This window comes from Mus musculus, chromosome 17 (assembly GCF_000001635.26).
Source record: "Mus musculus strain C57BL/6J chromosome 17, GRCm38.p6 C57BL/6J".
Lineage (NCBI taxonomy): Eukaryota > Metazoa > Chordata > Mammalia > Rodentia > Muridae > Mus > Mus musculus.
This window is the reverse complement of record NC_000083.6, coordinates 77,974,427-78,046,515: the sequence shown is the minus strand read 5'-3', so window position 1 is coordinate 78,046,515 and position 72,089 is coordinate 77,974,427. Positions and strand designations below refer to the sequence as shown.

At 39.6% G+C, this 72,089-nt stretch overlaps 1 long non-coding RNA gene across 6 annotated transcripts; it reads right to left on the bottom strand.

Moving 5' to 3' along the window:
• Window positions 1–18,937: 18,937 nt before the first annotated feature.
• Gm32076 lies at window positions 18,938–56,976 on the bottom strand. 6 transcript variants are annotated; one of them, XR_876965.1, is made up of 6 exons: window positions 56,889–56,976; window positions 41,581–41,720; window positions 23,477–23,571; window positions 21,322–21,389; window positions 20,495–20,981; window positions 18,938–19,141 (listed from the first exon to the last, which is right to left on the bottom strand). It is a non-coding gene; the product is annotated as a predicted gene, 32076 (long non-coding RNA). The 6 variants fall into 6 exon arrangements; XR_876964.1 differs by having other exon boundaries at window positions 20,503–20,981; XR_876963.1 differs by having other exon boundaries at window positions 18,938–20,981.
• Window positions 56,977–72,089: the final 15,113 nt, after the last annotated feature.

Here is a 72,089-nt window from a genome sequence, read left to right as displayed (position 1 = left end):
GAAAATTGTCCATTTCGTCCAGGTTTTAGAGTTTTGTTGAGTATAGGCTTTTGTAGTAGGATCTGATGATTTTTTTGGTTTTCCTCAGATTCTGTTGTTATGTCTTCCTTTTCATTTCTGATTTTGTTAATTAGGATGCTCTCCCTGTGTCCTCTAGTTAGTCTGGCTAAGGGCTTATCTATTTTGTTAAATTTCTCAAAGAACCAGCTCCTGGTTTGGTTGATTCTTTGTATATTTCTTTTTGTTTCTACTTGATTGATTTCAGCCCTGAGTTTAATTATTTTCTGCCATCTACTCCTCTTGGGTGAATTTGCTTCCTTTTGTTCTAGAGCTTTTAGGTGTGCTATCAAGCTGCTAGTGTATGCTCTCTCCAGTTTCTTTTTGGAGGCACCCAGAGCTATGAGTTTTCCTCTTAGGACTTTTTCCATTGTGTCTGCTAAATTTTGGCATATTGTGGCTTCATTCTCATTAAACTCTAAAATGTCTTTAATTTCTTTCCTTTTAAAAAATATTTAATTATATTTTTTACTTATTCACTTTACATCTCACTCAGTGTCCCCTCCCAGTCACCCCTTTCACTATCCTTCTCTCACAGCCCCCTCCTCTTCTGAGTGGGTGGGACTCTCCTGTGTATCCTGGTACCCTGGCATTTTAAGTCTCTGAAAGGCTAGGCACTTCTCCCACTGACGCCAGACATGGCAGCCCAGCTAAAAGAACATATTCTATGTACAGGCAACAGCTTTTGGGATAGCCCCTGTTCCAGTTGTTTGGGAAACATATGAGGACCAAGCTGCACATCTGCTACTTATATGCAGAAAGGCCTAGGATCAGCCTGTGTATGTTCTTTGTTTGGTGTTTCAGACTCTGATACTCCCAAGGGTCCAGCTTAGTTGACTCTATTATTCTTTCTGTGGGGTTCCTATCCCTTTCGAGCCTGCAATCCTTCCAAAGGAGCAATAGAGACACCAATTTATCCTGTCTACAAGAATATCAGGGATGGGGCATGGAGAAGAGACTGAGAGAATGACCAACTAATAGCCAGCCCAACTTGAGTCCCATCCCATCGGCAAACACCAATCCTTGGTTATATTGATGATACTCCGTTATGCTTGCAGACAGGAGCATGTTGTCCTCTGAGAGGCTCCACACAGCAGCTGACTCAGACAGTTATAGACCTTGACCAAGTTACCATTGAGTAGAGTGTTGTTCAGCTTCCACATATATGTGACTTTCTATTATTTATGCTGTTATTGAAGATCAGCCTTAGTCAATGGTGATCTGATAGGATTCATGGGATTATTTCAATATTTTTGTATCTGTTGAGGCCTGATTTGTGACTGATTATATGGTCAGTTTTGGAGAAGGTACCATGAGGTGCTGAGAAGTATGTATATCCTTTTGTTTTAGAATAAAATGTTCTATGGATATCTATTAAATCCATTTGTTTCGTAACTTTTGTTAGTTTCACTGTGTCTCTGTTTAGTTTCTGTTTCCATGATCTGTCCATTGAGGAGTGTAGGGTGTTGAAGTCTCCCACTATTACTGTGTGTGGTGCAAAGTGTGCTTTGAGCTTTACTAAAGTGTCTTTAATGAATGTGGCTGCCCTTTCATTTGGAGCATAGATGTCCAGAATTAAGAGTTCATCTTGGTAGATTTTACCTTTGATGAGTATGAAGTGTCCCTCCTTATATTTTTGATAACTTTAGGTTGAAAGTTGATTTTATTCGATATTAGAATGGCTACTCCAGCTTGTTTCTTCAGACCATTTGCTTGGAAAATTGTTTTCCAGCCTTACTCTGAGGTAGTGCCTGTCTTTGTCCCTGAGGTGGGTTTCCTGTACGCAGCAAAATGTAGCCAGTCTGTTAGTCTATGTCATTTTATTGGGGAATTCAGGCCATTGATATTAAGAGATACTAAGGAAATGTAATTGTTGCTTCCAGTTATTTTTGTTGTTAGAGTTGGGATTCTGTTCATGTGGCTATCTTCTTTTAGGTTTAATCTTTCATGTTGAGAGATTACTTTCTTGCTTTTTCTAGGGTGTAGTTTCCCTCCTTGTGTTGGGGTTTTTCCTTTATTATCTTTTGAAGGGCTGGATTAATGGAAAGATATTGTGTAAATTTGGTTTTGTCATGGAATACTTTGGTTTCTCCATCTATGGTACTTGAGAGTTTTGCTGGGTATAGTAGTCTGGGCTGGCATTTGTGTTCTGTTAGGGTCTGTATGACATCTGTCTAGGATCTTCTGGCTTTCATAGTCTCTGGTGGGAAGTCTGGTATAATTCTAATAGGTCTGCTTTTTTATGTTACTTGACTTTTTTTTTTTCCTTACTGCTTTTAATACTCTTTTTTTTTTTTTTAGTGCATTTGTTGTTTTGATTATTATGTGTCAGGAGGAATTTCTTTTTTGGTGTGAAGTATTTGGAGTTCTGTAAGCTTCCTTTATATGTTCATGGGCATCTCTTTCTTTAGGTTAAGGAAGTTTTCTTCTATAATTTTGTTGAAGATATTTGCTGCCCCTTTAAGTTGAAAATCTTCATTCTCATCTATACCTATTACTATTATCCTTAGGTTTGGTCTTCTCATTGTGTCCTGGATTTCCTGGATGTTTTGAGTTAGGATCTTTTTTCATTGTGCATTTTCTTTGATTGTTGTGCTGATGTTCTCTATGGAATCTTCTGCACCTGAGATTCTCTCATCCATCTCTTGGATTCTGTTGGTAATGCTTGCATCTATGGTTCCTGATTTCTTTCCTAGATTTCTATGTTCAGAGTTGTCTCCCTTTGTGATTTCTTTACTGTTTCTACTTCCATTTTTAGATCCTGGATGGTTTTATTCAATTCCTTCACCTGTTTGGTTGTGTTTTCCTGTAATTCTTTAAGGGAGTTTTGTGTTTCCCCTTTAAGGGCTTCTACCTGTTTAGCTGTGTACTCCTGTATTTCTTTAAGGGAGTTATTAATGTTCTTCTTAAAATCCTCTATCAGGATCATGAGATATGATTTTAGATCTGAATATTACTTTCTCGGTGTGTTGGGGTATCCAGGACTTGCTGTGGTGGGAATACTGGGTTCTGATGATGCCAAGTAATCTTGGTTTTTGTTGGTAAGATTCTTGTGTTTGCCTTTTGCCATCTGGTAACCTCTGGTGTTAGATGCTCTTGCTGTCTCTGGCTGGAGCTTGTTCTTCCTGTGAGTCTGTAAGCCTGTGTCAGCACTCCTGGGAGACCAGTTCTCGCCTGGCAAGACCAGTGCACAGAGGACTGCAGAACAGCCCCATCTCCTGGCTGAAGATCTATTTCTGTAGGACCCTGTCTCAGCTGCTCTGCTGCTTCTGCAGCCTGTGCACTCCTTAGTGGACCTGTCTTAGGGAGTCACTGGAGAGAAAATGGCGATCTCCCCTGAGTCTAGGTGTCAGAGCCGAGTGAATACATTCTAAATATAGATAAGGACATTAATAAAATGACACCCAGGTAGGATAGAATGCGTGGTTAAGTGATCACTCCCCTTTCAGGATGTGATTTGACTATGGAAGGTTGGCAGTTGTATACATGTTAAGTGATTGGTTCTTTAGTTTTGTGCCCTGTTGTTAACATGTTCCTAATGTAGCACCCTTTAAAATACCCTTAATTTTTCATTGACACTGTGGATGTATAGCAAATAAATGAGTTATTATGATATTAAGTGTAATGGACATTTTACTGAGAAGTTTCTTGAACTGGGTTCTGACTTTTGAGATCACTCATTCCATAACATAGTTCCAGAAGAAGGGAGGGGCCTGCAGGAAATCTAAATGTCTGGATGAAAAGCTATCAGTTGAGAAGGATCAATTATCCATTTTTGTCAGTATGATACCAAAGACTTAGAATATTAAAGGAATTTTTAATTATATGCTATCAGATATTATATGTTCTGTGGATGTAGCTAGAATGAAAAAAAAATGTAAGTACAGACCAGGAAAAAGCTGATGGGTGTGGTAGCATATTCCTGAAACCCTAGTGCTCTGGATGCTGAAGTTGGAGGGTCATGAGTTCAAGTCCCTTCTGGACTACATAGTGAGGACATATCTAGGGAAAGAAGGAGGAAAGGAAGGAGATAAGGAAGGAGGCAGTAAAGGATGTGTGAGCAGAGATGTTATCCTTGAGCAGTCATTTAAGAGTGACTCAATGATATCTTACTAGGTTAAGAACTTAAAAGGTATTGGCAGAAAGATATGGAGGAGTCTGACTGACTCTGCAGTGTTGACTTTGTGTGTGTGTTGCATAAACTGAAAAATAGATCTTTTATGACAAACAAACAAACAAACAAAGAAACAGAATAGTCTACAACATTCCAGTCATGAAATTTCCATCTTGGGGTATTTAAAATAAATTTGTTTTAGTTTTATTCTAAAGGAAAATGATAGTTGTACTTTTTGAGAAACATAATAGTGGCTGGCATGCTAAATATATTTCCTGTATTAATCCCTGAATCTATAAAAATCCAGTAATATTTGTTTTAAAATTTGCATAGCACAAACAGTAGTAAGGATGACTATGGCATTTTCCTCTTGTTCATGCCTACTTCCTTAACATGGGCTTCTCCCCACTGCTGTTTTCATTTCTAGTGTCCCTGTTCATGTACTCATTCACTTTGGACTTACATGCACACACGTGTGAGCATTGTAAGCTAAGAACCACTTTCCAGAGGATCTGACATTACAACTACCAAGGCAGATCAAGGAGTCAGTAGATTTTTGTGGTATTTACCTCTGGAAACCCATTACTTATTGATAGGCAGTTTTTTGCCATTAAGCATAGAATAAGAAATGAAAGTGAATGGAGTTCTTAAGAATTTGTCAGAGGAAGGAGAAAAGAAGGCAGGAAGGGAGAAGAGAGGGTGTAATCACTTGGGTGTGGGAGGTACAATGAGAACTAACGGGTAGCTAAGTATTCTGTTTAAATATGAGTATGTCATTTATCTCTTCTTTAAGACATGATGTCAAAGTACATTAAGAAAATGATTTGAGGGGAGGGAGACTCTGTGGTTAAAAGCCCTGGCTGCTCTTCACAGTACCTGGGTTCGTTTCCCAGCACCCAGATTGCAGCACACAGCTATTTAACTCCAGTCCGAGGAGATCGGGTGCCCTCTTCTGGCCTCCTTGGACACTGCATGAATATGGGTCAGAGACACACGTGCAAACAAAACACCCACTCACATAAAATAAATATTTTAAAAAATTAAAGAAAGAAAATGAATGGCTCTAAGACAATAGCAAAGTGTTATTTTATGTCACATAATTCAATGCATGCATATGAGAATCTTTGTTTTATTGATAGTACTATTTGAGTTATGTTCAGGGAATCAGAAGTACTTAATATAATTAACTTTCAAAAGATTATAAATTAATTCATATCTACGGTGCTGTTATTTTACCATAATTTGAAGGAATCTGGTTTGGTTAACAGTACTTAAATTTCACCACAACGTTTTTAAAATTCCAATGCAAATTGGAGTTCCCTAAACTTTTGCAGAACTGAGTAGTATTATTCTTGTTAATTTTCAGGGTGTTTCAAATCTTTTATAATTTCATAAATAAATGTTTGTATCTCCCCTATAAGGAAGGGCAGCCTTGATCCTGAAAGTGAGCAGGCTGTGCCAGTAAGCCAGGGGGGCTGAGATCTAGCTCTGTCTCCTTTCTCTGTGACCTTGAACCATTCAATTTACTACCTCTCTGACCAGGAATTTTCTCACCTGTAAAATACAAGAATTGAACTAGATGATCTCTCAGATTCTTTACTCTCAAATTTTATGGCCAAGTCTACTTTTTGACAGCTAAAAAAGATGGGGCTAATTTCAATGCATATTGTCTGTCTGCATATCTAGCATATAACTGATTGCAGATGCCTAGAAGCTAAAATGAAGGGTCAAAGAGGTACCATCTGCTTCTATTACCAATTACATTGTGAAGCTGCCTCAATTTTTTTAAACATTTAGTGAAAAACAGAAGTTGGCAGGAAATGTGTTATAAACAATATCACCCCTACACATTCATTGAATAATTCATAGGCAGTGTGTGGTAGAGCCATCGTTTCTGAAGTGCCATTTTTTCCCCCAATACCTGAATGTTCTGCATCAGTAACAAACAATTTAGTTAACATTATTTTGATAATTACAGTGCTTAGAGATTGAGGTATCAGATCCAAATGTATTGTATTCTTATCAATTGCTTCTGGAATAATTTTTCCGTATTAGATAGGAATGAAACTTTTACCACAGTTGATTATTCACATATTTTTTTTAAAATCAGCTTTATTGAAGTATAATTGACAGACAAAAATTGTATACATTTAAAGTGTACAATATGATGTTCTGATGTAGGCAGTCTTGTAGAATGATTATTATTGGTCTAATTAACACCTCAATCTACCCATACATTAGCATTTTTAGCGTCTGTTTGGTAAGCAAACTTAGGATCTGTCTTAACAAATTGCAACTACATTAAACTGAGTTATTAATTAAAAATATGAATAACTTATTCATTCTAGACATTTAAAACTTTATATGCCCAGTCAACATTCTCCCATCCCCCAACCCCAGCCTCCCCTATTAGAGAGTCATCACCACTACACTCTCTGCTCTTGTGAATTCAAATGGAGCGCATGCACAGGTAATGGAGATCATACATTCCCTTGTGAGTCTGTTTTGCTTTTTGTTTGTGATCTCTGTCCTCAATTAACCTGTGATTGGCAGTGTTCATGGACATCAGGACATCATGTCTTAAAGAGTCAAGTGATGTGCTCATGGATAAACAGAATAAATAGCTACCCGGAGGTAGCCACACCCACATGCTCATACTTTCCCTTCTCCCTTCTCTTTAATTTCTCCTTGCTTTGCCAAATTCTGAAGAGCTCCAATCACTTTCACTTCTTACTCTATGCAGACACCAGTGGGCCCAGAGACATCAAGTAGCCAGAGTAGTTTATATGTAGAGAAAAGAAAATCCAGTTTGGGGTGGTCAGTACCTCTAGTGTATCCCACAAGTAGAGCTGTCAGGATTAGCTCTCCCTTGTCCCCTGAACCAAGCCTCATATAAGGCCAATCAACAAACACTGTAGCCCATGGACCCCCCAAAGAGAAGCTTCTCAAGTGGTGGGAAAGTTCAGAACAGTTAATTTGAACTAAGAATATAGTGAAAATATTTAAACTTGGCTGAGATTTTTCTGCTTCTGTTTAAATATTGGTTATGCCTGATGTTGTAAAAGTTCACATCAAAGAGAATGAAAAAGCTGAACTATGAAGCCAGAGATGATGGAAACCTGTGACAGTTATTTCTATTGTCAACTTACCACTAACTAGAATCATCTGAACAGGGAGGATCTACTGAGCAACTGTTCAGATTGTCCTAATTGATGTCGAAAGACCTAACTCAGATGTGGGTGGTGTCTTTTGGTAGCACCCCAGACAAAAAAGGTGTGGTCCAAAGAGTATCATTCCCCTCTTTCATTCTTGGCCTTCCCTTGCTCTGGCAAAATAATTTGCCATTTTGCTGCTGCTGCTGTTGTTGAGGGTAGAGTCAGCGTTTGCAGGCACCCATCATTACCTGAGGACCAGCAGCTCTGTAGCAACCATCAAGGTCTTCAGCACTAACTGGAAGTGCTAAAACACTACTTTCATGGACTGAGCAACTATCAGGTCCTTAGCATCTTCAGTTTGAGACCTGCCTTTGGAAGGCTGCTTTGACCTCTTAGGCACTCAGCCTTCAAGACCCGAGCAAATGTAGGATTCTCAGTTTGTGGAGTGAGTAGATGGTGCTCTTTTTAATATGCCTATAAACAAACAAACAAACAAACAAACAAACAAACACATTCTTGTCCATTCTTAGTACAGAACCCAGCCAGGTTTTTCTCCCTCCAAATATCACAGCTTTGGAAGTGATCTTAGGAATAGCTGGCTGGATTTGTAAGTACATCCCTTTGCCAATCAGACAGACTGCAAAGGAAAAGAACTTCTCTACTTCATCTCATATAAGATTGCCAACATAACCTAGTAGTCAAATGAGTGCAAGATAACATAATACAGCAAGTCTGGGGACACTTGCTTGTGTTTTGCTATTTAACAGGCCTGATACAGACCCTGGCTCCCTACCCAGATGTTAACTAAGAGTTTTTACTACAGACTGGTCATTGAGAAGAGTGACACCCATTTCCTCTCCAATGTGGGATGTCTCTATTTAATAACACACTTCAGGAATCATGGGCAAGGGCATCATTGGGACCTGAATTAGAGTTCAGCTCCTTTATAGCAGAATTCAGTAAAGGTTTTCAGTCTTTGGCTTGTTAATTGGAGTTAACAGAAAATTTTCATGCTGTGAAGATTATAAAGTAATGTGTCCAACAGATAGTAGGGTACACATGGGAGTGATTAGCATCGTTTTACCCTTTAAGGATCAAAAGTGAAACATGGTTGTCAGATGGGATATTGACCCACTTGTATTCTGACTACTGACTGCAAAGTTTCCAACCCAATGTTGAGAATGCAGGACTTTCTCCTGCCAAATCTAACAAGCAAATGCTGGGAGGTTTGCAGAGACCTTTCACTGTTGTATGATGTTGCCTTTGCCTTGGCAAGATTAAGGAGGTTGATTCTTTTAAAGACACAGTAATTAAGTAGGCAGAGTATGAACTGTCAATAATACCAACAAAGCAATTCATTAAGTGAGAGCAGATGCTATTGGTTAATATACTGACTTTAAACAAGCAAAAGGTTACCACAAAGTAAGCCCAATTTTTTCATAATTCATATAAAAACATATAAAAACATGTTGACTTTATTCTTCAAAGTTTTCTGGATGTTATTCAAAAAAGCATGAAATACATATTCCTGGAAATCAACCAGTATGTTTCTATAGGAACTGCAAGTGGTAAAAGAATGTGCAACTTCCTGGAAATTGCACTTGTGCTCAACATATACTATTGTTTAATTATAACAATGTGGTCAAAGAGCCATAGATTGTGAAGTCACAGAAATATGGTTTTGAATTCCATTCTATTAGTATCATCGAGATTTTGTTTATTCATAGATGAAATAGCTTTAGTTTCACTATTTGAACATGGTAGCTCAGATTAACTCTAAGACTGTCTTGTCAAGAGACTTCAGTCATCCCACAGCAGTTTCTATCCTTTGATAGAAACTAAATGCCCATTTTGACTGTAATTAATGCAAACACACCTGAGAACTGCTCTACACTCATATCTTCATATAACAAATGTTCATGTGATGTCATGTGATGTCATTCAGGACATGACTCAGATACTTTTCCTTTTTGGCAGTATAACTCAAAGATTTCCTAAGGACATGAGCAAGGGGAGGGAAATGATTATTATTGCCTAGATAACAGGAAAGGGGGATACTAGTAAGTATGTGCTATTACTATGAAATTTATTGCACAGAGAATCACTGGTGTCTGGTTTAAATGTTATGTACATAACAGTGAACAAACAAGCCAGTCTTGAGCTTTATCCAAATGATGGCTACTGATATGATCCAGAAGATTAAACAGTCAAATTATTTGTAACTATAGATAATGATCAGGACATCAAGAAAATCACAGTAAAATAAGGGGAAGGAATGCTGCTGTAGTTATAGGGTTATTTCTTAGTGTGGGTGGAGAACGTCTCTGATAAAATTACATATGAACTGATATGAAGAGGAAAAAATGGAGTTTGAGATATTAGAGCTAAAAGTGTGCTTTGCAGAGAAACAATAGCTTGCAATGGCTCTTGAGAAAGGATACCACATAGACAATAGATCACCATTGTTTTAATATCTGAACCAAGAGATAGATAAGATGAATAAGTTATATAGAACTGCTATACAGTGATACGTCTATAAAACAGGATATTATTCAGTTATTAAAAACAAAAAAAAACATCATGAAATTTGCAGGCAAATGGATGTAACTAGAAAATTTCATCATGGCTGAGGCAGCCCAGAACCAGAAAGACAAACATAGTTTGTACTCACTTATAAGTGAGTATTAGTTATAAAGAACAGGATAACCTTTAACAAATCACAGATCCATGCAAGCTAAATAACAATAAGGGCCCAAGGGATGATGCTTGACTCTCATTGATAAGGGGAAATAGATTAGACATTGGGGTAGATGAAAGGAGGGGACTGGGTGTTTGAGGAGGGGTGGAGATGAGAACAGAAGGGAGGAAATATGGGGATAGGAGGGGAGAGAGAGAGAAAGAGAGAGAGAGAGAGAGAGAGAGAGAGAGAGAGAGAGAGAGAGAGAGAGAGAGAGAGAGAGGAGACACAAAGAATGAGAGCAAGTCAATCATACTGACCAAGCTCTGAAAACTTTATTCAGGAGTGGCAATATAAGCATAAGCAAGAGAAGGCTCCAAGGGAGTGGGGAAGAGCCAGGGTGCTCTCTGAAGGTCAGGTGGCAATCTTAAGCTCCTGGAACCAACGGTCACAGTGCCCTCTTTTCCCCATAAACATTCTTACTATTATGACCACAAATGTTCTCTCAGGATTGTTTCTGTAAGCTAGAAAATATCCACAAGTCCATGGCTGAGGCCATGGCTTCCAGCATCTCCTCCCTTTTAATTATTTTCAAAAAGGCCCCAAGTACCTGGGGTGATCAATAGTCAACTCATTCTTGGATGAGTGGGCGTTAACCAGCAGGGGGAGCATCGACCTCATTTCTCTTGTGGGTATTTTCATGACCCACAGTCATGGCTCTTGGTATCTTTGGGGGAGGGGAGGCAGAGCCTTAGAAAAATCCTTAGGATAAGGTTGAAAACAGATACCAACCTCCTTGCAAACCAAGTTTGTCTCACGGGGAATTCAGAGATGGTCCATGTGAGACTTTCCCCTGTGGTGCTTAGCCTCGCAACCCACGCTGGTGCACATACTGGATTCATTTTATCAAGAATCAGTATGCACAGGTCTGAATCCTGTGCAGCTCCTGAAGGAGAATTACCAACCTCAGGTTCAGCAAGGCCTCTGTCAGGGAAATCAAGTCTATGATAATAAATTTACAAATGTCTCAATGCCTAGGAATCAATCTGCTGTTTTATAAAACCAGTAATTCTATTAAAAATGAAAGGCCCCAAAGTTACTAATAATAAAATGCTTATTAAAGGTCTAAGGAGGGGCAGCAAGAGATAGGTGCCACCTTTCTCAGCAGTCAGCAAATCAAGTGCTCTTCGATTCTGTAAGGCAACTTGGGCAAGGGAAGTTCATTGTCTCTGTAAAGAAGCTAATGACTCAAAGGAGGCTTCTACTGCCAACGCAAATTGTTGAGATAATTTGGCGGTGGTGCCCCTCAACAGAGGAATGGATACAGAAAATGTGGTACATTTACACAATGGAATACTACTCAGCTATTAAAATAAATGAATTTATGAAATTCCTAGGCAAATGGATGGACCTGGAGGGTATCATCCTGAGTGAAGTAACCCAATCACAAAGGAACTCGCACAATATGTAATCACTGATAAGTGGATATTAGCCCAGAAACTTAGGATACCCAAGATATAAGATACAACTTGCCAAACGCATGAAATTCAAGAAGAATGAAGACCAAAGTGTGGACACTTTACCCTTTCTTAGAAATGGGAACAAAACACCAATGGAAGGAGTTACAGAGACAAAATTTGGAGCTGTGATGAAAGGATGGACCATCTAGTGATTGCCATATGCAGGGATCCATCCCATAATCAGCTTCCAAATGCTGACACCATTGCATACACTAGCAAGATTTTGCTGAAAGGACTCAGATATAGCTCTCTCTTGTGAGACTATGCCGGGGCCTAGCAAACATAGAAGTGGATGATCACAGTCAGCTATTGGATGGGTCACACGGCCCCCAATGGAGGAGCTAGAGAAAGTAACCAAGGAGCTAAAGGGAACTGCAACCCTATAGGTGGAACAACATTATGAACTAACCAGTACCCCGGAGCTCTTGACTCTAGCTGCATATGTATCAAAAGATGGCCTAGTCGGCCATCACTGCAAAGAGAGGCCCATTGGACTTGCAAACTTTATATGCCCCTGTACAGGGGAACGCCAGGGCCAAAAAGGGGGAGTGGGTGGGTAGGGGATTGGGGGGGTGGGTATGGGGGACCTTTGGGATAGCATTGAAATGTAAAAGATGAAAATACCTAATTAAAAAAAAAGAAGAGAGTGGGTTAACGTTCCTCCAGCCAAACCTGCAGCCACAACAGAGGTTACAGAGGAGATGCCGGCCACTGCAGCAAGGAAAGCAGCTCTCTTGATTCTAATATCTGGGGGCTATTCCAGGTCAAATACTTGGCAGGAGTTAGCAAGGTCAACTGAGGAACTAGGGTCAAGGGAAGACACAGCAATTCTTTATTTATGTTATAATTCTCTCCTTGCAAAACTAGGGCAGAAGTGCCTGTAGCTGTGCCTCCCACAAAAGTATATGGAGGCTTTAGTTCTAAATCTTTAGTAATTAATTTCTGTATTGATGGTGAAATTTCCTCCATCAGGCATATCCATCAACTTAGTGTTGTTTACCATTACCAAACTTCTAGGCCTTCCCTTGGATGTAGTAAAGGGAGGATCAGGGATGAAGGCCCAATACGATTCTCTATCATCATTGTCAGGACACTCTACAGAGTCACGGTCAGCATAGCTCTTTGTCCCAGCATCAGCATGTCTCATTAACCACTCTGGCAGCTAGCATGCTCCTTCAGCATTCTGCCTTAGCATTGAAACTTTAAAATTTTTGTGGTGTGCGGGGATATGATTCCCCCTTTTTTGTTTTCAAAAGCCATTTCTTCAGAGTGCAATGCACACGTTCAACAATTCCTTGTCCTATGGATTATAAGGAATTCCAGTTTTATGTTCAATTCCAAATTCCTTACAAAATGGTATAAAGCTATATCCAGTATAAGCAGAGCCATTATCTGTCTTGGTGATTTTAGGCAATCCCATAGCAGTAAAAGCCTGTAAGCATTTCAATTATGTTTCTGGAAGCTTCTCCTACATGTAGAGAAGCAAAAATGAGTCCTGAACAAGTATCAATACAGACACGTATATATTTCAATTTTCCAAATTCTGAATAATGAGTTACATCTATTTGCCAAATATGATTGGACATAAGGCCTCATGGATTAACCCCTAAAAGAAGAACTTGAGATAATGTAAGATAGTTAGGACAATGCTTTAAAATCATTCTAGTTTGCTCCTTAGTGATCTTATGTAGGAGCCTTAATAAGGTATGAGTAGAAAGATGAATTTTATAGTGACCACATTTAGCCAAAACAATAGGATCTGAAACTAAAGCTTCTCCTATCAAGTCTTTGTCAATACAATCATCGCCTGCAGCTAAATGTCTGGGAAGATCAGAATGAGCTCTTATATTACCAATATAAATAGGATTTTTTTTCGAGCAAGAATTGTGTTTTGTGCCATACTACCTCCAGTAGGATCTGTGTGACAAGTTCCACAGACTGAGGGAATTAACCTCAAAAGGTCCTGTAGATATATGAGTCGTATTAAAAATCAACAAATGTAAAGGTAAAGAATAAGCTAAATAAGTAACAAATTGTTTTTCAGTAGCTCTTTCTACTTGTTGTAAGGCCAACAAGTTAAAACTTGAAGAGAGGTAGGATCAGCACTCCCCCTAAAAATATCAAATAAGGGTTTCAATTCTCCTGTAGTAACCTTTAAATAAGGATGAAGTCAATTAATATCACTTAACAGCTTTTGACAATCATTTAAAGTTTTTAAATTGTCCCTATGAATAAGTATTTTCTGAGGGAAAGCAGCTTGATCTGTAATCCTAAAACCTAAATAATTATAAGCATCTTGAGTTTGTACTTTTTTTTTTGGAACCATTTGTAATCCTTTATCAACTAATGCCTATTGTAAATCTCTATAACATAGAAGCAAGTTCTGAGGATCGTTCCCTGCTAATAAGATATCATCCATGTAATGTATACCATATATTATTGGCCATCAATGTCTTATAGGCTGAATGGCTTGTGCTACAAATTTTTGGCATAATGTAGGACTGTTAGCCATGCCTTGAGGAAGAACTGTCCATTAATATCTTTTCAGTGGCTCTTTAAAATTAATAAAAGGAACACTGAGAGCCAATCTTTCACAATCCTGAGGATGCAAAGAAATAGTAAAGAAACGATCTTTCAAATCTACTGCTATTTTATAACATCCTTTATGAATTTCTCCACCTGATTGATTTTTTTTTAAGATTTCAAAACACTGGCCACAGCACACAATTCAATTATCTCTGCTGAAGCAGGAGGGAATTCAAAAGAATAAACATGTGATCCAATCATATGTATTTCTCTCCCATAGAGGGGCTGTTTATAAATACAGTAGATGTATTATTTATGGGATACATGCATAAATTTATAGAAAATACAAAAGCATGCATAGAAGCAATTTTAACAACTTATCTCTTATATAGTGATTATCAATTTTACCTACAAAGTTTACCATGTAATAGACCAAATATCAAAATTTTGTAATAACCAATTTAATTGCTGTTTGAGACAAGAAACAGACATGTCATCAGGTTTTTAAGACTTCTTTTAAAAAAATCTTCATGATTTTATCTTACAATTTTTGACTAACACCACAACAGCTTCATAATAGGATGTTAAAACTTTATTTGGAGATGAAGAAAGATGATTTCACATTAATGTTCTCTTTTACCAAAGAATTGCTGTGGGAACATTGAGATACAATAACTAAAATAAGCAGCTAATGTTTAATTACCACTGATTACAATTGATAACAATTGATTATAGAAGCTTCCTCTACTCTATATGGAGTAGGCAGGCCAGATTGTAACGCCTTTAGAAGTTCCACAGCCTCATTGACAGTTCATAATCTTAAATTTAAACTTTATTTTGAGCAACATCTGAATAGATCTGTAATAATGTTGTTTTTTTGTTAAAAATAATTCTCAGGAGGCAAAGAGAGGTGAAGTCCCAAAACTTCACTAGGCAAGGCTTGCAAAACAAAAGAAATGCCATGCAAGCCTCACCGAGGCTGCTCTGAGCTTTGCATTAACTCAAATATAATCTGAGCATACTGCCAGAGTCCTGGCCCAAAGATTATCCCTTCTGCAGTGAGGACAGATTCCAGGGGAAAAATTCGACTGTCTGTCTATGCCTCTAATTTTTGGACAGTCTTTCATAAGATGATTTATACTTAACCTTAGTGCTGGAAGCAAGGCAGCAATGATAGCCAAACTGATTGTATGAGGGTCCAATTTCTACACAAAGATGAATATATCCAGATAAGTCTGTCTTTGTTTTGTATAGCTGAATGGCTTCAGGGAGCTGCATTAGTGTTCTCATAAGTTAGACTCTTGTAATCATCCTAATTACAATATATAGGTGAGTTCAAAATCATGAACTTGCAATCAAACTGCAAACTGCACTCAATGGAACACTGTCATTTTTAATCGTAATTTTTAAGTTTCTTTTGCAATATTAGAATATATCCATGCCACGGACCAGGCCTAATTGGCCCCCCACAACCCATGGGAATCAGGGGTTCGGATAGATGGGCATAGAGTCGGCAGGAATTGACAGACAGACTTGACACAAGCGAGTGTGGATCTGAATGTAATTTGTCAAATCAAGCACCAAACTTTTTATACAGAAGAGAATAGGGAAGTTGGGTGACACACTGGCAAGGTACAAAGAGGTTACTGAATTCTTATACAAAACAGAGGAATACAAACATGGAAGAATGGGCAGGAACCAACTGGGGTAAAATTCAATGTTAACAACTGGAATCAAAAACAGCTCCACCTAAGGTCCACTTAATCTTAGAAGCCAGGGGCAAGGGCTTCATGCCCTTGCATTAGTTCCTACTCTAGTCTATTGTATAGTCCTCCTTTCCCCCCACCCCCAGACCATTGTAAATACTTGTGTACGGGTGCAACTCAGCTATCTATAGTTCTAAGTATCTACTCTGGTTCCTCTTTAGGTCACAAACTTCCTTTTTCCTAGATAATGGTAAATTTTTGTGTAGGGCAGTGACTGAGCTATCCATGCCCAAGTTTGGATCAAGGACTGCCTAGCATCTAACTTAGCTATATGTCAAAATATCAATCCTTAGAAGCACTTGTAATAAAGCAATGTTAAGGGAAATCACACAGGTCCGTTTACCGACTAAAGCAAGGACATTGGAGCATTGGTTATACAGGATGCCACGGTTCCAGGAGACTAAGTTTCCATGAACTTTTCACCTGAGGACAGCGCCCAGGTTTTCGGGGCCTGTTGTGCTTGTCACTACTGGAGTGGATGTAGCATATCCATAACTTTTGGAAAGCAAACCCCAATTTTAAACAATTTATTCTCTTTAAAAATCAATACCAAAAATCATCACCTTCACATTATGAAGTTTGGCTACCAATTCTTATATATGAATGAATGATAGTGCAGCTTTTCATACCTCATTGAAGGGCCATTTCTATCCTTTATAAATCTAGTTTCTAGAATAATAATTACACAAAATATTATCCCAATTTAGAAGTATCTTTAAAGAACTGTTTTCCTGGGTTCACTCACGCCACGTGTTGTTCAGAATGACTCCAACCCTGAGTTACTAATTTTAAGCTAACTTTCTGTTACAAGCAAAAATCTGTTGGCCCCTTTAAGAGCTTCTTGTGTAGATAATCAGCCTCTAGCAGGGCTTTTCCAGCTGTACTTGACTCCCAGCCACACCACAGTGTAACTTATCAGTTTCTGCTGTGCAAATTGAGACTACCTTTTAAACAAGTTAAACTAAATCAAAGAATGGACAGCCAGCAGATAAAGTTATAACCATTTTTTTCAACATGAAACACAAAACAACAATCATTCAAACAACAAACAAAAACAAACACAAATAGACAGACATATGGACAAATTGGTGCACCAAGGACAGACAATAGACAGGGAATAGAACTTGATGTCTCAAAGGGACCCAGATATCCTAAAGAGAACTAAGACTATCTCCATAGGAGCCAGAGAGGAAGCAGGACGACTCCCAATTTCCTCCTGTCCCTAGGAGAGCTCTGAAGTTGTTTATTTTCATTTTCTCTCTTTTTTTGCTAAAAGATCCAAAACAAGGGATAACTGCTTTTCTGAAACCTATCCTCTCTCTTTCTCTCTCTCATGTTCAAATTCTAATTCTTTATCTCCTTCTTCTGGGAATTCTGCCAGAAAAGGGAGAGGAGGCACAGTGGTAGCTTCTGATAGTTGCTCCCCAGCACCCTGCTTTTCTAACTTTCCTAATTACTCCTCAACTTGTCAAATTCTTTCATTTATATACTTACCATTCCTACTTCTGGGAATTAAGAACAACATAAATGTACTTGAGCTAAGAGTTTTTCTAACACCTGTTATTTTGTTTTTGTAGTTTTGTGTTTTACTCTTTTTATTTATTTTATTTTATTTTAAACCCTATTCCTCCCACCTGGAGCAGCTCTTGGCTGTGAACAAATTTTTCTTAACCCATATTCCTTGTGTCTTGAGGGATTCCTTGCAATCCTGTTAAAAACAATTCATGTTTACTTAGTGCTTGTCCCATAGTATAGCCAATCTTCCTACCTTTCTCAGATCTGTCTCACAGTGTGGGTGACACTGTGGTGATCTCTGTGAGGATCTTCACTCACTTCCTAATGAAGTGGTGATCCAGTGTGGACCTTCACTTACCCCCTGAAGAGGCAGTGGTTCCATGCAAGCCTTCACTCACCTCTTTTTGAAGCAGTGACTCAGTGAGAACCTTCACTCACTTCTTGATGAAGCTGCAGCTCAATGAGAAGAATGGTCTCTCTCAGACCCCAAACCCAGAGCCTCACGTTGTCTCCAGTCCCCTCCCCCCACCAGACCTGCAGGGACAATCAGCAGGGACCCAGGGCAGGAGAGAGAAAGAGAGTGGGAGGGACAAGAGACACGAAGAATGAGAGCAAGCCAATCATACTGATCAAGCTCTGAAAACTTTATTCAGGAGTGGCAATATAAGCATAAGCAAGAGAAGGCTCCGAGGATGGGGGGAAGAGCCCGGGGGCTCTCTGAAGGTCAGGTGGCAATCTTCAGCTCCTGGAACCAACGGTCACAGTGTCCTCTTTCCCCATAAACATTCTTACTGTTATGACCACGAATGTTCTCTCAGGATTGTTTCTGTAAGGTAGAAAATATCCACAAGGCCATGGATGAGGTCATGGTTCCCGGCATAGAATCAAGTTGGTATTGACCCAGAAGTGTCATCCCTGCTGGTAGCTTTTATATTGAGGGAAGCACCAAGCATTCTACTGGAGAAGAAAAGCAATCACAGATATTATACATCAATAAGTCCTGTAAGGTACAATAATGGCCTACACAGCAAGTTCCTATTGGCAGAATATTAGCATAAATGCCATGGGAGTAATCAGCCACTTCCTGGGCTGCTCAATAAGATAAAACCCATACCTGATTATTTATTGGGTCCAAGAACCTATGGATAGATGTGTCATAAAGTTTAGGTTAGAACTTAATACTATTACTAATTAGTGAGACATAGGATGAAGCCATCTTCTAACAGCTTTTCATCAAAGCCACAGATTTGTGCATCTAGTAAACATTTATCAGGGAAGCTTCTCTTGGCAGTAGGTGGTGACTAACAAAGAGACCAACAAATGTTAAAGATGGAGAGGACATGTTACTGTAGAGTACTCAGTCCTCAAGGGGACATCTACATCATATTCATTCATTTAGAGAGTAAAGTATCATTTCAGAAGTTGGGGCTGGAAGACTGCAAGGGTTGGAGATGTTGGATAACTTCAAGAAAAGAGGGCTTTCCAGAAACCACAGGGCAGCTGCACATATGAACTCAATGCAGTGTGGCAGCATGCATGGGTCCCATGGAAGCTCCAAAGAGACAAAATCCCAGCATCAAAATGGGGAGGTGGGTGTAAAGTCTGACCTTTAGCTGTGGAGCAGTGAGTGGTTGATAGCTGCTCAGAAAGGAGAGTCACTTTTCTTTAGAGGTGTGGCTCTTCTTAGGTGGAGCACTCTCCAGTGGATGGTCACACAGCTGAGATTATGCAGGCAGAAGGAATTGTATTTGGTGTATTTTAAAATGATGACTGAGGACACACGATCGTTTGGGTATTGAATGGGAATGATTCTGGGAGGAAATGGGGAAGATCATAAATATAATCAAAACACACAAGCCACCATCATTAAGAACTCCAGGAAAATAAGAAATGCTGAGAAGAGAAAGAGTTTTCCCCAGAGAGGAGCTTCCTAATTGGTTATCCAGTACAAGTTGGTTTGTTCCGAAATTATAGGCATATAAGTAACACAAAACATATGTAGCAATTTATTTATCTATGGATATGTGTGTGAGCATGTGTGTGTAACAATAACAAAGAAAATGAATTTGAATTTGAGATGGGTGATGGCAGGGCTTGGAGTCAAGATAGGAAAGAGAGAAAATGACGTAACTGTACTATATTTCAAGATATAAAAGCAAAATAAAACAAAAATTTAATATTTGAAACTCTCAAAACTTAAGGAAACCAAGATATTAAAAATCTTTTCAAACATGTAGTTCTTATATTAAGTATTATTAGCACAATAAAAATGGTGATAATAAATAATACAGAGATCAGAGGCATAAGATGTGAATGAATTGTTCTCAGATACAAAGTAGGTTGTTCTGTGGTGTGTTTTGGGTTGTCAAAATGATTGAGCATGGTACTGTCAAAATTAGTTGAGGCCAGGGATGCTCAATGCATCGGTGGGATAGTTCAACAAAGTGAAGGGTCATCTTCTATTGCACACAACAGTGTCACACACAGGTTAGAATTTGTGGCACATAGAGATAATACAAGCAATTGTGATCACACGGTAGTGGGTAGAACTGTTGTTCCCCACCACAGACAGAGTTATGCTAGGTACAATTGCCAGGCATGTGTATAGCTGTTCAGCTCTGAATGGTATCTATAGGCATTGGAAAATATTATAGTTTTTTTTATTCTACATACAAATACACAAGATTTTTACTTTCATACCATTTTATAACCACTGAATTTCTTAGGAACACAATTATTATGTAGATGGAAGAAAACTTTTATTTTGTCAGGAGTTTTCTTAAGAAATTTTCACCTGTTTTAGCCAGGATCTGATCAGTAAAGAGAAGCTAAAAGGCAAATGTTGAATATACATTATTGACTATAATGTTGAACTGGCTGGGAAGAGTCTAAAGCACCTGACAGTTACAGGATGCCTCTGTGCATCCGCTTGAGTCAATTTAGACTCAGCCCTACTAGGGCAGGGTTTCTCACTGATGGCAGCCGCTTCCATCTACCAATCTTTGAATAGATTCAGCCTTTAACACAAGACATTCCAAGGTTATCTGCAACCCCAGCAATGTGACTTTCCTGAACATCCCCATTAGCCCTGCCCTTTCTTCCCTCTAGGCCTCCCACACCCCAGCATCTACTTGCCCATATAACTCGATCAAATACATTTTTACCACTTAACCTGGGCCATTTTCCTTGGGATTTGAGCTTATGATGCCCCTCTTCCGCATGCATGGGCAGCTTTAGGGGAGATGAGCTTTTTCTCAGGCAGCTTTTCTCTGAAAAGATCAGCTTCTCGTATGCCCAGGGCCGTTTATACCAGTCCCTGCACTCAAACTTTCTCCTCAGTGGTGTCAGAACAGATCAGTGTTTGTTAATATGATGGGATCCAATTTATCCATTCTTAGGTTAGCGTGACACGCAGAGAATTGTTCAGATGCTGGGCAGAAGCTCCACGTTTAGATGAGCACGCTCTTTCAATAAAAATAACTCAGAAGTTTCCAGAATGCAGTAGAGCAGTGGGGCTGGTAGCCTTTTTTTTTTTTTTTTCTTTTTTCAGATCCTCGTGCTCACGCTGTAAATCATGCTAGGGCAGCTGACATTCTTCTAAATGGGTGGCTAAGAAATCGCCCTTCTTTTCGGTGACTTCCCAGTGTCTTCCTGTGGGCAAGCGCAGAGAGGTAATCGTAAGCAGATGGGAACCCCCAGGCATAATTGCACACTCTTCATTTATTATAGAGCTCTGTGCAAGGAGAGGAGGAAAAGCAAGCAGGGGAAAAGGGCAGCTTTTGTGTCATTTTGCTGCTAGAGACAAATTGGATACAATTACAATTAGGACGCAGGGGATGTGGATCCTGGAGCATTCATCTTCAAATATTGCATTTTAAGGTGATTCCCAGTCATGTGGTAAGATAAGAGGAGAACATTTTGAGACTATGGTCAGATGATAGCAAAGGTCTAAGGTGTTCTAGTGCAATTTCCCTGAAAACCTAAGAAATACCATTATACTTTGAGGAATTGTCCCACGTAGTCTCAATATTTGTCTTCTGTGAAGTTTCTCCACTGTGCCTTCAAAAGAGAAAAAGGAATTATTTTTTCTTTATTTCAGTCCACTGGTGAGACAGAAAAATAAGACAAGTCATTCCAGATTATAAAATCTGAAATTTAGAAGTCATTTTTTAAAGCATGCTTAGATCACAGAGACGTGGGACAATGAAAAGTGTTAAATTGTCGATTCCCCCTTTCCAGTACAGCATGAAGATCTATTCTATCCTGCTATTTGCCTGGACCCCAACAACAAGCTTTGCTCCCAAAATTTTGTGTGTAATGATATAAGATTAAAAAAAATTCCAAAATGATTCAAAATCCATGAAACCACACTGCTTCAAACACAAGGGAAAGGGGTATATGTGGTGGCGATAATATGGACAAAAACTACTTTCTGGCAACTTGACTGGTATTTTTTTTTTTTATCTAAAACAGAAACCTGAAAGCAGCTAAACATTAGCCCTGATCTCCTGTCTCTCTATGTGTAGTGTAAGAGAAAAAGTAGAGATGAAATCCTTTATTGTTTATTTAAGTTACAGATGAAATTAAACCCGTTTATGGATACAAAGACTTCATTGGTGCAAGGGAGCATGTGAGTGCGCATGTGTGTGCTTGTGACTTGGATGACATCATCCCTCCTCACACACATCACATCAATCAATATAATGGATTTTCTATTGATAACAGCTTGGAGTCTAATGGAAAAAAATACATTTATCTGACAAAGCAGAGCAGGTTACAGTTGTTAAGCGATTACTTGCTCTCACTGTCTCCTGCCTGGATTCTCTGTACTTGGTTTCCCAGACAAGCAGAATGGTAATGTCCTGTCTGCTTCTGTCAGCAAGGTCGTTTTATAGGTCTGAGACCTCCATGAAGCACAAGGTCTCCAGCCCTCAGTCTCCTAAGCAAATGTGATTGCATTCCGTCTATCCTGGGATTCACTAAGGGTTGTCACACATTCTCTGATTACAGACACAGCACTTCTGTTTGCAGAGTGATCCTGGAGGTTAAGGGTCACACTCTATTCGCTTCTCTCCCCAATGCTTAGCCAGGTTCTTGGCCTTTCCTGTCATTCGATGAGTGAGTGCACATCCTGCTTGTGCTAGGCATGCTGTTGGTCCCTTTCAAAATGAGAGAGGATTATATATTTATAGAAATAAAACAAAGCTTTGAGGATATCCTTGTTTCTGTTTTCCTCAAAATCTTTCTGCTTGTGCAAATCTTAACCACTTCAAGTTCTGGATACAGGAATGCAGTGCATGCGTGTGGCTTTCGCTTTTGGGTTAAGTGACTCCCAAGTCCCGGAGCCATGATTTATAGCACCTATTTTCCAACTCTAATTATTTCACTGCTTTTCCCTGGAACATCTCCAAGTTCTCAATTGACTTATGTTTCAGGCTCCTAATGACATGGTATTGAAACCCTAAATGACAGAAGTGCCTTCATGTTTTTATGTGCAGTACTAGTATTTGTACATAAATGTCTTTCACCTAGTCAGTATACACATAATAGCTAGGCTCTTTGACCTAGCGCTGGACTTTGAAGTTTTGGGGCAACTGTCAATGATATTACAAGAGTGGAGAGGCTTTTTATGTCAATAAACAATGCTACCTCTCATCAGGCTTGGTTACATTAAATTAATTTAATAGCCCATCTGCTCCATGCATATAACAAGTTTAATTCTCATTCCGCATTATACTATAATGTTCAAAGAAGCAGAAAATGATCTAGTGATTTTTTTTTGAATTGTGTACTTTCAAATTTTATTCTAATGTGGAGGATGTATTCTTGATCATCAGCTAGTTTCATTTTTCTCTATAATGTCACCAGGATGACTTAAGCGTAAAATATTAATAGCACATAGCTACTTAAACACAGTAAAATGATATCTCTATGATATGCCTTCTTTCTCTGAAAACATGCTCTCAGATCTTATTTGATTTGAATGATAGCGAGGAAAGATAGGGAAAATCATCACCCACGTCCATGTGATTGATCCAGGGTACAAGTACAGTTCATGATCAACCCAATCAGGGACTGGCAAGACGGCTTAGGCAATCCTAAGGGCTCATGTTCAGTACTAGAACACATCTTAATTGGTGGCTCACATTTGCAACAGGGCTGGAAAAGTGGACAGAGAATGATCCCTGGGGCTCAGTGGTCAGCCTAGCCTGCTTGGTGAGTTCCATGCCAATGAAAGGCTCTGTTTCAAAAAGAAAAAAAGTTGTTAGTGTCACTTGAGGAATGACACCTAACATACTTGATGTTGATCTCTGACCCCTGATATTCATAGGTTCATGCACACATGTGCATGTACACACACACACACACACACACACACACACACACACACACACAAAACAAATCACACACACACACACAAACACACACACACAGCACACACACACACATGATCACAGCAACATTATAAATTAATAGATGGCTAAATGTTCTGATTTGTCGTTTGAGTTTTTCCATCAGATTTTTCCAAACCATGGGCAAAATTGAGCCATTACTACTATGTAAGACTCCTAGATTAAAACTTTTACAAAAGCCAAAATAGGGTTATAAAAATTAAAGGATATTATGAATATTATTTTAATGAAGTAATATTTTACACGAATATTATATCATTATGTAATATGAAATAATTACACCCTTAATACAATCAAAGGATTGACAGTAATGGTTCCTCACAGATTAATATAAACTTTGTAGTCTGGAAGAAAAGCCAAACATTAAACATTTATGTTAGCCAGTGTTCTCCAGAGAAACAGAAGTAATAGTGTTCTTCAGAGAAGCATATTTATTAGGGAGAAATTGGCTTGCACATTGAAAGAGGTTCAGTCCAAGTCCAGCTTATTGTAGATGCAGGGAGCTGGTGTGTAACTTCAGGATGAATCTGGAGGGCAAATCCAAGAGAGCTGTTGGTTCAATCTGAGTAGAACAGTGGCTGTTATGGTTTGAATATAAAATTCTCCCTGTAGGCTCATTCATTTGAACACTTGGTCCCCAACTGGTGTCTGTTTTGGGGTGGGTCTAGGCCAGCAGAGGTGTGTCACTGGGGCTAGATCTTTAAAGTTTGTGGCTCAGGCTAATTCTGGTATGATCTTTGTTTCCTGGTTGGCATCATATAAAAACCAGCTGGTGCAAGCTCCTGCCGTTGATGACTGATTTACTCTAGCCACCAAGTCTTCCTGCCTGACCCCAATAGGCTATTCCCTCTGGACACAAGTGAAAAGAGGCCTCTGCTTCCGTGAATTCCTCGGGTCAGATATTTTTGTTTCGGGGATGAGAGAAGTAACCAGCACCAGAGGGGAAGAAGACAATCACGGCTCCCACTCAAGCACTGGGCCATGAAGATTTCCTCTTAGCCTTTTGGCTCTCATCAAAGCCACTGGAGATTTATGGCCTACCTATCATACATCTACTGCTTTCTTCAGAGCATGAAATTCAAATGAGAATTTCATCCAGAAACACATACATATACACACGTACAAGCATGCTCACGTGTGTGAGTGCAAATGAGTGTACACACACACACAGACACACACAGACACACACACATGAGAGAGAGAGAGAGAGAGAGAGAGAGAGAGAGAGACACACACACAAACACAGACAAAGACATAAACACACACACCACACACACACACACACACACACACACACACACACACACACACACACACACACAGAGTAATGTTTAGTCAAATATCTGGGCATACTAAATCCTGGCCAACCTGAAGTATAAATCAGTCAGCAGTCAAAGGAAGCAAGGCAGATAGGTTTCCTCCTGTTTTGTCCACGTGCCTCTGTGGCTGTGGTGTAAACTTCAAGACATCTTCAAAATTCTTCATTTTGGTTCCTCAGAGAACATAAATTGTGGCACCAATGTAGGTTCTAAACTTCTCTGTCTTACCAGGTGCCAACAGATTTATTTCTCAGGATAAAATTCTAAAGAGGCTATAAAAAGCTTAATGTAAACCAGGCATTATTGATACTTTCTAGTATCATTATGATAGTTTTTTTGAATTACATTATTTTTAATGCAGGGCAGCAAACATATTTAATACTTATAAATAAAAAGCAGAACTCTGTTTTAATAGTTTTAAAAATATTGATCTTATTACACGATTCTTTCTTCTGAAATGATGGTGAAAGTTTTGTCAACTTTTGTGAGAAAATTTTGTTTTCTTACTTTAAAAATTATTTCTTTTAGTGTTTCTACTTTTGTGTATGCTTTCCTCATATTAGTATCCTGCAACTCTTCCTAAATCTAATTCCTTTTCTTTACTCACCAAATGTGTTTTCTTAAAGACAAATGTGGGATGCCTAAAATATTCTTGGATATGTACACATTTTATTTAATAATCATATATGAATAAAATGTGTTGAGATCCAATTTATACTACGTTTCTTCCCATCTATTTTATCTCCTATCCCTCCCTACTTCATATTCTCTCTTCCCCTCCCTCTGTCTCTATGACTCTCTGTCTTTGTCTGTCTGTCTGTCTGTCTGTTTCTGTCAGTTTAATACTGAGTCCATTTAGTGTTGCTCATATCTAAATAGGAACAGGAAGATCTACTGGAGTGCAGATAGCCTCTCAGGACCACATACCCCAAGAAATTAACCCTTCCTTCTTCAGCAGTCATCAACTGTCAATGGGTCCTCAGGGAAGGGTGGGACTTCAAGAGCCATGAAGAGTAAGCCAGTAAGCAGCATAGCTCGGCTCACTGGCCACAGTATCATCAGGTTTCTTCCATGTTGAGTTTCTGTCCTGGATTCCTTCAGTGATGGAATACAACGTGGACATGGGATGTGTAAGCTGAATAAACCCTCTCCTCAAAAGCTTGCTTTTGGTTATGGTGTTTCATTGTAACAATAGAAACCCTAACTAGGACATTTATTATATATTATTATTTTTCCTTGTTGGGATCATAGCCAGTAACAACAAAACAAAAAACAAAACAAATCAAAATACCTACAAACTTCTAAACAATGAAATAAAAATTCATTTCCTAATTCAAAATCAAAAGTGATTCCATGTGAATTTTTGTCCTTTAAAGAGTTTTATAGTTTTTTATTCTATTTATAGTCTACCTACCTACCTACCTATCTATCTATCTATCTATCTATCTATCTATCTATCTATCTATCTATCTTTTACATCTCAATTGTTGCTCCTACTCCTGGTCCTCCTTTAACAGAGTCTCTCTCCCTAACCCCTTCTCTTCTCCTTTGAGAGGAAGGGACCCCTGGATATCCCCCCACCCTGGTGCACAAAGTCTTTGCAGGGCTAGGTCCATCCTCTCCTCACTGAGACCAGGCCAAGCAGCCCTGTTGGGAGAACAGACTCCACAATCAGCCAACAGCTTTGGGGACAGTTTCTGCTCCAGTTTTGGAGGACACACATGGAGACTGAGCTATACATCTGGTACACATGTGCTGAGGGCCTCTGTCCAGTCCATGTATGCTTGTTGGTTGGTGGTTCATTCTTGAGAGTTCCAAAGCGTCCTGGTTAATTGACTCCTTTGGTCTTCTTGTGGTGATCCTATTCCCTCCAGGGCCGTCAATTCTTCTTCTAGCTCTTTCATAAAAGTCCCTGAACTCCTTCTAATGTTTGGCTATGAGTCTCTGCATCGATTTCAGTCAGTTGCTAGGTAGAGCCTCTGAGAGAACAGTTATGCTAGGCTGCTATCTGCAAGCATAAGACAGTATCATTAATAGTGTCAGGGATTGGTTCTTGCTCATGTTACAGGTCTTGATTGGTTCTTGCTCTTGGGATGGTTCTCAAGTTGAGCCTTTTATTGGTTGGCCATTCTGTCAGTCTCTGCTATATCTTTGTTCCTGCACGTATTGTAGGCAAGACAAATTTTGGGTTGAAGGTTTTGTGGGTGGGTTGGTGTCCTTATTCTTCCACTAGGAGTCCTTCCTGGATACAGGAGATGCCACTTCAGGGTCCATATCACCCACAGTTGGAGTCACCCTCATAAACTCCTTTCATCCTCCCTCATCTAAGGCTGTGGCACTTCCTAGAGATGCCTTGGTCCTCCTCCCCTAGATTTACATTCACTCTCCAGGCCCTCTCTCTTTGGCTCTTCTTTTCCTGTTCCACTCTCCATCCCCTCTCCTACCCAGTTTCCTCCCTCCATCAACCTCTGATTACTGTTTTACTTCCTCTTTTGAGTAAGATCCAAGCATTCTTCCTTGGCCCTTCCTTGTTAATTAGCTTCTTGGGGTCTGTACTGGTATCCTATACTTTATGGCTAATGTCAACTTACAAGTGAGTACATACCACTGGCATGTTGAACTAATGGCCAAATTATTGGTCTTTTTTATTTGACCATGATCTGCTTGGAGGATTACTACAAAGTCAGATGCAAATAACCATGGTACTTTTTACAGAAGGAAGTCTTTGAGAACAGTTTTGAGGAAGGCTCTTTTGACCTTGTTATCACTTAAACTTCTAGGTAATGTAAGATTTAACTTACTGCTTTTATAAGAACACCTTTCTCTTCTTAATTGCCTATAACCAGAATAGTTATTGTTTTTAACACTGTCTGTGGACTTGTCCATGTTATTCCAAATGAAGTCATCTTAGTGATATATGCAAGACGTTTTCTTCTTGAGTCTACCCCCACCCCACACCCCCAGAGACATTGTTTAGATATGAAGGTGAGGATAGCAGCCTGAACTTCACTGCATGATGCTTCTGATTTAGAGAAAGGATGTTGGACTGGAATGGCTGTGGCCTTTGGTCTGGGCTTAGAATTTTTGCTCTATAAATGCACATAGGTGAGAGTGATCAAGAGCTGTTATCTTTATCACACCATACCCAAGGTAGACATTCTATCATATGAGTAGGGCTTGGGTAGAAGACATTCCCAAATATCTCAGCTTTTCTTGCCTAGAAGAGTGATTTATAGCAGCACTAGAGAATATAAAAAAGTTGCTGTTCAGATCTTTAAGAGGAGACATAATTGTCTTAGACTCAAGGCTAATGAGACAGAGATGAAATCTTGACTTCATGGCCACATCGATTTTGAGTAAAACTTGTATCATGCTAGCCAGGTACAGGAGAGGAATGTGTTGAAGCTCAAACATTACAGACTTACTTTTCTGATAGAGATTTAGTAAATTTTCTCACTAAATGTGCCTTCAGATGCTGTGTGATCTCCAAACTACTTCCAGAGTTGTTTTAAAATAAACAGTTATGGTTGTCTCACTGGACAGAGGTCCTAGTGTTTCTTGTGCTGCAGTTAGTTCTAGATTAAGATTACCTTGTCATTCTTAACTCCAAGATAAACTAGGAAGCTTAATTGGCCCTGGGAGATGAAATCCTAGAACAAGAGTTTTGGTGGTTATTTATTGCATCAGATTTATAAAAGAAAATCTCACAATGGTGTGATGCCAGGTAGGGGTTGGAATAGCTTGCCAAGCCATACAAGAGATCCTCCTACAAAAGTATTCTTCTGCCAGTCATTTCAAATTGAATTGTTATGTTTTGTACTGTCAGTATCTTCACTCATTAAATTATCTATCTCTTCCCTGTGGGCATTTTTGTTTGCAATCCTTCATAATGAAACATCTTGGAGTTAGCTTAAACAGTATGACCTCTAACACAGTATATTTTGTTTACCAAACAGCTGCTTCTCACATTGGTGTTTCAGCTTCACTGTGTCTATGATTTTTGCTCCAGTACTTATTGCCTTAACTCATTCAGAAATAGGTCAATATTACTTAATGAGGGTTATCTTTTGTTCCACATGACAGTAAGTAGGCATTCCTCACTGTTTCCTTTTGAAGACCTTTCTGAGGATTTGCTTTGTTATTTTCTTTCACATCTCTCAGTTTTATAGAAATGTGTGCCTCCAGCTTTCTTGGCAGGCTGACCTTGGCAAGACCAGGAATGTCTCTTCTCTACCAGTAGCCCTCCTCACACCCTCTGAAGTCTTGACTACTATGCATCAGGGAAGACATTTCCAGCTTCCTTCAAGCTTGCGCTATATCATGTAACCAAAGTGTGTGGTAGGTGCAATATGGTCTTATCTTATAGATCTGGCAGGCAACCAAGAGGATTGGCAGGAGCCTGTATTGTATTGGGTGTTACTGGGGTTTCTGTGCCTGTGGGGAAAAACAAATTTCACACCTGGAACTAGAAACTACATTCAGTAACCCCATGCTTCTAGGAGCAGCATCATCTAGCTATGCAGCTTAACTCCCTCCAACCCATCTTGTGTGTGTGTGTGTGTGTGTGTGTATACATACATATATATATATTTAATTTGGGTTACAAGATACCAGACTTCCACATAGTAAAGTTATTTCTCCTTTGCCATGATAACCTCCTCCCACCATGTCCACCTTCATCTTCTAAGTTTCATTGGCTTCTTCCTGCTTTAAACTTTCCATTAACTTACACAATTTCCCCTCTTTCCTTTCCTTTTTTCCACTTTCTCTTTTAGACATCATCTCCCCACATTCCTTTCCTAGTTTTCTTAAGTTCTATAGGTAGTCTATGCTAAACAGAACTAGAGAGTTGATGCTGGTATCTGCATATGAAAGACAATATGCAGTATTTGTCCTTCTGGGTTGTGCTTATCTCACTGAGGAGAAATTTTCTGGTTCTATTTCTCAGCAGATTTCATACTTTTTTTCCACCTAAATAAAATTCTATTTTGACATGAACTAGATGTCCAGTATATATTCAGTAGTTGTTGGTGATTTAGGCTGTGTCCATTCTCCTGGCTAGAGAGGACAGCACTGAATATGGGTCTATAGTATGACTTAAAATCCTTTAGGTAAATGTCCAGGAGCTGTGTAGCTGGGGCCTATGTTTGTTTCATTTTTAATCTTGAGAACTCTCTAGACTGACTTCCAAAGTGTCTATCTGCACCAGTTTACATCACAGCATCAGTGTGTAAGGATTATCCTCTCTCCATATCCACAGCAGTAGTTTGTTGTTGGTATTCTTCATGATGACCATTTTGACTGGGGAAAGGTGGAGTCTTAATGTAGTTTTAATCTCCTTCTCAGATTGGCTAGGTATATTGAGCCCTTTTCCATTTGTTTCCTAGCCACCTGTAATTCTTAATTCTTCTATTGAGACCTCTCTGTTCAGTTCTGTATTCCATTTTTTTTGTTTATTTTTCATTAGATATTTTCTTTATATACATTTCAAATGCTATCCCGAAAGTTCCCTATATCCTCCCTCTGCCCTGCTCCCCTACCTACCCACTCCTGCTTCTTGGCCCTGGTGTTCCCCTGTATAGGGGCATATAAAGTTTGCAATACCAAGGGACCTCTCTTCCCAGTGATGGCCAACTAGGCCATCTTCTGCTACATATGCAGCTAGAGATATGAGCTCTGGGGGTACTGGTTAGTTCATACTGTTGTTCCACCTATAGGGTTGCAGACCTCTTCAGCTCCTTGGCTGCTTTCTCTAGCTTCTCCATTGGGGGCCCTGTGTTCCATCCTATAGATGACTGTGAGCATCCACTTCTGTATTTGCCAGGCACTGGCAAAGCCTCACAGGAGACAGCTATATCAGGGTCCCTTCATCAAAAGCTTTCTGGCATTGTGCAATAGTGTCTGGGTTTGGTGGCTGATTATCTGTATTCCATTTTTGAATTGGGCTGTTTGTTCCTACCAGTGGAATAGTGGATTAACTTTTATGGGGGCAACCAACAGTCCTTTGACTAGATTTTAGATTTACACTAAGGCAGGAGACAACCACCAGGTGACAACATAGGCCTTGAGAGGTTGTAGATCTGTTTTAAGAACTTATTGTTGTTTAACTAAACTGACCTAGCATCAAACCGTCTTCTACACACCTCTGCCTGCATTCATAGACAAGCTGCTCTTATCCTGAGTCAGAGATATCTTTCCTTACATTGAGTGGTAGTGAATGCAGAGACACATGACCACCCAAGAAGCTGAAAATAAATGATGACTGTGGGCTCATCCACAAACAAGATTCCTCCTCCAAGGCTTAGGAAACATGAAGGAAGGGGAGTCAGAAAGTACATCAGAGCCAGAAGGTTGGGTGAATTGTACAATGCCATTCTCTAGAGCTGTAATTAGTTTGCAATTGCTATAACTATTAGTTTACAACACATATTTGCACTAGGCGAACACAAGATTATGTATTTTAAATATATCAACAATCAGCCAAGACGGGATTGGGGTTTGTAGAGTCCTGCCTTTTAGTGCGGAGCTATTAAGAGATTCAGGGAGAGCTTTGTTTTTCCTTGTGTACCCACTGCTGAGTCTACTGGGATGCATACTCATGGTTATACAGATGGGCCTGATTTGTGGTGGGTCAAAAACAAGACAAATATGAATGAGTGTGAGAGTGATTTGCCGGGAGGGGGGAGGTTGGACAGGATGACATGGGGATAGGAATGAGGGGGGAAAGGAATGGTGAGTATATACTATAGACACGTATGAAACTGCCAATGAACAGATTCAATTGAAAACAAATGATACAACTGTTTATATTGCCTATGTAAATTAAATTCTATTTAAATGAAGTTGATCTAAAAAGGAAATTAGTGATACAAGGCTACACATATGCAAAAATATTATATAGACATTATTTATTAAGTTAGAGAACATAATATTTGAATACAATATTTGCAATAGCTGTTAATCATGGCTGTATTTTCCTGACATTGAAAACTTTCTTTTGTGCTGAAATTTCAAAATCTCTATTGCTAGACATTCTTCAAAATTTGATTAGATAATACACACTTGAAATACGTTGTTTTTGTTGCATAAGATATTTCTGAAAGGCTCAAACATTTTTCTTTCTAAGTTATTTAACTAGCATATGAATTTCTCCTTCCAGTAATCCAATTTTAATTCTTTAAAAATATTTATTCTGTTATAAATAATGAAGCAATATATTTGATATGCAATAAAGCTGTGGGAGGTCTGAAGAGATAACTTAGTAGTTAAGAGCATGTCCTGCTCCTGCAGAGGATTCAAGTTCAGTTACCAGAGTCCATATGATGCAGATCACATTCACCTGTACATTCAACTCCAGCTTCCAGTGACCCAGTGCCCTCTTCTGGTCCCTGAGGGCCCCTGCATTCACATCTACATATGACACCCCCCAACACACACACACTTAAACATAACTAAGTGTTACAACAGCAAATGTTTCAAAAAAAGAGAACATAATATAACCATTTATTTTCAAAACACTTGCTAACATTCTGTCTCATATTTAGTAGCAGCAGCAATCATAAATATTAGTGGTAAATTTATGATGTTTAGGAAATGACCTATTCAGATCATACCAATTATTAGGCATGTGACAAAACCATTGATCCAAGGACCAGAGATTCAGATTTCAGTCTTGATGATGTATAGAGTGTCAAATAATCCAACCAGAAAAGGGCCACAGCAATTTGATGTAGGAGTATTGAGAAATGAAAACAATTTCTTATGGGGAGACTTAAAAGGATTTGATATTATTCATGGACCCATAGTTCTCCATCAGAAAGATGAAAGATTCCTAATTCTGGAAAGTGGATGGAATATAAAATCAGGTGAACTGTTTATGAGCTTGTAGTCCATGATTAGTATGTCAAGGATAAGGTTTGGAGGAATGAATAAGAGTCTGGGCATTAGAATCATCCAGACAAGTTATTGAGGCCAGCCCTGCCATGTGCCAGATGTGTGACCAGGCCAGCATTGTCCATCTGTGAAACAGAGATAACAATAATGACTTTGTTAAAGGAAATGAGGACAAACATGTAAAAATAATTTAGCACAGTGGCAGGAAAACAATGAATGGCAATAAAGAACAAGTCTTACAAAGGCGATCAATCATCTGAACCATCCACATCACAGCTGGGGTGATTGCTTGTACCGCGCCTGTCAATAGTCAGTCATGGGTGGAGAAGGGACTTATGGGGTCTTACTCCTTCCTGGGGAAGTACTGGCTATTCATGGACACTGGGAGAGGAGGAGTCATTGTCTGTAATTGTGAGCTCCTCAGGCTTCATGGGTTAGCTGCACACCCACACAAACACACACACACACACACACACACACACACACACACACACACACAGATATGAATGTGGGCAAGGGACTTGTAGGGAGTAGAGTTGCTGAGGGTGGGAGAGAGAATGGAGAGCAATCAGAAAGAAGCTCTGTTTTGCTCTACTACTCATATTTTATAAACAGTGCAGATCACTAAGAGCAAATGCTTTATACTAAACATAGAATTTCAAAGATGTCAGCATAGGAACAAAAGTACCCAGAGAAACCTTTATACGTCTCTGCTTTAATGTACTTGAAGCCTGATGGCCCAATCAAAGCCCATTAGTCCTTTTTTCAAGTGTTTGGGCTCAACAGGAAGGCCATAGATTTTTCTGTTTGCTGACTTGTGACCATAATGAAATCAGGCATATCTCAAAGATGTTGAGTGAAAGAAGTGGATTCGTCCTTCTGGGATAAGATTAGCTCTTTCTGCATGTGTAAGGAATGGTACTGTCCTGAGAAGTGTAAGGACTGCTGTGGGGTAGCCATGTAAAATATTGTATCATGTATTGTACCAAACACAGGGGAATCAGTTAGAGCAGTGGAACAAATGAGGCTTTTGAACTGTAGATATATCTGATTATTTTGAATTTAAAGAGCCAAATATGTAGAGTGGCTGGTATAGTGGTATGCTAGCTTCTTCTGACTGTAACAGATATGTTAGTTAACTTCCAAAGAGAAACATTTATGTTGGCTCCTGGCTGTGAAGATTCTAGTCCGGGATCAGTTGGCTGTTGCTGTTTGCCTTGTGGCAAGGGGTACAGTATGGTGGGGGTGACTGGTACAAGAAGACACTCCTGTCATAGGGTAGAGGCAGAAGAGACAATGAGGAAGGGAACTGTACTGAAGACTACACTTCCTGTCGCTGCGGCGATCACTCAGTACAGCACTCGCTGTGCATGTTTCAGGCCATGAAATTGATTCTCAAAAGCCAGGTAAAAGAGCCAGGTGTGGTGTCATGTACTTATAATCTCATCAGTGGAGAGACAGAGACAGGCAGATCCCCTAGGCTCACTGGACAGTCAGCTTCACCTTGTTGGTGAGTTCCAAGCCAATGAGAGATCACGTCTCAAAATACAAGGTGAGTCTATGGTGAATAGCACAAGAGGAATGACATCTGAGGTTTTCCTTTGGTTTTCCACACATCTGTATACATTTGCACATGCACAGACTTGCAAAAGTGCATGTACACACACACACACACACACACACACACACACACACACAACCTAAGTACATTCCCAATCACCTTAAGATCGCTCATGAGACCTCACAGCTTAAAGTTCCAACCGTCTGTAAGAGCACCTCTGCATATACTAACCTGTGAAAATGTAGTCCTTTGCAACACAGGCAAAGAGACTCATTTGTCTGTGTGTGTGTGTGTGTGTGTGTGTGTGTGTGTGTGTGTGTGTGTGTGTTGCTTGTGTCTTCCAGGTCTTGGCGCACAAGCCTTCACTCTCATCTGAATTCTCTGTCCATCTCTGCTTTTGTCTCTGTATCTCTCTATCTCTTGTATGGCAAAAGAGGCCTGAATTGCTGAAAATGTTTAGATAAAATTTTCTTCCTAATAATCCAGTCCCCAACAGACTAAAAATCTCTTCTTTAAAAATCGAAGCAGTTTAATAAATATTCAAAGCACTTTAAGTGTCCAGATCCTTATAAACTTACCAGCAGTGTTCTGCATCTAAATCTAATTATGTGCCTCAGAATAAGTAAGCATAGAACTAAATTATTCAATCTGAATCTGGACTTCTGATGCATTTTCTTTGAGAAAAAGATCAAAGCCTTAAAATTTTGTCCTCTTTGCAGACATTCCCAGAAGATAGTCTTTAATGACATTTTCCACCTTTGCCTAAGAAAAACAACGCACAGTCAGCATGTCATTAACTGCTTGATGTCTTTGGAATATAGTTTAGATTAAGTTTTCAATGATTTGGGGACTGGCCTTTGAACATAGCTTTTTAAGAAGCCTCACCACAAAACCTGATCCTCCTGAGCATCAGCAGAGGAACATCCCACCAGCCATCCCTCCTTAAGATTACTCCTCGCTCCCTGGCCAATGGAAGAGTTAAATGTCTACCTGGCTTTGGCTGCACAGGCCTTTGTTCTCTTCTTAATTCTACTGTTCTTTGATTTCATCAAAAGATGTATTTTCATATGGACTGATAAGGCACCTTGGCATCAGGCTCCTGGAATTAGAACAGGCACAGATCTGGCACAGACCTGATGAAACCTCAATTATGATTTATGTCTATGCAACAGAATTTCCTATTGATTACTTGCAAGGACCATGATAAAGCAATGTTAGGCTCGAAGCCAGTCCTTCCCTGCGATAATCTTTCCTTGGGTTTTATGCTCTGTGCCGCTTCTTGAGTTTTCTGGACATTTGTAAACATCAATTGTTCAGAAAAAGAAATGAACATCAGATATGCAAATTTGTTTACAACAAAAGACCCCTTTCTTAACGCTCAAAGTTTATATTTGTAGCTAGCTTTCAATGACTTGGGATTTATCCAGAACCTACTCGTGTGTATCACATTGCTTTAAGTTTTGTAGAAAGTGGAAGAAATGAAATCCATTGCTCATGCTTTGAGGTTCTTACTCATGGTAACCAGGAGAAACAAGCTATCTTGAGATGAAGATGCCAGTAATGAAGTAATCTCCTAATGTTGATATGTTGATCCCATTGGACAAAAGGAGGCGATAGTCAGAATGAGCCTGCCTGTCTTCTTAGCTATGATTCTGAAGGACATTAGAATAAAAGAATCATAATAGATTTGAGAGACTATGAAATAAGAGTCATTAAGGAATTATCTCGGAGAAGGTTCTCTCTTTTCTGTTCATCAGTCTCCCATTGAGTGAGCAAGCACAATTCTTCACTGTTACAAACAAAATCATTATTTAAAATATAGTCCTAGCCCTGGTGTAACTGCTTACAAATCTGAGTCATTTAAATCCCTCCAACGCCTCTGTGAAGGAAACTCCTTTATAATCTCCATTTTACAGATGAGTTCATTGAAGATTAGAGAGATGGTAAAAGACCTGTTGAGTATTCTGTGCTCATAGGCAGTGGTGTGGAAATTTATAATGACTCTATGACTCAGAACATTGATTTTGGTGCTGGTCGCATAATCTAGTTTGAGGTGGTTCTTTCCCAATGATCCAGCATCTAGGTAGTGATAGTATCGTCATAATCCAACTGTGAGGTTAGTGGTTCTCAACCTGTGGGTCGTAATCCCTTTGGTGTCAAATGACCTTTTCACAGGGGTCACCTAAGACCACTGGAAAACACAGATATTTACATTAGGATTACAACAGGAGCAAATTACAGTTATGAAGTAGCAATGAAAATAATTTTATGTTTGGGGGAATAACAGAACATGAGGAAGAATATCAAGGATTCACAAAATTAGGAAGGTGGAGAACCATTGTGTTAAGTCGTTGTGTTAGCTTGGTGATCTAGGACACAGGTAGTGATGGCAGCCCTGCAATACAGCTCATTAGGCAATGGTGTTGGAGTTTATAATCAGACTTCATTGATTTGGGTTCCATGCGAGTCTCACACGGCCTCCTTTCTGTAGAGACCAGACAGATGAGGAGTGAGAAAGATGCCTTTTTTTGGGGTGAGAAGCAGAGGGTCATTGCTCTTGTTTTTTTAGCTTAGGAATGCTTACTTTTGCATAGGTGGAGTATAGATAGCTTACACAGCTCGTTCTGAAAAAAATTTCCTCAGCTCTGCAGAGGAGGCCAGAGAATGCTGTGCTATGGATTGCACTGCAAGAGAGATATGTATAGGTTCTAGACTCTGCATCCCAGAAGATGACCTCATTTGTAAATACTCTCCAGAGAGATGTTCATGTTGCTTTTGTTGAGCATCATTGGAGAATTCAAGCCAGTTGAAAGTGGATTTCGAGTGGTTGCAGTGACCTCATCAGCCAATGACTAAATTAAGAAGAGGCCACCTCTTCTTCACACATCCATAGAGAGTGGGAAAAACTAAACATCTACAGTGAGGCCAACGAGGAAGCACATCAAATAAAAATATTCCTGTGACTACATGAAAATATACACAATTAAAAAATTAATCAAAATTTGACATCTCAAAAAAGTTACTCTTACACATCTGTGCCAGAGTCTGAATGAGGCCACTGTATTCGATGATGTGATTAGAGTTTATGTCCTTTCAATATCCAAACCCATTCAAAAACCTCCTCACTAACTTTCTTACTACTTACATTTTACTGATTTTAATTTTAATTTTGCTGTTTAACAGCTTCATACATTTATCGTAATGAATATTCATCATTTTTAACCCCCCCCCCCATTTTCCTCTTATCCCTTTCCCTCTCCTGTAGAAACACTTCTTCCCAATTCGGTTTTCCACTCTTGTTGATACTACAGTCAGAATGCCCCATACTGGGTGAATAATATAAATTATTTCACATTATAAAAGGAAAAAATTTATATGTAGCAGATACAGTATCCCTTTTTATTATTATTATTGAACAATGACCTTAATCTATCTGTCAAGCATCTGATTGCCAACTCACAAACTTAGTTTCACAGGCAAAGACTGTACATGAAATACGGAGTCATCCCCTGGCCCCAGTTTGCTTATACCCTCTGTGGTAGTTTAGAAAAATGTGGGTAAAATAACACATTGTTGCTTTATTTATTTACAATCCCTTCATCTTTGTTCACTTCAAAGTTTGGCTGCTTTAAAAGAGTGAGCTGAAGTTAGCTGGAGCCCCAGGTACAGATATTTATACAGAAGTGACCCTGTTGTGATTTTGCTTGGATCAGAGCCAAATGGAACTTTTTTTTTTTTTTTTGCCATGGCACTCTGTTGCCTTTGGGGTTACAAAGGATTGTGTGTAACTTTCTGTTTTCTAAAACTTGGCTCTTAATGATCTCATTGAGCTGCCTTCAACCCCTCCTACTGCTGGCACTGAGAAAAATAACACAACCATTCTTTCTAACATGAATATTACTGCAGTGTTTTTTTTTTTCAGATAAGAAGTAGCTTTAAAAGGCCTCTGACCCCACTGGCCAATTATTGTACAAAAAAAATGCCTTGTAGCCTTTCTGTCTTTATTCTTTTTGTTTCATAACAAGATAGTGGTTGTCATAGATATCCTCATTTTGAGTTGGCTGATAAATTATGAACAACCTTATAAACTCCCTGCTATTTCCTTAAGGTGAATGTCACATGTGTTAATTATTGTGTGTGTACATGTGTGCATATGTGTGCTTTTGTACAGGTTTGTATGTATACGTGCATGCTTTTGTATGTAATCTTTGGTGTCTTTCCTCAGCAGCTTCTTTCTTTCATTCTCTCTCTCTCTCTCTCTCTCTGTCTCTCTCTGTCTTTCTTTCTTTCTCTCTCTCTTTCTTTCCCTTTCATTTACCTGTCTATCTATCTATCTATCTATCTATCTATCTATCTATCTATCTATCTATCTATCTATTTATTTATTTATACAGGGTCTTGTACTTGGGTGTGAGGCTTCTGGTTTGTAGGCTAAGATGGTTGCCAAGCAAACCCCAGGATCTTTCTGTTTCTACCTCCCTAGCACTCCACTTGGGCACATCATGCCTGGCTTTTTGCATGGCCATCCTTGATTGAACTCAGGTGCTAATGCTTGCACAGAAAGCACTTTATTGAGTGCATTATCTTCTCCTGCCTTGGGAATATTCTCTTGCAATATGCGCTAGGATTATCTTTCTGAAATTGAAAGATGCCAGTGCTGTGTTGATATTCATTTTGGACAACAGAGGTAACTGCTTGTCTTTGTTGATGAAGGCTAGTAGTATTTTGAGATGTAAAAAATGGTGTTAAATTTTGGGGCCTTGACTATATGAGTTCAAAATAATTATTTTCTACTTTTCCCTTTTTAAAAGATCGTTATTTGTCTTTTAATAAGAAAGTGCAAGAAAGGATGTAGATTAGGGTAGGTGGCAAAGGAGTTGGGGAGAGAAAACTAATCAGAATATAGTGTATGAAAAAAAAAGCTAGCTGGGTGGTGGTGGCGCATGTGTTTAATCCCAGCACTTGGGAGGCAGAGGCAGGCAGATTTCTGAGTTCGAGGCCAGCCTGGTCTACAAAGTGAGATCCAGGACAACCAGGGCTACATAGAGAAACCCTGTCTCGGAACCCCCTCCCCCCAAAAAAGCTATTTTCAATTTTAAAAAATCCTAGTGTTTTTTGCTGGTATTTTCTCTATTTAGGGGAGACAAGGTAGTTGCTTAGGTGTTCATTAGATATGTGCTTTTCTATACTTTCCAGCTTCTCAAAAATACCTTGATGTGCATCCAATCTCTGGGATCCACCTAGGCATTGAAAAATGAGCACACTGTTGTTCTTTGTGCATCTGTCACATTGACTGAGACACTTGTAGTTTTACAGTATTTATTAGAAACTAGCTGAAAGGATATTTGGAGAGGTTCTTCTGGTTGTTGTTTTTAAATTTTATTCAGCTATTTGAAGTGGTTTGTCTGAGGATAGCTGATCAGGTGGCTGGAACATGTGTTGTTGCTACGTTGGCCATTTCTGCTTTCTCCTCCTGCCTTTCCAATGGGAATCTTCTCCTGGTTGGTGTCTGAGTGTACCCAGTACCAACAATCAACGTACTAAGCTGCCCACAGATCTCACACGAAGAATCAAGAAACTATGGCTCATCACATCACCTATTTATGAAGATCCTGGGGTCTGTTCCTGTATGGTCTGGGTACCAAGAGTAACTATATTTCCTCGGGAAATAGACATTGTTAGGGTTTATGGACACAGAATTGTCTACCCGACAAGACTTACTACCCAACAAGACTTACTTCCCACGTTGGCAGTGAGAACATGTAGGGTCAGTTTTATGGATTACCTCTTTGCATCTGGGAGGCACTGTGTTTGCATCATTAGACACATGATTGTGTGCACTTCATCTCCAGTCTTGTTTTACTTTCTCCCATTGCTTCATTTCAACTGCCGTTGTTGTGCTATCTCCTATGTGTCTTGTTATAAACTTCATATCTTTCCTGGGATAGACAAAACTATAAAAACAGATGTATAGACAGAAATTGAATGATTCCAAATGGGGTCTACATGGAATACTGCATGAACTAGTGAAGAGATAATGGGGATTCTGGATGCAGAGGACAATGTGAACAGACATAGAGAGGGAACACAGGCATAGTTTGGAAAGAGGATCAGATTTTAAAAACTTCTTTATGACAGTCAAGTCAATGTGTAGCAGAGCTGCCCAGCTGAGATCACTAAACAAGAACATGGCAAAAGATACATTGCTTAAAAATAAAACTGCTTTTTAATGTCTCTCAGCATGATCCACTTTATTTTATGTATAAATATATGAAAATATTTTCAACAATGTAGACTTGAATAAAACCTACTAAGTCTCTGAGAAAAAAACAAGAAGGTCATTGAGCTATGCATATTATTATACCATCTGGAGAGTACAGGGACTTCACAGTAAGACTAGTAGAGTCAACTCACCTGGACCCTTGGTGGCTTCCAGAGACTGAACTGCCAAGCAAAGAGTGAGCACAGGCTGGACCTAGGACCCCTGCACATATGTAGCAGATGAGCTTGGTCTTCATGAGGGTACTCCAACACCTGGAGGAGGGGCTCTTCCCAAGCCTGTTGCCTGCCTGCTTGTGGATCCTTTGCTCCTAAATGGACCACCGTGTCTGGCCTCAGTGGGAGAGGATGAGCATAGTTTCATAGCATCTTGATGTGTAGGGGTGGGGGCACATGGGTGGGAGAGTGTTATTGTAGCAAGATGACACCCAGAAGGGGGAGCTTTCCCTTCTCAAAAGAGAAGGGGAAGGTGGACTGGGAGAGGACTTGTGTGAGGCGTACTGGGAAGAGAGGAAGGGCTGATATTGAGATGTAATGTGAATAAATAAATAAGTTAAAAAAAGAGAAAATAATACCAGTACATTGGTGTTTAGTACATCTACTTCAAAACTTCAGAATAGGTGATAGCATTGTTTCAATTGTATGTATGTTTTCACCAGCCGTGTGTGGGACAGATACAAGAAAACAGCATCCTTTTTGTGAGATTAGGTATAAATTGGAAATGCAGCTGAGTAATTACAGAAATTATTCAAGTCAAAAATAAGCATTCTGTCTTCTTTACTCACCTGGAAATTTCTCAGCTTTCAGGCTCCATTTTCATTGGGTATTTTCCCATGGTTAAGGCCTTTAGATCAGGGCTCTATCCTGAATATTCAGCCTCTTGTTCTACATACAGTAGAGAACCAGTGAACGATGTTAAATGAACCTGTTAACAGAATGAATGTGATGTATATTCTATATATCTGCCATCAAGATGAAGTTGATTTGATCTTGGAGAAAGAGGGATGACCATTTGACATAATTCCCAGTTGGAAAGTACAGGCTAAGATAAAATGCTGTGTAGCCTCAATATCCCAGAAAACAATTTAATGTTATTTTTACAGATAGCTTGAAAATCCACTTGTTCTCCACAGTATGGAACCTTCACCAGTGTGAACCAATCATTTTCCTTTTCGTTTTTAGGTAATGGATTGTGCTGTTGGGGAGATTTGAAAACCAGCATTTACAATGATGAAGAGATGATATCTACTTACAAAAATCACCAGGACAATTTTCATTAGAGACACTCACCTTGGAATCTTATAGTTTTTGCTAGAAGTATGGTTCATATATAAGATGAGGATACTAGTCTAATAGGGTTATTTGAATAATATGATGAATTAATAAAGATAAACAATCTAGCATAACATTTGTGACTCTTTAAACTAGGTTCCCAAACCAAGACTGAGTTTTATTATTTGTGTCAAGTACAACTACCCTGAGGGCCCATCGTCATGTTTCCATGTAAACAATTTCCTGATACGCAAGCTGAGTGTATTGCCTTTTCTCCAAAACTCCATTTGAGGGTGCTATAAGGACCACCTCTCAAATATTAGCTCTTATAAAGTTGATGTCTACCCACCCTGTAAGCACTTTACATATGAATAATTTTACCTGAATAATTGCCAACAACAGCCTTCAATGAAATTAAAGTATTATTCTGGGACCAAGGTATGACATACACAGATGCTTTTAATGATTAATCCAATTATTCAAACAGTGATGCTTTTGCCCTTGCTTCAGGGCTCCAAAAGGAATGATTAAGCTCCACTGGTTGTCTAGATCAGTGTGTTTCCACCTTGGCAGCACAGGCATCCTGGGGGTGGATGATACTATACTGTATGGGTCTTCTGCATCATGGAACTGAGCAGTGTCCTTGGCTTCTTCAATCAGATATCAGTAGCACAGACCTACTGCACCAATTGTAACAATAAAGAAAACACACCTCTGGACACGGTCAGCTATTTCCTGGATATTACTAGGTGATCAATGTCATACCTCTATTTGAGAAACTCCAGAGTGACAGTGTCAAATTGTCACTTCTTTTCACTACTTCATACGATGAATCCTTAGAGTATGTTTTGAAATTAAATTATGGAGGCTTCTTTCTTGATCAATTTAAAACAAGACCAGCAATTTTCAGTTCTGTATGATTTAGTGATTTAGATCAAACCACCCTTTGAGGTCTCTCTCCATTCTCACTGGGGCTGCCTCTTCTTTGCCTTCTTGATATAATGCAGGCTGTTTTTGCCTTCTTATAATGCATTACATATGGATCTTCTGGTTTTGATTACTGAGAAATAGTCATGAATCTTGCATCCTTTAAGATTTTTTTTATCAGTGTCTAACTTTCAGAGATTCTTTTGTCCATCAAGCTGTACAGACCATTCTATATCATTTTCAAGATGGACTGAGAAGAGTAGGATCAGAGGTGTGCGGTTGCTGGGGCTGTTTTCATGTCCGAGGGCCTCACCGCACATCGGTAGCAGGTGCTACACAAAGAGCTTGGAACGTATCCTAGCAGAGCTGCCATAACCCATTGTCAGCACCTACTTCAACAATCAGCACATTGTGCAGAACAATCCCAGAGATCTTAGGAGAGGATATCCCAGGGCCCGAGAGCTGCTGTTTATGTGTGGCACAAGATCAAGAATGATATGGCAATCATTTTAATGGATTTGTTTAGTTAAAACTTGTGCCAACAGCACCCAAGGGCCTCACCCTTCCTCACAGTATTCTGATCTCACTGAAAACAATGCTGCATATATTTGAGAAGTGTAGACATGTTCTGGGGTAACGTGCATGAGGAATGCACACAAACCCACAGTGGCCATTCTACCTGTTGGCATATATGTGTCTTAGTATTTCTGTTTCAGTCAATCAACACCAGGGATGAAGATTTGATGTGGTCCAGGCTTTTCTAGGTGTACATTGTACCTATTGGTAAGAATGGAGAATCAGGGGAGAATGTGAGGGAGAAAAGAAAAGATGCCATCTGATTCTACAAGGTAGCCCCCTCGCTTCATTCAAAACAATCTCTCTCTCTCTCTCTCTCTCTCTCTCTCTCTCTCTCTCTCTCTCTCTCTCTCTGCCTGTCTCTCTCTCTGTCTCTCTGTCTGTCTCTCTCTCTCTCCCTGTGTGTGTGTGTACTGTGCAAGGGGAACCAGAATACAACTTGTGTTTTAACTGTCGGATATCACCCATCTTTAGAGACAGAGTTTCTTACTGGATTGGAACTTGAAGTCCCTGTGATCTGTTTCTCTGTGTCTCCTCCAAATTCAAGTGTGAACTACCAAGCAACTGCCATAGCTTTCCTACATGGATGCTGGGAAGGCAACTTGGTGTGCTCACAAAGTAAAGAATTCACCGCTTGACCTATTTTTCCAGTTCTCCCTGCCCCACTTACTTGAGTTTGAATAGAGATTTGAATCAAATTTGAATAGAGATTCTTCTTTAATTGGATGCATTTCAATTACACATAAAAATACAAATAAAAGTTACAAATTTCAATTACAAATAAAAATAAATCACACCTATGAGTCATGACCAAATAATGTAAAATATTATGTGTTAATAAAATGTTTTAAAAGGAGGCAGGGATTGTAGTTCAGTCAGTAGAATATATTCATGCATACACAAAGCCCTGGATTTAATTATCCACACTGCATAAATATGAATGATACAAAAAGTATCTACAACTTCATGATGGTAGAAAAGTATTAGTTATAAGAAGATTGGCTAAAGGAAGGGTCCACGCTCAGTAAATTCATAGCTTTTCCCGACCTATGGCGTTGGGTGAAATACACAGAAATAGACTAGTGGAAAATATTGAGAAACACCTCACAAGATGGGCTCCCCTTGGCTTAAGTATTCTTTTAGCCAAGTTTATATGAAGATGGAAGGAAATTTACTTTCAACATAGTGACTTGTGTTGGTACAATGTTTTTATTGACTCTTATTCTAAGCTATGGCTTTTATATTCTTCTGTTCTCTTTGACTGATATTTAATGAGTACATTTCAAAGAACATTTTTGCTGTTTTATAGTCAGAATGCTAGGCTCTAACAACTGAAATTTGTAAAGCTGTACAATATAGCCATTCCAACATGCTTCCATCAGTCATATACCAATAAATAACAGTGATTTCAAGGGTGATTAATCATTATCATTATAAAGCACTTTGGCCAAGCCAACATCTGTTTCCATGGATACAGCAGCTGGCCATCACAGTTTTTTAATTTATATATTTTAGTTATTGTTCCCAGATGAAGGCCATTGTACACAGTATGACCTTTTAGCTTTAAGCCCCAATGGGCTCTCAAGTGGGTTACACACAGCCTATAGTTCTTTTGAAAAAGAATTGTTGCAAATTGTGGAGATCTGAGGAACTGAAGTAAGTCTTCACAAAGTCTTCTCACCATTGCTTCCTTAAAAGGGCCTGGTGAAGAAGCTAATTGTGCCAATGATGCTATCAGTGTATGAGAGACTCTTGAGGCTGGGTGTAGTAAGTTCTAGTCTTTTCCTGCAAAATGGGATGACTAGTTCACAATTACCATTTATACACTGATAAATCTGGTATACAGAACTTGAAGGTTCCAATAACAATGTAATAACAAAAAGATGCATAAAGTAGTCACTCTAGCTTACCAGCCTGTGTGTGTATGTGTGTGTGTGTATTAAAATTTTACTATACAATAAGTGATGCATAACCACTCCGTGTTAATAAAATTTGTTACAAGGAGGCAGGGGACATTGCTCACTAGTTAGAATGCTTGACAAGTATATATGAGGCCCTTCATCTGACCCTCAGAGCCACATATACTGGGCATGATAGTAAATACCTGTAATCCTAGTACTTCAAGGAGGAGGGTGAGGAGGAGGAGGAAGAGGAGGAGGAGGATGGGGGAGGAGGAGGAGTAGGTAGAAAGATTAAAATTTTCAATTCAACCTTGACTATGTATCAACGTTGAAGCCAGTTGAAATATGTGATCTCTAAGTTAAAAACATGTTTGACCTACAATTATTAACTACGCTGATTTGTATCTGAGTATCAAATTACTATACCACATCCTGTAGGTATGTAAATTAAAATGATATTTATATTAGAATTTTAAAAAAGGACTCTCAGGCTACTTACATTATACTGAGGATGAGAGGTTTGCATTCCTTACTCTCTGTCCTACTCAACCTGAGCAGAAACCTGGGTGATATCTAATTCTCCTGCCTCTTAGGTCACAGCTAATGTTCATGTGTTTTCTTTGGTTACCCTAGGCAAATGTAGTTTCTTGGGTCTCTATTTATCATGTCAGCATGTATAGGCACATGAGTATGTGTACATGTGTATATCCATGTGCGCACACTTACACGTATGCCTAAGAGCAGAGCACGTTATTTCAGGATAGTTGAGGCTTAAGTGGTTCTACATGGAAGAAACTTACGTTAAACATAGTTACATAGGCAGCTGAAGAACTGAAGCCATGGGAATGCTGAGCCAGCAAAGTCTACCTTCACTCAAAGTGACGACCATTGGGCATGAGGTTTAGTTTCTGAAGCACAGCAGACTTGTTTAAATAAAGGCTACCTGAACTGAGAACTGAAGAACTTTTAACTGAATACTAGATGAAATCTCATACCACAGACTTGCTTGGGAAATACTCCCTCCATGGTAAGAGAAAGCAAAATGATTATCCGCAGCATAGGAACTCAGGAGGGGATATAGAAATTGGATAACTCCATAAAGCTGGTTACTGGGACCCATGTAGCACACAGTGTAAAGTTCTAGTTAATCTGTCGATGATCTTTCTAGTAAGGATGGCCTCTCCTACAGGAACATAACTTGTTTGGAAAATAGAAGAATCAGAACAGGAAAAACCTAGTAGTTTGGTCCTTTCTTGCTTGGAAGGTAGGCTCATGCTTGGTCCTTCAACTCTTTAAACCTTCACTAATTTACTTAATTTACATTAATTTATTCTGGGTAGATAAGATGCTAAGAAACCTCTATATTTTGACCATTGTTGACTAATTTCTCTTTAAATGGTAGAATCAACTGCCAGGATTCTTATCTCTTCTCTACAAAATGAGGATACAATAAAGTTGTGTACTGTTTGTTATAAGGCTGAAAAACTAAACTAGGCCCAACAAACAAAACAAAAACAAACAAACAAACAAGCAGGAAATCTTGGATTTCTTGGATGCCTTGATGAAGCCGGCAACTCTGAGTATTATTCATTTCCAAGGACTTCAGAAGGGAAGAGACTCAGTGGCCCAAGGAAATAACCAGGTAAATCAAGTGGCTCGAGAAGTGGCTATCTAGGAGCCTATCCAGGTTATGGGCCTGCAAGACATACCTGCTGGGGAATGGGACGGGACTAAGGGATAACCTCACTTAAATATAGAGATGAAGAAAGGACTCAGATTGCTAGCCACCCTACCAACTACTGCCTAGAGAATGAAGGTCAATGACATGCACAGGAAGGAAAAACTATACTCCCCAGAAAGCAAGCAAAAGACTTACTAGGTCAGATGCACAAATGGACTTATTTAGGGGATTAAAAACATGTCTAAACAGTTAAGGGACATAAAATATATATAATGGACCTCAAGTTTTGTGCCAGAGACATGGTAGAACAGTGTAAGGTATACCAACAAGTGAATGCTTATGTGGTCTAGAGGATAACTCCTCTCCTAGGGGAGAACGGCCTGGAGTATATTGGGAGATCAATTTTACAGAAGTTAAGCCAGGAAAATATGGTTAGAAATTCCTTCTAGTGTTTGTGGATACTTTCTTTGGATGGGTTGAGGCTTTCCCCACCAAACAGGAAACAGCTACTGTGGTAGCCAAGAAGATATTAGAGGAAATTTTTCTGAGGTTCATAGTGTCCAAGGTAATTGGATTGGACAACAGTCCTGCTTTTGTCTCTAAGCTACATCAGGGATTGGCAGAGATATTTTGGACTAATTGAGAGCTCCGTTGTGCAAACCAGCTCCAGAGATCAGGGAAAGTAGAGAGAATGAACAGAACCCTACAGGAGATCTGAACTAAATTGCCCTCAGAGATTGGCGCTGACTGGGTGATGCTCCTTCCCCTGGCACTGTCCTGAGCCTGGAACACTCCCTACCATTTTAACCTGACCCCTTTTGAGACCCTGTTTGGGACCCTACTCCCTTGACCCTGCCTCTTGACCCTCCTCCATGTTCCTGCCCAGAGTGACTTTTCAGGCTGACAAGCATCTTAGGGCTGGATTGCAAGCTTTCCAGATCAGCTACTAGGAGTTGTGGCCTAAACTTAGTGCCCTGTATAACACAGGTACCCTAGACATTCCACATGAGTACCAAGTTGGAGATTGGGTATACATTAAGAGGCATCATGCTGAAAACTTGGAAGCAAATTGGGAAGATCCATTCCTGGTGTTGTTGACCACCCTGGCCTCCGTTAAAATGACTGGAATAACTGTCTGGGTTCACATAACTCATATCAGACCAGCACCTGAGTCTGATGCCAACTGGATAGCAGCCAGACACCTGAGTGACAGTCTCAAGCTCAAGCTCACTTGCCCTTCTGCAAGGCCAGAGAAACCATGAGATGCCTACAGTGTTTCTTCCTTGCAGCGCTGAGCCTCAGCATTTTCCCAAAGCCCTACCAAAACGACTTGGCAAGTACTCTCAGCCAATGGGATTATAGCTTTGTCCACTACAGAGGAACACCTAACTTCTTACCTGATGGCCAGACCTTGTCTTTGATCTTTGTAAGTTATTGGTGGACCTTGACTCCTGGGATATCCCCACCCTAAAGATGAAGGGGGAGGGATTACCTGAATGTGAGGGTCAAGGGACTTGCAAATCTAAACCATGTCCCAGAAGCAGCTGTGGAGGGTGGGGCTTAGGTTGTGGACACCTGAAGTTGAGGAATGTGCTGTGAGAAACCCCCATATATGTGTGCCCCCGAGATGGGAGAAACCAGCAGCAGGACCATCAGTGTGTAGGGGCTAACTGCTTTTTCTGTGCAACCTGGGGGTATGAAACATCAGGAAGCACATACTGGAGACCATTCTGGGGATAGTTAAAGATTCGATGGCCAAGGTGAAAGGAGGGCTAGCCAAGCGGAAGAGAGAATGAGAACAGAGTCGGGGCTGGTTCGAGTCTTGGTTTAAGTCATCCCCTTGGTTAGCCATTTGTTAGGACCTCTACTTGTTCTCCTGCTATTATTGACCTTTGGACCCTGCATATTGAACATGCTTATAAGCTTTCTTCATAAAAGAAACAATAGGAGCAGTACAACTGATAGTTCTGCATCAACAATATGAGACCCTGAGTACAGGACCTGAAAAGTATGAGTTAGTTACCCAAGACCCCTGAGCATAGCTCCAGGATTGGAACTTGAACAAGAAAAAAGAGAGGGGGGGGGGTGGATAAGGAACTCTAAGGGCTTTTTCCAGTCCCACACCTTCCTTACAGCTTCCCTTTTCTGCCTGTGGTCAAGGCTAGGCCAAGTTCTGTTCTCCACCCACAGGAACATTCTTAAGTAAAAAATTCTCAGAATGTACTGACTGATAGTCACCTGACCCTCTGGAAAGTCCCAGGTAGCATTCAAATGCGTGTCATGATTGCTAGCCAATAGGTTTAAAGGTCAATATGCTTAACCAATAAGTTTGAACTGTAACCTTGCTGATGTAACCTGTGCCCCTAAAAAGTATAAAAACTGCTTGTAGTAGCCATTCAGGGTTGCCTTTTAGTCACTCACCTTGTGAGACTAATGGAAAGTTGACCCTGATATGTCAGAAAGTAATCCTCTTGCTTTTGCATCAAAACAACAAACAAAAAAACAAACAAGCCCAAAACATGTTCATTATTGCACAGCTTTTTGTGGTCAGAAGTCTGAACAATGTTGAATTAAGTCCCTCTATGATGTTTCCATGAAGGTCTTGCCCAGGGCTGTGTTCTCATCTGGAGGCTCCAAGCACAAGGATCACTTTGTAGTTCACGTAGGATGCTTAGATTTCTTTCATCTATAAAAGTTAGGAAGCCAGCGAAGAAAGCAAACATTACAGCCCATTGGTCAGCTAGAGCCTTTTATCATGTGTACATTCTATCATTCATGGTACATTTTTATGCCTCCACTCATAGGGTGTGCTACTTAGTTGGTTAAGAATACCAGGAGGTAAGGATTTTAGAGCCCTGGATGCCATACTTCCTAACTTTGCAGATACAAGTTCGAGGAATGCCTACAGCCAGGCTTGTGCCAGAGACACTACGGAACATACTTTGGCTGCTGCTCGGGTGCAGAGGTAGAGGTCAGCAGCAGTGTAGGATGTATCCAGCTCCTCACTTCTGCTTCTCTTCCAGCATCTTTGCAACTTTCACTTTTGTGAGCATCCTGCATTTTCAATCTGGTTGTATACTGAGTCTCCTCACAACGAAAGCTACAATTTACTTGATTCCATGTCCTAAGGCAGGTGCCTTTGATCCATTTGCTTTTTCAAAACATCAGCTGTGCAACATCTCCCTACTTTGTCATGTCTTTGCTATGACCAATCTGCATTGCCATGGTCAATCTGATAAATTCTCTACTCTCTCCATCAGTGGGAGCAACACTTCTACTTTAGTGTTTGTCCCAAATGGATAGCAGTATAATTAGTCTTTTCCAAATGTCATATATGTGATATATACATATCACACACACACACACACACACACACACACACACACACACACAATCTGAGTTCAACTTGCCACCCTCACACAGCACAATGCTCCTGTGACCTATCTAATTTGTTATACATCTCAATATTTCATTCCCATTGATCACCAGGTAATATACTGTTTTATGAACAGAACACTATTAGTTTTTTATTAAGCAATAGGAAGTTTGCAGCTTGTAATTATTATAAATCACTATGCATGCAAGTTTGTATGGAGATTTTTGTGTAGAAGTATCTTTATTTCTTTTTGAAGAATAGTGCGGGTGGGGGGGGGTGAGATAATTGTTACCAGTTACTTATAGTAAGTAGAAATGTACTATCATGATTACTAGAACTTCTGAAGACATGATTTTGAAAGAATCAGTAGAAGATGGCAAGAATGTTTACTTGGGTGTCAGTTTATGATTCTTCAAAGTGTGCTCCTTGGAAAAAATAACCTTCAGGGTTCTTTGCTGTGTGAATTCACCTTTCTGTCTAGAAGGAATGAATGGATCAAGGAATACAATTAATTGCTCATGGTCTAATCTTTGATTACACAGAACAAATCTAAGGCCACATTCTTTTAGTAGGATGCTCTCCAAAAGCCTGTGGCATTATAGGAGTTCTGTTTCTGGGGTTCAACCCTCTGGTATGACTTGGACAAACCTATGCCCTTACGACTCTGGTTCCATTAGCTGTCGGTGCATTCTTTGTTTCTATTGTGTACTGGAATTGGTCCACTAACCCATTAATATAACACAGCTCTACTGTTTTCCAGGTGGCCATTGCTTCAGCAGTGTCAGAATGGTCAAAACTATGCCACATGTTTCTTGCTTATGCCTCTTCTCATATAGTTCCCTTTCTTGTGATTTTTGTTTTGGTCCTACTTGGACACCAATTTCTTCCTGGCCAGGACATTTTGGCATTTGTGTGATACCCTTGATGTGCATTTTTATTAATTGATTGTAATTTGCATAAGTTAAAATGTCCCCTGCTGTTTCTATGGAGGAACCAGTGTTTTTAATCTTCTGATGTTGTTTCCATGGCAGAATCTCTGCCTTTTTTCTTCTTCTTCTGTGTGTGTCTCTTAGGGACCTAGCCTGGTTCCTGGTGGAATACATAGACACATGGATTGCCACCTTCTTTGAGTGATGGGGGATTGAACATTCAGGAGAAATTTTTCTAGTTCTGTAACTGGATGGGTAAATCGACAGCAATGATGAAGTAGAACACTTGGCTAAAGGCAGGGAAGAGCAAGAGGGCAGCAGGAAAAGGCAGGAGTTTAGTCTGATGCTCAACCTTGCTTCCTCAGTGTGTCTGGATTTAACGAAGTCTTGAGAAATACAATTTAAAAGGGTGAAAACTTTGTCTTGGCTTATGAGGAGAGTGCATGGTCACCTGCCTCTGTTGCTCTGGATTGTGCATGTTGAGGCAGAGCATTGTGGTAGAAAGCATCTGGTTTGGTAAGGAGACTCACCACATGGAAGACAGGAGTCAGAAGGTAAGATTGAGGCTGAATGAGGTCTGGTAGAAGATAATACATTTCCAGGGCATACCCTCAATGCCCTACTTTTTAATAGTCAGGTCTCATTTCCAGTAATTTTCCTTGTCTTTCAATAAGGCCATCAGATTATACATCTAAGAATGGATTGATTCATAGATGAGGTTAAACTTGTATAATCCTACCCCCTTCAAAATAGCTACTCTCTTAACATGAATGCACTGGGTTTAATGGATGAGGGACATTTCAGATCCAAATCAAAATAGCAGGAAAGGAGAACAAGAACAACTGAGGCATCAGATCGTAGAATATGTCTTTGGCATTGGTTTTTACACTTGAGAAAAGATCAAGAGTAGAGTTTAGCCTTCTGGTCTCCATCTGCTCTCTGGAGCTAAGGATGTCCCACAGCCCTCCATACTCAAATCCTTCCCGCTGAGAGCTGGTCTCCCAGGAGTGCTCTTACTCCTGAGCTCACAGGTGAGATTACCACCAAAAGAAATTCCTTCAATCACACCATATGCACAAAACAAAGAAAGAATATTAAAGCAGTAAGGGAAAATGGTCAAGTAACATATAAGGGCATATCTATCAGAATTCCACTAGACTTCTCACCAGAGACTATGAAAGCTAGAAGATCCTGAACAGATGTCATACAGACATTAAGAGAACACAAATGCCAGCCCAGGCTACAATACCCAGCAAAACGCTCAATTACCATAGGTGGAGAAAACAAGGTATTCCATGACAAAACCAAATTTACACAGTATCTTTCCACAAATCCATCCCTACAAAGGATAATAGATGGAAAACTCTAACACAAGTAGGGAAACTATACCCTAGAAAAAGCCAGAAAGTAATCTTCTTTCAACAAACTCAAAAGAAGATAGCCACACAAACATAAAAATAACATTAAAAAAAACCCAAGAAACAACAATCAAGATTCTTTAATATCGCTTAACATCAATGAACTCAATTCTCCAATAAAATGGCATGGAATAGCAGACTGGATACATGAACAGTACCCAGCATTTTGCTGCATAGAGGAAACACATCTCAGTGTCAAAGATAAACACTACCTTAGAGTAAAAGGCTGGAAAACAATTTTGCAAGCAAATAGTCCCAAGAAACAAGCTGAAATAGCCATTCTAATATTGAATAAAATCAACTTTCAACCAAAAGTTATCAAGAAGGATAAGGAAGGATTCTTCATACTCATTAAAGGAAAAGTCTACCATGAAGAACTCTCAATTTTGAGCATCTGTGCTCCCAAAACAAGGGAACCCACATTTATAAAAGAAACTTTATTAAAGCTCAAAGCACACATTGTACCTCACACAATAATAGTGGGAGACTTCAACACCCCACTCTCATCAATGGACAGATCATGGAAACAGAAACTAAACAGAGACACAGTGAAACTAACAGAAGTTATGAACCAAATGAATTTAACAGGTATCTATAGAAAATTTCATCCTAAAACAAAAGAATATACATTCTTCTCAGCACCTTATGGTACCTTCTCCAAAAGCTGACCATATAATTGGTCACAAAACAGGCCTCAATGGATAAAGCAGATTGAAAAAAATCACATGCATCCTATTAGATCACCACTGGCTGGTCTTTAATAGCAACAAAACCAACAGAAAACACATATACACATGGAAGATAAACAATGCTCTACTCAATGACAGCTTGGTCAGGGAAGAAATAAAGAAATTAAAGACTTTTTAGAATTTAATGAAAATAAAGACACAACATACCCAAACTTATGGGACACAATGAAATCAGTACCAACAGGAAAACTCATAGCTCTGAGCACCTCCCAAAAGAAACTGGAGAGAACATACACTGGCAGCTTAACAGCACACATGAAAGCTCTTGAAGAAAAAGAAGCAAGTATACTGGAGAGGAGTAGATAGCAGGAAATAACCAAATTCAGGGCTGAAGTCAACTAAATACAAATAAAAAGAACTATACAAAGAATAGGCAAACCAGGATCTGGTTCTTCACGAAAATCAACAAGATAGATAAACTCTTACCCTGACTAACTAGAGGGCACAGAGACAGTATCCAAATTAAGAAAATTAGAAATGGAAAGGGAGACATAACAACAGAAACTGGGGGAATTAAAATAAATCCTCAGATCCTACTACAAAAGCCTATACTCAATAAAACTGGAAAATCTGGATGACATGGACATTTTTCTAGACAGATACCAGGTACCAAAGTTAAATCAGGACCAGATAAACCATCTAAATAATCCCATAATCCCTGAAGAAATAGAAGCAAACATTCAAAATCTCCTAATCAGAAAAAGACCAGGACCCAATGGGTTTAGTGCAGAATTCTATCAGACCTTCAAAGAATACCTAATACTCTTCAAACTGTTCTACAAAATAGAAACAGGAGGAACACTACCCAATTCGTTCTATGAAGCTACAATTATACTTATACCTAAATCACATAAAGACTCAACAAAGAAGAAAATGTCAGATCAATTTCTCTTATGAATATCAATGTAAAAGTACTCAATAAAATTCTTGCAAACTGAATCCAAGAACAAATGAAAATCATCATTCACCATGGTCAAGTAGGCTTCATCTCAGGAATGCAGGGATGGTTCAATATACAGAAATCCATCAATGTAATCCACTATATAGACAAACTCAAAGAAGAACAACCCTATATGATCATGTCATTAGATGCTGAAAAAGCATTTGACAAAGTCCAACACCCCTTCATGGTAAAAAGTCTTGGAAAGAAAGGAATTCAAGACCAATACCTAAACATAATAAAAGCAATATACAGAAAACTAGTAGCCAATATCAAACTAAATAGAGATAAACTTGAAGCAATTCCACTAAAATCTGAAAGTAGACAATTCTGCCCACTCTCGCCCTACCTATTCAATATAGTACTTGAAATCCTAGCCAGAGCAATTAGACTAGAAAAGAAGGTCAAAGGGATACAAATTGGAAAGGAAGAAGTCAAAATATCAATATTTGCAGATGATAGTATACTTATGTGAACCCCAAAATTTCACCAGAGAACTCCTAAACCTGATAACCAACTTTAGCCAAGTGGTTAGCTATAAAACTAACTCAAACAAATCAGAAGCCTTCCTCTACTCAAAGTATAAACAGTCTGTGAAAGAAATTATTGAAATTATACCCTTCACAATAGTCACAAATAATATAAAATATCAGTTAGTTTTGACTCTTTGCTATAGATTGTTGGGTCAAGGGGTACTATAAAAATGATGGGAAAGACAGACAAGGGTCATAACAAGATTCCTTGTGATAATATGCCTAACTTCCTTGAAATACTGTAGCTCTCAGCTTTGAACAGAGATTGTCTATTTTCTTGTTTCTTATCTGCATACATGTATATGATACCAGAAGACCAACCTTGGATGTCATTCTTCAGGTATTATCTACTTTGGTTCTTTTCAGACAGTGTCTCTAACTAGACAAATACTTGCCAAATAGGCTAGGCTGGTCTGACAGCAAAAACCAGGGTTGGCCTGTACCTCCCCAGACTGGGATTACAAAGGGACACCACCATACTTATTTATTTATTTATTTTTTGTTTTGAACATGGGTTCTAGGATGAAACTCAGGTTGTTGTGCTTACAAATCCAGCACTTCACTGACTGAGCTATCTTTCCAGCCACTCTTTTGTTTATTGACAAAGATTCTTAGGGAGACACACAGTTGTGTTCAGACAGCACTTCAGTCCATGCTCCATGTCTGTTTCATGTGATCACGTAACACACAAAAGTTTGTTAAACGTGCTGTGCTGTGTAGGATTTTAGGGTGCTGGCATCTCTTAGCCCATGAGAGCTGAAGTATAACCCCAGAAGAAAGTTCCTGCCAACACAGGAATGGCAAAAGAGAGATGCCATTGCTGTGATCAAGGTGGCCCTTAGCATGTCACAGAGGAGAAAGCGTCATACTGGCTTCCTCTCAAGTCGTCCTGTGGATGCTCACTGAATGGGAGTTAGCTACAAATGCCAACTGACTGGTCATCAAACAACAACAACAAAAAAGAATGGAGTTGTCATGATGCAGCCACTGTAGGGAGCATGACATTTGTGTCAAAATCGTCAAGAAAGGTCATAGTCACTTCTCCATGCATGGCCCAAAGAAATTTGGAATTTGTATTTCAACCAAAGAAGGCAAGAAAGCAGGTCAGGACAAAGCTGCTTCTTATACAGTATTATTTGTGGAAGTAAAAATGTTAAAACAATTTACATGGAAAGAAAAAGAGAGAAATGCACAAGGTATAAATCCTATGGTAAAAATCCAGAGAAACAAGACTCAGGGACAAAGAGAAACAAATCTAGACTATTACACAAATGGATGAATCCCAACGCAGAACAGTTAGTGACAATGGGGAGGAATGGTGAGGATATAGGGTGCAATTTATTTAACATTGAAAAGCAAAAGAGAAATAATGGAATTTACTACTTCTGGACACACACACTCTCTCTCTCTCTCTCTCTCTCTCTCTCTCTCTCTCTCTCTCTTTCTCTCTCTCTCTCTCTCTCTCCCTCACACACACACACACACACACACACACACACACACACACACACACACACACACACACACACATGTACGTGTATATATGGATACAAGTATCACGTAGACTAGAATTTTAAGTAGCACAAGTAATCATTGTTTCCAAAGAGAGAGATGAAAGAGAGAAAGAAGAGGGAGGGGGAGGGAGGAAAGGAAATGAAGGGAGAGAGAGAGAGAGAGAGAGAGAGAGAGAGAGAGAGAGGTGGGGGGAGAGGAGACAGAAGGAATTTCTAATTTTATTTGGTACTTTCACTTTTCAGTAGATCAATAATAATGTAAATTTCCTTTACTTACCAGCTAAAGCCATTTGAACGAGAATCTTTCTTCTTGTATGTGAAGTAATGAGGGGGCAACCTGACCTAAATTGCAACAGAAATTACGGTAAAGCATGTCTGGCACAATTATGCGGCTATAATTTAGGAACAGGCACAAGTGCCTAATTTGGGACTCTAAACAGGGCAATAACATCTCGAATTGATCCCTTTGCACACATCTTGGTAAATTTGGATCTGTAAAGTACTTTAAAGCAGTGAGTTAAGAGTTAAGTAAGAACTCATAACATTGGAAATATGCTATTTTTCATAGAATAAAAATTTTTGGTGTCCTAGAAAAATCAGGAAATTTTTCTTTTTATTTTCAGTCTGAATTCCAGATTGCTTCTGATTGTTATGGAAACCTACTTCGTGAAGGTTTTTCTGGTGGTCAGGTGTGCAGCCATGGGGCAAAGGCACTTAATGAGTTAGAATGGACAAAATGCATCTATAGTTTTGAAAGCAGTTGGTATTTTCAGAAGCAAACATTTCCCTTCAGTAATGCTCAGAAAGCTGGACTCCTTGCTGCTTTGATTGCCAGAGCAAAAACAGAAAACTCCAAAGACAGGGTTGGAAATAGCCTTTGATTTTTGTAAAGCATGAAGTGATTGAGATAAACTATGGTGTGAGCGTAGGTTTCTGCACTTTGGAAGGCTGTGGGTGAGCATCATCCAAGCTCTGTCTCATCTGTAAATTATTTCAAGAGTTATTAGTTTTATTTTTGTTTGTGATGGTGCACACAGTTCACATGATTCACTCCAAATCAACACTTACAATATAGTAAAGCATTAAATGGATGCTTTCCACATTGGAAGCTTACCCAGTGTCTGACTTATCTTCCGAGGAATTCTTTCTGTCCCAATTCACCTCTCACTTGCTTTCAAATGAGACTGAAGGACTCTCTAATCCCATTATTAGTTCTGTGTTTTGTAGAAACCTTCAAAACTATCTAGCATCCCTCAGATAACATTAGACCTTATCATCCAGTGACAATAATCTTCTCTAAAACAATTCCTCACCATTTACAGGATATTGAGCAAAGATATTTACCATAGTGGCTTTACCTTTCTTTTATTTTATTAGACATTTTCTTGATTTACATTTCAAATGCTATCCCAAAAGACCCCTATACCCTGCCCCCCACCCCGCCCTGCTCCCCTACCCACTCACTCCCACTTCTTGGCCCTGGGGTTCCCCTGTACTGGGGCATATAAAGTTTGCTAGACCAAGAGGCCTCTCTTCCCAATGATGGCCGACTAGGCCATCTTCTGCTACATATGCAGCTAGAGACACGAGCTCTGGGGGAACTGATTAGTTCATATTGTTGTTCCACCCATAGAGTCGCAGACCCCTTTAGCTCCTGGGGTACTTTCTCTAGCTCCTCCATTGGGGGCCCTGTGTTCCATCCTATAGATGACTGTGAGCATCCACTTCTGTATTTGCCAGGCACTGGCAAAGCCTCACAGGAGACAGCTATATCAGGGTCCTTTCAGCAAAATCTTGCTGGCATATGCAATAGTGTCTGCGTTTGGTGGCTGATTATGGGATGGACCCCAGGTGGGACAGTCTCTGGATGGTCCATCTTTTCATCTTAGCTCCAAACTTTGTCTCTGCAACTCCTTCCATGAATATTTTATTTCCTATTCTAGGGAGGAATGAAGTATCCACACGTTGGTCTTCCTTCTTGATTTTCTTGTGTTTTGGAAAGTGTATCTTGGGTACTCTAGGTTTCTGAGCTAATATTCACTTATCAGTGAGTGCATATCAAGTGACTTCTTTTGAGATTGGGTTACCTCATTCAGGATGATACCCTCCAGGTCCATCCATTTGCCCAGGAATTTCATAAATTCATTGTTTTTAATAGCCGAGTAGTATTCCATTGTGCAAATATACCACATTTTCTGTGTCCATTACTCTGTTGAGGAACATCTGGGTTCTTTCCAGCTTCTGGCTATTATAAATAAAACTGCTATGAACATAGTGGAGCATGTGTCCTTATTACCAGTTGGAACATCTTCTGGGTATATGCCCAGGAGAGGTATTGCTGGATCTACTGGTATTACTATGTCCAGTTTTCTGAGGAACCGCCAGACTGATTTCCAGAGTGGTTGTACAAGCTTGCAATCCCACCAGCAATGGAGGAGTTTTCCTCTTTCTCCACATCCTTGCCAGCATCTGCTGTCACCTGAATTTTTGATCCTAGCCATTCTGACTGGTGTGAGGTGGAATCTCAGGGTTGTTTTGATTTGCATTTCCCTGATGATTAAGGATGTTGAACATTTTTTCAACTGCTTCTCAGCCCTTCAGTGTTACTCAGTTGAGAATTCTTTGTTTAGCTCTGTACCCCATTTTTAATGGGGTTATTTGAATTTCGAGAGCCAAGCTTCTTGAGTTCTTTGTATATATTGGATTTTAGTCCCCTATCAGATTTGTGATTATTAAAAATACTTTTTACTCTGTTAGTGGCCTTTTTGTCTTATTGACAGTATCTTTTGCCCTACAGAAGCTTTGCAATTTTATGAGGTCCCATTTGTCCATTCATGTTCTTACAGCACAGGTCATTGCTGTTCTGTTTAGGAATTTTTTCCCTGTACCCATATCTTCGAGGGTTTCCCCCACTTTCTCCTCTATAAATTTCAGTGTCTCTGTTTTTTTTGATCCACTTAGACTTGAGCTTTGTACAAGGAGATAAGAATGGAACAGTTCTCATTCTTCTACATGATAACTGTCAGTTGTGCCAGTGCCATTTGTTGAAAATGCTGTATTTTTTCCACTGGATGGTTTTAGCTCCCTTGTCAAAGATCAAGTAACCATAGGTGTGTGGGTTAATTTCTGGGTCTTCAATTCTATACCATTGATCTACCTATATGTCGCTATACCATCACCATGCAGTTTTTATCACAATTGCTCTGTAGTACAACTTGAGGTCAGGCATGGTGATTCCCTCAGAGGTTCTTTTATTGTTGAGAACAGTTTTTGCTATCCTAGGTTTTTGTTTTTGTTTTTTTATTCCAGATGAATTTGCAAATTGCCCTTTCTAACTCTGTGAAGAATTGAGTTGGAATTTTGATGGGGATTGCATTGAATCTGTAGATTGCTTTCGGCAGGATCGCCATTTTTACCATATTAATCCTGTCGATCCATGAGCATGCGAGATCTTTCCATCTTCTGAGATCTTAAATTTCTTTCTTCAGAGACTTGAAGTTCTTGTCATACAGACCTCTCACTTCCATAGTTAGATTCACACCAAGGTATTTTATAATTTTTGTGACTATTGTGAAGGGGGTTGTTTCCCAAATTTCTTTCTCATCCTGTTTATCTTTTGTGTAGAGAAAGACCATTGATTTGTTTGAGTTAATTTTCTTTTTTTCTTTTTTCTTTTTTAATATTTTTATTAGGTATTTTCCTCATTTACATTTCCAATCCTATCCCAAAAGTCCCCCAGACCCTCCCCCCCACTCCCCTACCTACCCATTCCCACTTTTTGGCCCTGACGTTCCCCTGTACTGGGGCATATAAAGTTTCCATGACCAATGGGCCTCTCTTTCCAGTGATGGCCGACTAGGCCATCTTTTGATACATATGCAGCTAGAGACAAGAGCTCAGGGGTACTGGTTAGTTCATATTGTTGTTCCACCTATAGGGTTGCAGTTCCCTATAGCTCCTTGGGTACATTTGCTAGCTCCTCCATTGGGGGCCCTGTGATCCATCCAATTGCTGACTGTGAGCATCCACTTCTGTGTTTGCTAGGCCCTGGCATAGTCTCCAGCTACTGCACTGAAGCTGTTTATCAGTTTTAGGAGTTCTCTGGTGGAATTTTTAGGGTCACTTACTATCATATCACCTGCAAATAGTGTTAGTTTGACTTCTTCCTTTCCAATTTGTATCCCCTTGATCTCCTTTTGTTGTCGAATTGCTCTGGCTAGGACTTCAAGTACTATATTGAATAGGTAGGGAGAAAGTGGGTATCCTCGTCTAGTCCCTGATTTTAGTGGGATTGCTTCCAGCTTCTCTCCATTTAGTTTGATGTTGGCTACTGGTTTGCTGTATATTGCTTTTACTATGTTTAGGTATGGGCCTTGAATTCCTGATCGTTCCATGACTTTTATCATGAAGGGGTGTTGAATTTTGTCAAATGCTTTCTCAGCATCTAAGGAGATGATCATGTGATTTTTGTCATTGAGTTTGTTTATATAGTGGATTATGTTGATGGATTTCCATATATTAAACCATCCCTGAATCCCTGAGATGAAGCCTATTTGGTCATGATGGATGATTGTTTTGATGTGTTCTTGGATTCGGTTTACAAGGATTTTATTGAGTATTTTTCCATCAATATTCATAAGGGAAATTGGTCTGAAGTTCTCTTTCTTTGTTGGATCTTTGTGTGGTTTAGGTATCAGAGTAATTGTGGCTTCATAGAATGAATTGGGTAGATTACCTTCTGTTTCTATTTTGTGGAATAGTTTGAGGAGAGGTGGAATTAGGTCTTCTTTGAAGGTCTGATAGAACTCTGTACTAAACCCATCTGGTCCTGGGCTTTGTTGGTTGGGAGACTATTAATGGCTGCTTCTATTTCTTTAGGGGAAATGGGACTGTTAAGATCGTTAATCTGATCCTGATTTAACTTTGGTACCTGGTATCTGTCTAGGAAGTTGTCCATTTCATCCAGGTTTTCCAGTTTTGTTGAGTATAGCCTTTTGTAGTAGGATATGATGATATTTTGGATTTCCTCAGGATCTGTTGTTACGCCTCCTTTTTCATTTCTGATTTTGTTAATTAGGATACTGTCCCTGTGCCTTCTAGTTAGTCTGGCTAAGGGTTTATCTATCTTGTTGATTTTCTCAAAGACCAGCTCCTGTTTTGGTTGATTCTTTTAATGGTGGTTTTTGTTTCCACTTGGTTGATTTCAGCCCTAAGTTTGATTATTTCCTGCCATCTACTCCTCTTGGGTGACTTTGCTTCCTTTCCTTCAAGAGCTTCTAGGTGTGCTGTCAGACTGCTAGTGTATGCTCTCTCTAGTTTCTTTTTGGAGGCATTCAGGGCTATGATTTTTCCTCTTAGGAATGCTTTCATTGTGTCCCATCCCATAATTTTTGTATGTTGTGGCTTCATTTTCATTAAACTCTAAAAAGTCTTTGATTTCTTTCTTTCTTCCTTGACCAAGTTATCATTGAGTAAAGTGTTGTTCAGATTCCACGTGAATTTTGGCTTTCTATCATTTATTTTGTTATTGAAGATAGGCCTTAGTCCATGGTGATCTGATAGGATGCATGGGAAATTTCAATATTTTTTTATCTGTTGAGGCCTGTTTTGTGTACGATTATATAGTCAATTTTGGAGGAGGTACCATGAGATGCTGAGAAGATAAAATATTTGTTAGGATAAAATATTCTGCAGATATTATCGTTAAATCCATTTGTTTCATAACTTCTGTTAGCTTCCATGTGTCTCTGTTTAGTTTATGTTTCCAGGATCTGTCCATTGGTGAGAGTGGGTTGTTGAAGTCTCCCACTATTATTGTGTGAGGTGCAATGTATGCTTTGAGCTTTACTAAAGTTTCTTTAATGAATGTGGCTGCCCTTGCAATTGGAGCAAAAATATTTAGAGCTCATCTTGGTAGATTTTACCTTTGATGTGTATGAAGTGCCCCTCCTTGTCTTTTTTGATAACTTTGGGTTGGAAGTCAATTTTATTTTATATTAGAATGGCTACTCCAGCTTGTTTCTTCAGACCATTTTCTTGGAAATTTGTTTTCTAGCCTTTTACTCTGAGGTAGTGTCTGTCTTTATCCCTGAGATGGGTTTCCTGTAAGCAGCAAAATGTTGGGTCCTCTTTGTGTAGCCAATCTGTTAGTCTATGACTTTTTATTGGGGTATTGAGTCCATTGATGTTAAGAGAAATCAAAGAAAAGCAATTATTACTTCCTGTCATTTTTGTTGTTAAAGTTGAGAATCTGTTCTTGTGGCAGTCTTCTTTTCATTTTGTTAAAGGATTACTTTATTCCTTTTTCTAGGGTATAGTTTCCATATTTGTGTTGATGTTTTACCTTTATTATCTTTTGAAGGGCTAGATTCATGGAAAGATATTGTGTATTTGGTTTTATCATGGAATACTTTGGTTCCTTCATCTGTGGTAATTGAGAGTTTTGCTGGGTATAATAGCCTGGGATGGCATTTGTGTTTTCTTAGTGTCTGTATAACATCTGTCCAGGATCTTCTGGCTTTCATAGTGTCTGTTGAGAAGTCTGGAGTAATTCTAATAGGCCTGCCTTTATATGTTACTTGACCTTTCTCCCTTACTGCTTTTAATATTCTGTCTTTATTTAGTGCATTTGTTGTTCTGATTATTATGTGTCAGGAGGAATTTCTTTTCTGGTCTAGTCTATTTGGAGTTCTGTTGGCTTCTTGTATGTTCATGGGCATCTCTTTCTTTAGGTATTGGAACTTTTCTTCTATAATTTTGTTGAAGATATTTGCTGGCCCTTTAAGTTGAAAATCTTCATTCTCATCTACTCCTATTATCCGTAGGTTTGGTCTTCTCATTGTGTCCTGGACTTCCTGGATATTTTGAGTTAGGATCTTTTTGCATTTTGCATTTTCTTTGATTGCTGTGTCCATGTTCCCTATGGAATCTTCTGCACCTGAGATTCTCTCTTCCATTTCTTGTATTCTATTGCTGATGCTCACATCTATGGTCCCTGATTTCTTGCCTAGGGTTCCTATCTCCAGAGTTGTCTCCCTTTGGGTTTTCTTCATTGTTTCTACTTCCATTTTTAGATCTTGGATGGTTTTGTTCAATTCCATCCCTTATTTGGTTGTGTTTTCCTGTAATTATTTAAGAGATTTTGTTTGTTTGTTTGTTTCTTCAACCTGTTTAGCAGTGTTTGCCTGTAGTTCTGTAAGGACTTCTACCTGTTTAGCAGTGTTCTCCTATCATTCCTTGAGGAAGTTTTGTGTTTCCTCTTTAAGGGTTCTACCTTTTTTGCACTGTTCTCCTGTATTTCTTTAAGTGAGCTATTAGTGCCCTTCTTAAAATCTCCCATCACCATCATAAGATATGATTTTAAATCCATGTATTGCTTTTCCGCTGTGTTGGGATATCCAGGACTTGCTGTGTGGGTGTACTGGGTTCTGATGATGCCCAGTGTTCTTGGTTTCTGTTAGTAAGATTCTTATATTTGTCTTTTGCCATCTGGAAATTTCCGGTGTTAATGTTCAAGCTGTATCTGGCTGGAGCCTGATCCTCCTGTGAGTCTGTTAGCCTCTGTCAGCACTCTTGGGAGTCCAACTCTCACCTGAGTTCCAGTGGTCAGAGCACTCTCTCAGGCAAGCTCTCTTCTTGCAGGGCAGGTGTCCAGAAGTCTGGAGCTCTGATCCACCTCCTGAGTTCTGGGGTCAGAGCCCTCCCTGTAGGCTGACTCTCCTCTGGCAAGGAAGATGCCCAGGGATCTGGGTCTCAGCTTTGCCTCCTGTCTGAGGATGAAGTCCCAATGGGACTCTGACCAAGAAGCTCTGTTGCTTCTATTTCCCACGTGCTCTCAGGTGATCAGGAGGTCCTGGGTGTGCTAGGGGTCCTGCATCGTGAAGAGTCCTCTGGTGCCCTAGAGACCCTTGGCTGGGTTCACGCAGAAGATGGCTGGGCTGGCCCAGACCTGAATGGATCCCAGCTTCACGTTAGGCAGGGATCCTCTGTCCCTGTTCCTGCTGGCACAAGACCCTCCACAATTCTTTGGAGCTGATGTTGAGTTCCACTCACCTGTGAACCTGAGGTCCTGCAGCGAGGAGTGCATTCTGGTGCCCTTGAAGGCCTCTGCTGGGCTCAGAAGGAAGATCCATAGTGACTTTTCTTTAGCAATATTTCTCATATTTAGGTTACCTGGCATTACATCTTAGTAGCCATTGAAATGATTATCTCGAAATTGTTTCTGTTTACACTTCTTGAAGGATTTGTACTTATTTCAAAACATTTACAGTATGACTTTACGTAACATTTTGATAATTTTTTTATTTTTGAGATTATCATATAATTCCATAATTTCTTCCCTTCCCTTTCTCCCACCAAAACCTGCCATATATCTCTACCTGTTTCTGTTTCAAATTTATGGGCTTTTTAAATTGATTGTTGATATATATATATATTTCGATGTGCATAAACCCCCATTGCTCAATCTGTTGCATGCATGTATATTTTCAGGGCAGACCATTTAGTATTGGATACCAATTGGAGTGCTCTTGCAGGGGAAGACATTTCTCTGAGTCTCAGCACTCCTGTTGAGAATTAATTCACTTTTCCCACTTGTTATAAGTTCTCACCACTCACTTATAATATATCTCATATATTAGCTCATACATAGCAATTAATTAACTGATAAATATTTAATAAATTGTTATCATTTGAGTTATTACGGAGAAATTGGCACCAGTAAGTTATTAACAGACCTCAAGTCAATCCCTAGCTTTTCAGTTGTCTTATAAAACTAAGCGTGCGACTTTATAATCTAAGATGTACATTCCGGGTGAGACCTGTCCTAGAGTAGGCTCAGATTCAAAAGTATTTTAGTGCTTTGGCCACCATAGGTTCAAAATATGTTAATGGTGAGATCAGATAAGAATACCTCTAAGAACCTCACTGTATAGAATTCTGCCTTTTTTTCTTATAAGAAAAGGATTTCTTTTGGAGGCCAGTTTCCCATTTTAGAGCTGCAAATGCCCTACAGACCCCCTGGCAATATGTGCTAACTCTGTGGAGCCTAGCTCCCCTCCCTCCCTCCCTCCCTCCCTCCCTCCCTCCCTCCCTCCCTCCCTCCTCCTCTTCCTTTCTGTCTGTTTTTCTGTCTTTATTTATTTCATTCTTAATATTGCAGCCTTCTTTTTGGGAAATAAAGTACATATTTATTTTGAAATATTCTCATTTCAATGTGTGGTTGACACAAAAAGTGACTATTAAGATGATTTTTCTTCATTTTATTGAAAATAGATTTTGTCTCACATGATGCATCCTGGTTACAGTTTGACCCCACACCCTCACACTCCTCCCAGTTACTTCTTACCTCCTTTCCCATTTAACCTATATCTATTCTGTTTCAGTCTCTCATTAGACAACAAACAGGTTTCTAAGGAATAATAATACAATGTAATAACGTAAAACAAAACCACACACATTGGAACTGAACAAAACAAACAGAAGGAAAAGAACCCAAGAGAAGACACAGGAAATAGAGACTTACTCTTGCAAATTCAGGAATTCCATACAAATAGTAAACTGGAAGCCATAATATATATGCAAAGAACATGAAGGGTAAAAAGAGAGAAGAAAAAAAACATAAAATGAAAATTTTAAAAAAAGAGAGAAAATTTAAAAAGATTAAAAAAGAAAGTCCAGACAATACACTGTGGTGCCTTTGAGTTCATCTTCTATTGGCTATCCACTGCTGGGCATCCAGCTTACCCTTAAGAGTGGTTTGCTTTCCTAGTGAGACTGCTTTGGAGAAAAACAAATATAAAATTTCAAGTGGTTGTCAATTAGAGATAGTTTTTGCTTTAGAGATGGGGGCATGTGTTTCCTTCTTTTGGCTATAGGACCCCATCTTGTGCAGACTCTGGCAAGTCCTGTGCATGCTGCCTCAGTCGCTGGGCCTTCAATCATGTTGATTTAGGATGTCTGGCTTTCTTTGTGTCCTCCATCCCTTTTGGTTCTCACATTCTCTCTGTCTCTTCTTGCTCAGGGTTCCCTGATTCCTAAAGGGAGGGATTTGATGGAGACTTCTGTTTAGGCCTTGGTGATCCAAATTCTCTCACTCTCTGCATAATGTTCAGCTGTGGGTCACTGTTTGCACCCACCTGCTGAAGGAGGAAGCTTTGCTGGTGAAGGTGGAGCAAGACGCTGATCTATGTGTAGAGTAGAATGTCATTTTATTGCCTCATTTTCCTGTTGTTGTGCTTTGTAGAACAATAGTATTTGGTTTCACCTTAAGTCCCTAGGTTATCTATTCTCAGGTTCTTGGTCACCCAAGTAGAGTTGAGTACTAGTTGCATCTTGTGGAATGGAGTCTTCAGTCAAATCAATATTAATTGGTTACTCCCAAAACTTTGTGCCACCAGTAGAGTAGCCTATCTTTCAGGTAAGACGTTATTGTAGGTCAAAGGGCTTGTGGCTTGGTTCAAGTTTATGATTCTCCTTTGGTAACATGCACAGTACCTTCTTATTCCACAGACATTAGAACTTAGGGGAGAAGGTTCTCGGTAGGCACCAGCTTGGCTTCTCTATGTTCAGTGACCTCAGTAGGTGTTGTCTTCAGCAATAAGGAGTTGCAAATTTGCAACAAGAGATGTTTCCAGTACCAGGATTGGTTTTTGCATCTAATTGAGTTGTTGGCTAGAGGGATCCCATGACAACCACCAATCAACTCAGGCTGTTACCCAGACTATAGCTTGCTTTCCACAAATTGGAACTCTTTGTTTCTCCCACTATTTGCCAATTTCATTTAGAACAACCTCATATTTGTATATATTTTAGGAAGCGTCTACTATATTAGATTTCCATACTATTTCTCAAGTGCCCTCTAATGTTAGCTGTGTCTCCCCATCTTCCAATTTCCTCCTTAGTCTATCACTTCCCTTCAGCTACCCACTGGATCTTGCTGTTCCAGTTGTCTCCTTATCCATCTATAACTCTGTTCTAGTTCTCTTTCCTATGGAAATCTATCTTTCTCCACTATGTCCTTACTTTATACCTAACATCTGTGCTTCTATGAACTGTAGCTTGATTATCATTGACATAACAGTTAATATCCACATGTAAGTGAATACATACCAAATTAATCTTTCTGCTTATGGGTTACCTAACTCAGGATGAATATTTTTTAGTTCCTTCAATTTACTTGTAAATTTCATGATTTCAGTTTTTAATAGCAGCATCTTTTTCCATTTAAATTTCTTTTATTTTAATCATTCACTCAATCAGTCAATCAAGTTACTTTACATCCTGATTGGAACATTCCCTCCCTTCTCCCCTCCCAATCCTCCCCTCTCCCCTCCCCTCTCCATATGCCCCTCTTCCTTTCTCCTCAGAGAAGGCAAGAACTACTATGGATATCAACCCCCTTTGGCATACCAAGTTGTAATAGAACTAAGCACATCTTTCTTTTCTCCATCCCCCCGCCCCGAGACAGGGTGTCTCTGTATAGCCCTGGCTGTCCTGGAACTCACTCTATAGACCAGGCTGGCCTCAAACTGAGAAATCCACCGGACTCTGCCTCCCAAGTGCTAGGATTAAAGGCATATGCCACCACTGCCCAGCTGGCACATCTTTTATTGAAGGTAAACAAAGCCATCCAGTTAGAGGAGTCTAAAGGCAGGCAACAGAGTCAAAGATAGTCCCTACTCCTCTTGTTAGAGGCCCACATGAGGGCCAAGTTGTATAGCTGTTACATATGACTAGAGGGCCTAGGTCGGTAGTATGCATGCTCTCTGGTAGGTGACTTAGTTTCCATGAGCCCCTATGGGCCCAGGTTAGTTGATTCTGTAGGTGTTCTTTGTGGTGTCCTTGACCTCTCTGGGCCTTTCAATCCTTCCTCCCCTTCTTCCATAAGATTCCCCTAGCTCCACTTAATGCTTATTTGTGGCTTTCTGCATTTGTTTTCAGTAGCTTCTAGGTGAAGCCACTTAGATGTGAGCTATGCAGCCTCCTGTCTGCAAGGTAAGCAGAATATAAATAGTGTCAGGGGTGGGCTCCCTCTCATAGCATGGGACTCAAGTTCAGCCAATCATTGTTTGAGTATCCACTCACACTCCGCTCCCTCTTTATTTCCTCCTTTGTGTGAGATTGAAACATCCTCCCTTGGTCCTCCTGGTTAATTAGCTTCTTTGGATCTATGGATGGTAGAATAGTTATCCTGTACTTTAAGGCTAATATTCCCTTATAAGTGAGTACATACTGATGTGTTTATAAAAATATAAAGAGAAAGGGGTTATGTTCTATGGGGGTGTAGTGAGCTATGGGGGAAAGGAATGTCTCAGGAACCCATGCTGAGTCACCCCTTCCCCCTAAGGAACCAGCCGCATGACAGTATAGTATAGAATAGAGTTTATTCAGGGCATGGAGAGGGGAGTTAAGAGGGTAGCAGCAGAGGCAGAGAAAGGGAGGGAGAGAGAGAGAGAGAGAGAGAGAGAGAGAGAGAGAGAGAGAGAGAGAGGAAGGAAGAAGAAGAAGAAGAAGAAGAAGAAGGAAGAAGAGGAGGAGGAGGAAGGAGAGGAGGAGGAGGAGAAGGAGAAGGAGAGGTGAGGAGAGGGGAGGAGAGGAGAGGAGAGGAGAGGAGAGGAGAGGAGAGGAGAGGAGAGAAGAGAAGAGAAGAGAAGAGAAGAGAAGAGAAGAGAAGAGAAGAGAAGAGAAGAGAAGAGAAGAGAAGAGGCTGGCCACGAGCATGTGGAGAGGGCAGGTGAAGAAATGGGGAGAAAGGGGGAAAAGGGAAGATCAAGGAGCAAGAGTCCAAGAGAGCAAGAAAGGAACAAGAGATGGAGGAGGGGGCAAGCAGCCCCTTTTAAAGAGGTTCAGGCCTCCCTGGCTGTTGCCAGGTAATTGTGGGGTAGAGATTAGACAGAATGCTAACACATACAATGTTTGTCTTTCTGGATCTGAGTTACTTCACTCAGGATGATCTTTTCTAGTTCCATCTATTTGGCTGCAAATTTCAGGATGTCATTGATTTTAATAGCTGAGTTATATTCCGTTGTATAAATGTACCATATTTTTTGTTATCCATTCTCAAGTTGAGGGAAATTTAGTTTTTTTCCAGTTTCTGGCAATTACAAAAAAATGCTCCTGTGAACATGGTTGAATAAGTGTCTTTGTGATATGGTGGAATGTCTTTTGGGTATATGTCCAGGAGTGATAAAGCTGGGTCTTCAGGTAGAACTATTTCCATTTTTTACAAAACTGTCAAATTGTTTTCCAGAGTGGTTGTACAGGTTTACACTCCCATCAGCAATGGAGAAGTGTTCCCCTTGTTCCACTTCCTTGCCAGCATGTGTGGTTGCTTGAATTTTTCTTCTAAACTATTATAACTGGTATAAGGTGGAATCTCAGAATCGTTTTGATTTGCATTGCCCTGAGGATTAAGGATGTTGAACATTTCTTTAAGTGTTTCACAACAATTAGAGATTTTTTTGAGAATTTTCTGAATTTTATTTTAAGAATATCATTATTTAAAATAAGTTTTTTATTAATTCTTTGAGAATTTCATATAATTTTCTCTCTATGATTCTCCCTGTATGAAGTATTTCTGTATAAGATCCATTCTTCCCCCTCCCCCTCCCTCCCCCCTCCCTCCCCTCCCCTCCCCCCTCCCTCCCTCCTTCCCCTCCTCCCTCTCTCTCTCTTTTTCTTCCTTCCTTCCTTCCTTCCTTCCTTCCTTCCTTTCTTCCTTTCTTTTTTTTTTGGGGGGGGGGTAGTATCTGAGAAGATGCTAGGGAATCTGGGTCACCAGGATGAAATTGCCATTGAAAGTCTTTCTACAGGGCAATCCAAGAACACATCTATTTCCTGAAATACTTCTAAATTTGATTCTTTAATTTTATCACATTAATAAATTAATTATTATTAATTAGGCTTGCTAACTTGATTTAAACTAGAAAGTTGCTCAGGAAGAAAAAAGCTCAATGATGAATTGCTTCCCTCCATCAGATTGGCCTATGGACACGTCTACATGGTATTTTCTTGATGAATGACTGATGTGGGGAGGTACAGCCCACTGTGGGTGGTGCCACTCCTAGTCAGGTGTTACTGAGTTGTATAAGAAAGCAAGCTAAGCAAATATTTGGAGAAACCCAGTTAAGTGTTTCTTTGTGGTTTCTTCTGTTCCTGTCTCCAGTTTTTACCTTCAGTTCTTGCCCTGACTTTTTCCCTTCCTTCAGTGATACATTGTGACCTGGAAGATGTAAGACAAAAACCAATTATTTCCTCTCCAAGTTACTTTTTAGTCTGTGTTTTATCACAGCAACAGAAAGCAAACTAGGACACTGTCTCTGTCTGGTGTGTGTGTGTGTGTGTGTGTGTGTGTGTGTGTGTGTGTGTGTATTAGTACTGAAACAATTGTGTGGAATCTGGAGGATGGCTTGCAGGAATCAGTCCTCTTCTTTTACTGTGTGGGTTTGGGATATCAAATTCAGTTTGTCAGTCTCAGCAGCAAGTAACTCCCCACTGAGTTATCTTGCCAGCCCCATAAGTTGGACTATTATTAATGTATTCATCTACTCCTCGCCTGGTCCTATAATGCTCTGCTATAAGTTTTAGTAGAGGGAAGTTAAGATGATGATGGCAGGAATATGAGAACCACACATTTTCACATTGCATGGGTCTTCACAGTTATTAGAAATGAATGAGAAATGGGCCTCCATGTTTCCTGGCAGCTAGCACGAAAACAAAAATTGGTTTGGGACATAGTTTTAATATCCAGGGAGAATAATCATAGCAATTTTGGTGAGAAACAAAAGCTTCACTTGGTTAAAGTCTAAGCTAAACTTTTCACATAAAAGTTCCCCTATGGCAGCAGATGATGTACTTAGCAGCACTGCATGCAGCTGGGAGACTTCAGCTTCATTCCCCAGGAGAGACAGGGACATCATTCTACATAACCCTATCTCTTGGGCTGGCATAATCCAGGGCAACTTTATCCTTTTCTGAGGGATCCACTTGATTTGAGACCAAGCTTACAAATACAAAGAAAACAAACAACCAGTTCCCTGCCCTATTTGTCCAAAGATGTTCCATAAGCTTTGGAACTAAGGAGAAAAATCCTAGTTCATGCCTGCATCTTTGACAAGCCCACCAGGGTTATTTTTATTAGCTTAGAATATATTATTATTTATTAATTCATATTACAGTGAATTATCCTTTTCTTCATCACCACCACACCCTCACCAGATCCTCAGGGAGTAATGTTCTTATTCCCTGCCACATAAGTTTAATCAGAAGTTCACAATGAGACCCAAGTTCATTACTCTTCAGAAGAAATCACTTGGCAATCACTAGGAATGTATCTAGAGAAAAAGAGGACCCTCCCCCTCCCCTTTTTGACATAGAAATGGAATGCTTAGGTTCCAAGCTGAAGGTTCTTTGAATTGGACCTGTAAAGTGAGATTTCAGAAATTTCTAGATGACAAGATAAGGTAGTGATAAAAAAAAT